The 72089-nt window shown below is 44.2% G+C and overlaps 4 protein-coding genes and 1 pseudogene across 4 annotated transcripts; 3 read left to right on the forward strand and 2 right to left on the reverse strand.

The window, feature by feature from the left end:
* The first annotated feature begins 19507 nt into the window (after positions 1-19507).
* LOC124676624 (polyamine oxidase 5-like) lies at positions 19508-23335 on the forward strand. Its single transcript, XM_047212665.1, has 10 exons — positions 19508-19678; positions 20835-20950; positions 21059-21147; positions 21242-21355; positions 21447-21534; positions 21665-21750; positions 21842-21944; positions 22085-22182; positions 22292-22721; positions 22828-23335. Exons 1-10 carry the CDS (start codon positions 19645-19647, stop codon positions 23146-23148), a joined length of 1479 nt encoding a protein of 492 aa, XP_047068621.1. The 5' UTR covers positions 19508-19644; the 3' UTR covers positions 23149-23335.
* Positions 23336-25109: 1774 nt separating this feature from the next.
* LOC124670462 (polyamine oxidase 4-like) lies at positions 25110-28576 on the forward strand. Its single transcript, XM_047206959.1, is given in 10 exon segments — positions 25110-25493; positions 26004-26208; positions 26308-26421; positions 26510-26597; positions 26721-26806; positions 26905-27007; positions 27139-27236; positions 27488-27917; positions 28011-28299; positions 28302-28576. Coding segments are annotated over 10 exon segments (1467 nt in total). The 5' UTR covers positions 25110-25465; the 3' UTR covers positions 28328-28576.
* Positions 28577-30102: 1526 nt separating this feature from the next.
* LOC124670463 (probable adenylate kinase 6, chloroplastic) lies at positions 30103-32842 on the forward strand. Its single transcript, XM_047206960.1, has 4 exons — positions 30103-30405; positions 31109-31249; positions 31515-31787; positions 32455-32842. Exons 1-4 carry the CDS (start codon positions 30103-30105, stop codon positions 32596-32598), a joined length of 861 nt encoding a protein of 286 aa, XP_047062916.1. The 3' UTR covers positions 32599-32842.
* A 3117-nt stretch (positions 32843-35959) lies between these two features.
* LOC124671145 (benzyl alcohol O-benzoyltransferase-like) lies at positions 35960-37358 on the reverse strand. Its single transcript, XM_047207563.1, has 2 exons — positions 36912-37358; positions 35960-36829 (listed from the first exon to the last, which is right to left on the reverse strand). Exons 1-2 carry the CDS (start codon positions 37356-37358, stop codon positions 35960-35962), a joined length of 1317 nt encoding a protein of 438 aa, XP_047063519.1.
* A 22013-nt stretch (positions 37359-59371) lies between these two features.
* On the reverse strand, positions 59372-60831 carry LOC124671146 (annotated as a pseudogene).
* Positions 60832-72089: the final 11258 nt, after the last annotated feature.

Genomic DNA, 72089 nt, shown 5'->3' on the forward strand with positions numbered 1-72089 from the left:
TATTTGTGCTAGTGAAGTCACACAACTTACTATTTTTAGGGGTAGCCATTTTAGCAGTAGTAAATAAAGCAAACTAGATAAAGTAAATGCAAGTAAACTAATTTTTTTGTGTTTTTGATATAGAGTGCAAGACAGTAAATAAAGTAAAGCTAGCAACTATTTTTTTTGTGTTTTGATATAATGCAGCAAACAAAGTAGTAAATAAAATAAAGCAAGACAAAAACAAAGTAAAGAGATTGGGAAGTGGAGACTCCCCTTGCAGCGTGTCTTGATCTCCACGGCAACGGCGCCAGAAAATATGCTTGATGGCGTGTATTTCACACGTTCGTTGGGAACCCCAAGAGGAAGGTATGATGCGCACAGCAGCAAGTTTTCCCTCAGAAAGAAACCAAGGTTTATCGAACCAGGAGGAGCCAAGAAGCATGTTGAAGGTTGATGGCGGCGGGATGTAGTGCGGCGCAACACCAGAGATTCCGGCGCCAACGTGGAACCTGCACAACACAACCAAAGTACTTTGCCCCAACGAAACAGTGAGGTTGTCAATCTCACCGGCTTGCTGTAACAAAGGATTAACCGTATTGTGTGGAAGATGATTGTTTGCAGAGAAAACAGTAAAAACAAGTATTGCATCAGATTTGTATTTCAGTATTAAAAGAATGGACCGGGGTCCACAGTTCACTAGAGGTGTCTCTCCCATAAGATAAAAGCATGTTGGGTGAATAAATTACAGTCGGGCAATTGACAAATAGAGAGGGCATAACAATGCACATACATGTCATGATAAGTACAGTGAGATTTAATTGGGCATTACGACAAAGTACATAGACCGCCATCCAACTGCATCTATGCCTAAAAGTCCACCTTCAGGTTATCGTCCGAACCCCTTCCAGTATTAAGTTGCAAAGCAACGGACAATTGCATTAAGTATGGTGCGTAATGTAATCAACAACTACATCCTCGGACATAGCGCCAATGTTTTATCCCTAGTGGCAACAGCACAACACAACCTTAGAACTTTCTCATCACTTGTCCCGGGTGTCAATGCGGGCATGAACCCACTATCGAGCATAAATACTCCCTCTTGGAGTTAAGAGCAAAAACTTGGCCAGAGCCTCTACTAATAACGGAGAGCATGCAAGATCATAAACAACACATATGTAATAACTTGATAATTAACATAACATGGTATTCTCTATCCATCGGATCCCGACAAACACAACATAGAGTATTACGAGATAGATGATCTTGATCATGTTAGGCAGCTCACAAGATCCAACAATGAAGCACAATGAGGAGAAGACAACCATCTAGCTACTGCTATGGACCCATAGTCCAGGGGTGAACTACTCACTCATCACTCCGGAGGCGACCATGGCGGTGTAGAGTCCTCCGGAGATGAATCCCCTCTCCGGCAGGATGCCGGAGGAGATCTCCAGAATCCCCCGAGATGGGATTAGCGGCGGCGGCGTCTCTGGAAGGTTTTCCGTATCGTGGTTTTTTCGCATCAGAGGTTTCGCGACGGAGGCTTTAAGTAGGCGGAAGGGCGGAGTCGGAGGGCTGACGAGGGGCCCACACCATATGGCGGCGCGGGCCCCCCCTTGGCCGCGCGGCCCTATGGTGGCGGCGCCTCGTCGCCCCACTTCGTATCCCTTTCGGTCTTCCGGAAGGTTCGTGGCAAAATAGGACCACTGGGTCTTGATTTCGTCCAATTCCGAGAATATTTCGTTACTAGGATTTACGAAACCAAAAACAGCGAGAAAACAGAAGCGGCACTTCGGCATCTTGTTAATAGGTTAGTTCCAGAAAATGCACGAATATGACATAAAGTGTGCATAAAACATGTAGGTATCATCAATAATATGGCATGGAACATAAGAAATTATCGATACGTCGGAGACGTATCATCGGCACAGGACCAGTTTGGCCATCGGCACAATATTTTTTTTTCCTTTTTTTTCACTACAGACCTGTGCCGACGGTTATACCGTCGGCATAGCTTTTTTTCTATTTCTGCACGACAAACTTCAAAAAAGCATAACTAAATCATTCTAATTGAGAAAAATAAGTATAATATATCAAATTTTGCAGAAAAACAAGATCTATCATAGAAAAATATAAAAAATTGAATATTTCAAACACCTAAATAAATCTTCTTAGAAATGAGCTATAATGTTCGAGGTTTCATGGCTTTCACAAATGCCAAAAATGAAAAAAATGGCCGTCCATGGGTCGAATTAGAAATGCGCGTCTGGGGTCTTACTTCCCATCCTAGGGCCCACACACGTGCCAAATATGATCTCTTTTCGGCAAACTATGCCATGCCGAGGCCGTTTCCCACCTCATTTCCCGGACGTGATAGCCCTTTTCGTGAAGAGTTTTTCAAAATAATAGCCGTATCCCAGTTTTAACAAACGGAATAGTTACTATGACATATAAAATGATGTCACGCGGCTCTGTGGGATTTTTTGACTTCGTTCAAATTGCTATCTGGCGAAAACAGGACCCCGGGACATGCGGTATCGCCGTACCGGGCGTGCGGGTGCACCCATTCGCGAACAAACTAAACGGACAAAAATAAGCACATATAATGATGCGTCGTTGAACTAAAAACAATTTTTCCGGAATTTCTGGAGCGACGGATAGTTGACCCCTAGTTCAGATCCGGTCAGTTTCCAGCGGATTCGGCGGGACACCGCCGGAAGCCGCATGGGTTTCCATAAAGCTAACGCGTGCACATGTCATGTGATAGATGGTGCGTAGGTGGTCTACTATCATCGCACGGAGGTTTCACGTCATACTAAAATGCGCCCCATGTAGCTGCTTCACAAATAAAAAAAACCATTTGGGCACGCTTAAAATGAAAAGATGGCCGTCCGTGGGCCGGATTAGAAATGCGCGTCTGGGGTCTTACATCCCATCCTAGGGCCCACACACGTGCCAATTATGATCTCGTTTCGGCAAACTATGCCATGCCGAGGCCGTTTCCCACCTCATTTCCCCTGAAATCCATATAACTCCGGACGTGATAGCCCTTTTCATGAAGGGTTTTTCAAAATAATTGCCGTATCCCAGTTTTAACAAACGGAATAGTTACTATGACATATAAAATGACGTGATGCGGCTCCATGGGATTTTTTGACTTCGTTCAAATTGCCATCTGGCCAAAACAGGACCCCCGGGACATGCGGTATCACCGTACCGAGCGTGCGGATGCACCCATTCGCGAACAAACTAAACGGACAAAAATTAGCACATATAATGATGCGTCTTTGAACTAAAAACAATTTTTCGAAATTTCTGGAGCGACGGATAGTTGACCCCTAGTTCAAATTCGGTCAGTTTCGAGCGGATTCGGCTGGACACCGCCGGAAGCCGCATGGGTTCCTAAAAAGCTAACGCGTGCACATGTCATGTGATAGGTGGTGCGTAGGTGATCTACTATCATCGCACGGAGGTTTCACGTCATACTAAAATGCGCCCCATGTAGCTACTTCAAAATAAAAACCGTTTGGGCACGCTAAAAATGAAAAGATGGCCGTCCGTGGGTCGGATTAAAAATGCGCGTCTGGGGTCTTACTTCCCATCCTAGGGCCCACACACGTGCCAAATATGATCTCGTTTCGGCAAACTATGCTATGCCGAGGCCGTTTCCCACCTCATTTCCCCTGAAATCTATAGAACTCCGGACGTGATAGCCCTTTTCGTGAAGGGTTTTTCAAAATAATTACCGTATCCCAGTTTTAACAAACGGAATAGTTACTATGACATATAAAATGACGTCACGCGATTCCGTGGGATTTTTTTGACTTCGTTCAAATTGCCATCTGGCCAAAACAGGACCCCCGGGACATGCGGTATCGCCGTACCGAGCGTGCGGGTACACCCATTTGCGAACAAACTAAACGGACAAAAATTAGCACATATAATGATGCGTCGTTGAACTAAAAACAATTTTCCCAGAATTTCTGGAGCGACGGATAGTTGACCCCTAATTCAAATCCGGTCAGTTTCCAGCGGATTCGGCGGGACACCGCCGGAAGCCGCATGGGTTCCCAAAAAGTTAACGCGTGCACATGTCATGTGATATGTGGTGCGTAGGTGGTCTACTATCATCGCACGGAGGTTTCACGTCATACTAAAATGCGCCCCATGTAGCTACTTCAAAATAAAAACCGTTTGGGCACGCTAAAAATGAAAAGATGGCCGTCCGTGGGTCGGATTAAAAATGCGCGTCTGGGGTCTTACTTCCCATCCTAGGGGCCCCACACGTGCCAAATATGATCTCGTTTCGGCAAACTATGCTATGCCGAGGCCGTTTCCCACCTCATTTCCCCTGAAATCTATAGAACTCCGGACGTGATAGCCCTTTTCGTGAAGGGTTTTTCAAAATAATTACCGTATCCCAGTTTTAACAAACGGAATAGTTACTATGACATATAAAATGACGTCACGCGATTCCGTGGGATTTTTTTGACTTCGTTCAAATTGCCATCTGGCCAAAACAGGACCCCCGGGACATGCGGTATCGCCGTACCGAGCGTGCGGGTACACCCATTTGCGAACAAACTAAACGGACAAAAATTAGCACATATAATGATGCGTCGTTGAACTAAAATAATTTTCCCAGAATTTCTGGAGCGACGGATAGTTGACCCCTAGTTCAAATCCGGTCAGTTTCCAGCGGATTCGGCGGGACACCGCCGGAAGCCGCATGGGTTCCCAAAAAGTTAACGCGTGCACATGTCATGTGATAGGTGGTTCGTAGGTGGTCTACTATCATCGCACGGAGGTTTCACGTCATACTAAAATGCGCCCCATGTAGCTGCTTCACAAATAAAAACCGTTTGGGCACGCTAAAAATGAAAAGACGGCCGTCCGTGGGTCGGATTAGAAATGCGCGTCTGGGGTCTTACTTCCCATCCTAGGGCCCATACACGTGCAAAATATGATCTTGTTTCGGCAAACTATGCCATGCCGAGGCCGTTTCCCACCTCATTTCCCCTCAAATCCATCGAACTCTGGACGTGATAGCCCTTTTCGTGAAGGGTTTTTCAAAATAATTAACGTTTCCCAGTTTTAACAGACGGAATATTTACTATGACATATAAAATGACGTCACGCGGCTCCGTGGGATTTTTTTGACTTCGTTCAAATTGCCATCTGGCCAAAACAGGACCCCCGGTTCATGCGGTATCGCCATACCGAGCGTGCGGGTGCACCTATTCACGAACAAACTAAATGGACAAAAATTAGCACATAATGATGCGTCGTTGAACTAAAAACAATTTTTCCGGAATTTCTGGAGCGACGGATAGTTGACCCCTAGTTCAAATCCGGTCAGTTTCCAGCGGATTCGGCGGGACACCGCCGGAAGCCGCATGGGTTCCCAAAAAGCTAACGCGTGCACATTTCATGTGATAGGTGGTGCGTAGGTGGTCTATTATCATCGCACGGAGGTTTCACGTCATACTAAAATGCGCCCCATGTAGCTGCTTCACAAATAAAAACCGTTTGGGCACGCTAAAAATGAAAAGATGGCCGTCCGTGGGTCGGATTAGAAATGCGCGTCTGGGGTCTTACTTCCCATCCTAGGACCCACACACGTGCCAAATATGATCTCGTTTCGGCAAACTATGCCATGCTGAGGCCGTTTGCCACCTCATTTTCGATAATGTTAGTCAAATTTAAACTAGAGGTACTTGATCTAATGCTCATGATTTTTGGGTAATTTAACTTTGTAGGTTCAAAAGTTGATATGGATGTCATATTTGTATTCCTCTCATTTTTCTGATCAATTTAGACATATTATTTGCCAAATTCGCATTTACTAATATTAATTATTCCAATTAAATAAAAAAACAAAAAATAAAATCATTTAATTGTTTTTCAAATTCTATATTATTATTTATATATATTTATTGTTTTTTACTTAAGTAATTGTTTAGAATTCAAAAATATAGAGGTGTGACATCACGGTCAAAGGGTTAATATGATAAATATGGTAATATTAACATCAAGGTGTCATTTCTTTCATGAAAGCTCATCCGAAGAGAACCAAGAAGTTAAGCGTGCTAGGACGGGAGTAGTGTGAAGATGGGTGACCAACTGGGAAGTTTGACCACAAGTGCAATTTGACCTAACATTAAGTGTACTAAGTGTGATTGTGAAAGATTAACAAGTAAAAAAGTAGAAGAAGAAAAGCGAAAAAAAATATTTTTTTCAAAAATAAAATTTGAATATTTTTCCGAAAATAAATTTGAATATTTTGAAATACTATGCCGACGGTAAAACCGTCGGCACAACAATCTGCGTCGACGACCAGTCTGTGCCGACGGTGATTGGGCAGTCCCAGACCAGAACTGTGCCGACGACGCTACGTCGAGGGTCACCGTCGGCACAGCCTGTGCCGACGGCTTTCTGGGCTGTGCCGACGGCTGGCGGCCGTCGGCATACTCCATCTCTCCCGTAGTGGTCGGCTGTCTTATCTTCCACACTCTATCTTTGCTCACGTCAGTTCTTGATATATACGGAGCAAAGCTACAGCACGTAACCCCAGAGTGCATCCAAGGGTGACATCAGGCTTCCGGCATGGCAGATGCTTCTGATTACTACCCCAGAGTGCGCGAGTCGGTTAGTCTTTTAGGGTGTGTTTGGTTTGGGGATGGGGTGGAACGGAATGGAACCGTTCCGCACCCAGAGCCCGTTCCTGCGTTCGGTTGCAAACTGGAATGGAATGAAGTGGTTCCTCCAAATGGAATATTCTCTCTAGATCCGGAATGAAGTGGTTCCTCCGATTCGGCCGGACGAGGTGGAACGGGTGACTGTCACATGTTGATTAATTAAGTTTAGCAATAATTAACCAAGTTTAGCAATAATTAATCAAGTTTAGCACTACTTAATCAAGTTTAGCAAATAATTAATCGAGTTTAGAATAATTAATCGGGTGATTATCTCACCCAGTCCATTCCATTCTCATCCCATTCCAAAACCGAACACAAGGATGGAACCGTTCCGTGACAGTTTTTTTGTCCAAACTGAACACAAGGATGGAACGGTTCCGTGCCAGTGGAATGGAATGGTTCCATTCCATTCCACCCCATCCCCAAACCGAACACACCCTTAGGTAGACGGCACCCGCGCGGTGCCGACGCAAAAGCGGCACCTAAACGAGGTAGCAAAACCGCTGCCGCGGCAGCGCTTTTCCGGTCACGCCACTAGCAAATTCATCCGTAGGCGCACATGCCAGGAATCAGGATGACGAGAGTCGAGATCGATCCTCAGACCATCATCGACCACTCGGCAACTGGCAGCTACCCGCGCAAAGACTCCGCACCTTCCCTGAAGATCGCGCGAACAAAAGGATGGCGATCCCGAGCCATCAACCAGAGTCCCCGGCCAGCTGCTTTGCTAGCTAGCTACCTTCGGGCTCTCGAACGGCCGCCGGCGGCCGTGTGTGCCGGTTGTTATCCATCCATCTCACGCGACGACCCACGAACCAAAGCTGTAATCGATCACACTTCTTTAACTGCCTAATCATTTTAGGTTCACACTTCATTATAACTACCTAATGTTTGCAGTGCCTGAAATTACTTAATAGTTAATATGGACTTTATCTCTCGGTTTGGAACTTTGGATGGTGAATGCAAAGTGCCTGCAAATTTTGTTAGCCATTTTGTCTAACTTGATGCATATGTTGTGTGTTTTTATTCGGCGTTATTTAGTTTTATTTTTTGCTTTTGCAAGTTCTCAACTAGGTGAAACAAAGTTCGTGCTTGGTCAAGTTCTTCACCATTTAATTGCATCGTGATCTGTGCATATGAGTTGTAACTGAGTTTTTTTTTTCAGTTGCAAGTGGGGTTGCAACTAAGATTTTTTTTTCTCCAGTAGCAAGTGGGATCCAACTAATAGAGAACGAAGTTAGTTCTTAGTCGACTGATAACTATTCACACTCTTTATTTTTAATGCATGTTGTAACTGCATACATTTTCATTCATAATGCAGAAACCAAGACTAATACTACAAGTTTTGAATTGTCTAAAAAAGCAAAGACAATATAAGATGGGCAAAACTAGGAGAGAATATGAAATCAATCATGACCTAAGCTTTGAATATCCTTGAATTGTGATCAGTCATGACCTAACGCCTGAAATATCCTGGCATTGTATATGAAGCTACACATGCATGCATGATGATGCATCATACATCGGCACATGCATCAAGTGGGGCACCGATGCATGACAACAGAAGATGGTCCGGAATCCATTGGGATCTCCATTTCTCTCATCAATCATGAGAGCATTCTTTTTTTAGCTACAATCAATCAGAGCATTCTATCATGCATGTATTTTTTAGATCCACCGGCCATTGCATTATTGCTCCGTAGCAGCTATATACTCCAAATAAGTGTACACGCGTATTTTTTAAGACAAATTATGAAATGGAGTGAAAAATGCATTGGAAAGATGCATCTCTCATCTTTAATTCTTTCACCCAATAAGCTAAGTGTATGTAGAAAATAAGGAGAACATATGCTCAATATTATTGGATTTGATTTCCGTGCGATGAGAGAGAAGCAATTAAAATGCATTGGGAAAATAGGAGTACATTCTTTTGTGGACAAAGTTTAGAGTTAGATATTCACTTATTTGAGGACGGTGGGAGTATCATCTATCTTCTTTTTTGAAGAAAGTCCGTTTTTTGTCCTTGAATTTTTGGGAAAGTTTACTTTTTGTCCTAAAAGTTATTTTTGTCTAGAACGACCTTGAACTCTTAGAATAGTTCACTTTTCATCCCTTCTCAGTCGTGTTGAGCAAATTGCTGACGTGGAATGAAGAAACAGCCAACCTACTGAATTGGTTTTGAACCAGACCAATCCCAAGCTACCAGAGATGTCGAACACAACATCTCAATACAAAAAAAAAACGTTGTGTTTGTGAACCAGTTCCTCGACCGATTTCTTTCTGTCCTAATTCACTTGAAGTGGTGCGCCACGAAGGCCCGAGTTCTCTGCCTATCCGCATCATCCGTTCTCTCTGCCGTTGCACCATTGCCTTGAGGTTTTGTTCATCCATGGCAGATATTTGCTTGGATCAACCGGAATAAGGACTAAAAATGAATGCTTTTGAGAGTTTAAGGTTTATTTTGAACCAAACATAAGTTTCAGGACCAAAAGTAGACTTTCACTAAAATTTAAGGACTAAAAGTGAACTTTCTTCTTTTTTGAGATGTATATTATCATCTATCTGATGTATTAATTGTTTGGTTGCACTATAGCAAAACCGCTTCATGGATGATAATGTGATGGTCACATAAATAAAGGAAAATTTTCACAAGATTGGAGTTAATGTGAAATAAATCGCTGCAAAGTTTTGTCCATCTATAGGAGAAAACCTCACCACTCCCAATTATGCAAATCAAGCAAGTTGTATATAGGAAAAAAATTCTAAAGAACAAAATCCTGCAAAATCCTATAAAAAAAAATTTCTATGGTGGAAGTGACCCAATGGGTTAATACAATGAAAAGTACAATAGTGTTGCTCCGAGTTTTGCACGTCAAACCAGGCTAGCTTCTCGAATCTAGCTTCGCGGGTCTAGAGTGTTCGGCACTGGTCCGAGGTGGAGTTTCGGTATGCTTGAAGCCGGAGGACTTCAGAACATGTCCTTAGTCGGTCTATATATTGCATACTAATTTCTAACAAACATGTAAAAGGAAAGACACTAATGTGTATTTTTCCCTGCATTATTAGAACCAAAATGGCACCACCACACGACATGAGGGTAAAAGACTTCACAAAAGCGATCAGAGTCAGCAGTTTGCGCAGCCTCGGTTGCACCTACCCTATGAATGCGATGTAATTCGGTACCCACCATTTTATATATACTGCCTAATACCTTAGGTAGGATCTTTCAACTTGGACACGTATATAGCTTCTGCAATATCATAGTCTTAGCATCAGACTTATCTGCTATCTCTACGAACTCATCTGTAGTCCTTTAGGAGCACACATCCTGATATTACTCGCGCGTGATGATATCTATATGACTAACGTTTCATAGGCTATTTTTGCCTACACGTCCCTCATATATTGTTGCCACTTTTTCTTTCGTGGTCGAGGATCGACCAGGGAACATATCTCACCGTTCGCCATGTTCATGTCTGTCTTTTGGTTTTTAGTTCGCGAACTCGCATAGAAAGTGAAATATCCCAGTCTGTCTGGTCATTTTCGTTACGAAGGGACGAACAGTGACGGGCTTGAGGATCTGCACGGATGGGACAGCTCTCCTAGTAGATCCCGAAACCGAAACGAAATTTGGTAAACGAGCACAGCTCTTCTACTCCCTCCCTTTCAAATCAAGTGACACAGTTTATTTCTAAAATGAGAAATCTATGCACCAACAAGATTCACGGGGATTCAGTTATGCTTCACAATTAGTACTCCATCCGATTTAAATTACTCCCTCCATTTCAATCTATAGTGCCTATAGATTTTCTGCATTTGTTTCATAATATAAGAGTATATCTGTGTTTATTTGCGAAAAACCCCTTCCACCGAGATGAGCTGAATAGCTAGAAATAAGGACTCCACAGCGGGATTGAGGGATCGGCAGATCGGAAGTATTTCTGAGATCGTGGTTCGACTCTTTAGGGGGTTTTGTGTTAAAAAATGAGTTGCGCTAATTACCGTGCAGAAAATCTATAAGCACTATAGATTGAAACGGACGGAGTATTAACTAGACAGACCATATTTTACATAGTTCTGCGATAAATGATTTTATCGGCATGCATGTATGTGTTAGAGTAATATGCTTGTTGTATTACCAGGGAGCCAAAGACCACAATATATAGTACATGTACAGGTGGAAATATGCAGGAAGCCCCCTAACATATGGGGAAACTACAATATATAGATATATACATCTAACACCCCCCTCAAATTCATGGTGGATCCACAACACTGAGTTTGGAGAGTAAGAAATCATGCTGCGCTCGAGTCTGTGCCTTCGTAAAGAAATCCGCCAACTGCAAATCTGAAGGCACATAATGAACCGCAACAACATCATCCCGCACCTGAGCACGTGTGTAAAAAGCATCAACACCAATATGCTTGGTCAGCTCATGCTTGAGTCGGATCACGTGCAATACGATAGCACACTGTACTCGTCGGACAAAAGTGGAGTGGGTGTCGTAACAGAGACCCCAAAATATGCAAGCAACCACCGTAACCAAGTCACCTCGGCAATCAACAAAGCCATAGCCCGCAACTCAGCCTCAACACTCGAACGGGAAAGCTGCGACCTGTTTCTTCGTCTTCCAAGCAACAAGCGAACCACCAAGAAACACACGATAAGCGAGAAAGTGAACGACGATCCGTAGGATCACTCGCCCACGTAGCATCCGAATAGCACTGGAGCTGGAGAGAGCTGGAACGGGGAAAGAAAAGACGACGAGTGATCGTGCCACGAAGGTAACGTAGAACACGGAGGAGATGACTATAGTGAACAGTGGTAGGAGCTGAGACAAACTGACTCAGAATATGAACAGGATAAGAAATATCAGGACGAGTGATAGCAAGATAAACAAGACTCCCAACAAGATGGCGATAACGGGTGGGATCAGGAAGAGGATCACCATCAGTAGGACGAAGCTTAACATTAAGCTCCATAGGAGTATCGACCGTGCGCTCATCCCCAAGAGCAGCACGAGCAAGAAGATCCTGAATGTACTTTTCCTGAGAGATAGAAAAACCATCGAAGTGGAGGAAACCTCAATGCCAAGAAAATAGCGAAGAGGACCAAGATCGGTCATAAGAAACCGATCACGAAGACGAGCCTTGACAAAGGCAATATACTCGGGATCATCACCGGTAATGATCATATCATCAACATAAAGAAGAAGAAGAGTACGTCCACGAGAAGAAGTGTGAACGAAAAGTGCTTGGATCATGAAGACTAGGAGAGAAACCAGCAGCAGTCACCACAGTGGCGAAGCGTTCAAACCAGGCACGAGGGGCCTGTTTGAGATCATAGAGAGAACGTCGAAGACGACAAACCATCCCATCGGGAACAGAATACCCAGGAGGAGGCTGCATGTAAACCTCCTCACTCAACTCGCCATTAAGAAAAGCACAACCAGAATCGGTGAGCTGGCTAGCAGAGAAAATGTTCATCTGAAGGCGAGGAACATGAGAAACATCAGGGACAGAGAAAGAGGGAGTAGAAAGGGTGCCTCTACTAGAAACAGGAATAGAGGTACCATCAGCCGTGACAACATGGACGAGGAGAAATAAGAGACCGAAGAGCGAGACGAGAATAGAAGACTCGAGAGGTCATATGAAAGGAAGCTCCGGAATCCGAGATACCACGGGGACGTACCTGGCGTGTAGAAGCGGTGGTCGCGCGGTGCCGAAGAGCCGATCCACGGAACCAGCGGCGCTCGGCGAGAAGAGTCCGCAGTAGCGAGCGGACCACGAAGACCCCGAGAATGTCTCGATCGGAGAGTGCAAGCTGCAGAAGATCTCGAAGAGCCGGCCTGGCGACGATCCCGGAGCTGCCGGCGTAAGCCGGGATCCCGCGTCCAACGAGGTGGAGGAAGTGTGACCAACCTTGCCACGATGAGGTGCAATGAGGACGAGGGCGGAGACTCGGACCGCGAGGCTGGCCGACGTAAGCTGGAATCCCAAGCATCAAGCGGGCGGTGAAGGCTGCGCTATCTCATGCGCGAGAGAGGGCGCGACGAGGAGAGGTCGACTACAATCGGAGTGCCGACGAGGAGCTATCAGCCACACGCACAGAGGCCACCAAAGGGGGCGACGGAGAGCAACACGCCGATGAAGACAGAGTCGGCAAAGCGCGGTCATAACCACGTGAAGAGGCCGCGAAAGCCGATGTAGAGCGGCAGGCCGACGTAGACGGAGTCGACGGAGCGCGTCCATAACCGCGGGAAGAGGCCGCAAAAGTCGATGTAGAGCGGCGGACCGACGTAGACGGAGTCGGCGAAGCGCGGGCAGAGCCGCATGAAGAGGCCGCAAATGGGGACGAAGAATGGCTAGCCGTCATACACGGAAGCAGCGGACAAATACCAAGTACCGAAGGGAGGCCCAAAGATAAGGCGGGATCAGCGGAAGAAGACATCGGGTAACAACAGCCGACGACAGTATATATATTTTTTTTTTGCCTTTTTTTTGATTTTTTTTTTGGATTGAAGTCAACGGAGACGAAAAATCAGGCCGTCAGCACAGATCGAGGAACAGGCGGCGGGGGCGGCCCAGATCGGGGAGTGGGCGACTGGGGCACTTGCTGGAACTCCTTCAATCGCTGAACGAGCGGCCGCGTCGGGGACAACTGCCAGCGCGGGGCGACGGGAGCAGATCGGGCGGCAGTAGGCGGCGACGGGCGGACGGACGTGCCTGGCGCGGTCGGACGGGCGGGCCTGGCGCGGGCGGAGACGGACCTGCCTAGCGCGGGCGGACGGGCGTGCCTGGCGCGGGCGGATCGAAGCAGGAGGCAGTCGAGCGGGCAGAGAGCAGAGGGCGTCGGGCGAGCTGAGAGGGCGTCGGGCGTGCCTGGCGCCGGAGAGAGCGGAGAGATCGATCGAAGCAGGAGGGAGTCCTCGCGTCGGGGCAGAATCGAGGCAGACGAGATCTTGAACGGAGAAGCCAGCCGGGGAATCGAGATCGGATCGATCGGGGAGAAGCACGGCCGGGAACAAGTCTTCACGAGGATCAATTTTGCTCTGATACCATGTTAGAGTAATATGATTGTTGTATTACCAGGGAGCCAAAGGCCACAATATATAGTACATGTACAGGTGGAAATATGCAGGAAGCCCCCTAATATATAGGAAAACTACAATATACAGATATATACATCTAACAGTATGTTTACACCGTACAATGAGGGAGGTAGTGTCCACGGTCCTGGGCAACTGCAAACCTGAAACGACTCGTCAGATAGTACACAGATGCTCCGATCCTCGCTTCGTGCCTGCATCCTCCTCCCTCTCTCTCACAGGGCCTGAGCCTTCCGTGAGAGCAATTCCAATAGTATAGCCAACTACTGGCTATAATAAGATACCATGTCATTTGTAGTCACCATATAGCAAACATGTACAATAGTGGACTATAAGAATGAAGTATTTTACTAATATATGGCCCACATTTCACTCTCACAAAGTGCTTAGGAGCACGTGCAAGAGCTGGCTATTGCATATTAGCCCACCTCCCTTCTCTCTTCTCTTGTCTCTCTTCCAACTCATCTAAAATATATTATTTAATGTCTTATAGTCAGCTGACTGGATTCTATTGTACTTGCTCTGAGCGAACAACGAACAATGCTTCCACGTAGAAGGGGCCCACCCTCGGCGATATTTTGCTGCAACCTGCAATCGAGTAAACTTGACGAGGTGGAGGAGAATCCAGCCACAGGACAGAAGAAGCAGACAAACGATCCAGCTTCGATCAGTCTGCCGTTGCCTCATAATTGGTGGTCTCGTCGCCCAACATGGCAAATTGGCAATGTCACGTGCGTGTATATCCTCCTGACCTCGCAATGTTTGCATTCATGTAATCTGTGTACTAACTAATAACCTAAAACATACTCGCTCTATTCATTAAACTTTATCGTGGTTTTATTTGGGGATTTTCCTAGTTCTACGACGATTTCTTAACCATATAATTTAGGGCTCTTTTGATTCATTTTTTCGATAACCAACCCGCTATTAAGGACAGTGTAGAAAGAAATAAGACTGGTCATAGTGCATAGTATCATATACTAGTATCATGCATATGATACTTGTCTATGATATTATCTCTATAGTGGGTGGTATTATAGAGTAGTATCATAAACTTCCAAATTTATTGTTTTGTAGAATCTCAATGTAAATCTACGTACAAGGTTTATTTTCCATTTACTTTTCTCGTAACATGCGCTATGATACAGTATCCACCTATGTTACTCTAATCCTATCTCTCCTCCTTAATTCGATACCACATCATCATTTTTATGGGCCTAAAATGCATGATACTACCTATGATGCTACCACTATGACCAGCCTAATAGAAAAAGAGCTCAAGTATAAAGATCTTCATTGGTGCATAATCCTATTGTATACCACCACTGATAAACTCCAGAATAGGCGATATTAACTTGACGAGCAGCATCTCCTCGAATAAAGGCTTCAACAACGGGTTGACTAAAATGAGGATCCTAAATGGCATGAGCAATAGATCTTACGTGTAAAGGTTGCCATATTTATTTGAATCCTATAGGAAGATAAGTTTTCTTTGATTGTGCCAAAAGAATTTTAACGTGAGGTATGACCTCATGTTTTTTTCCTATTGAATTTGCACTACAAGATTCTTATAGGATTATTTCTTATATGATATTTTTTCTATGAATCAAACAATTAGTGTAGGAAAATTTAAGTTTTCAATAATTTAAAATAAATTTTCATGTGTGCATTTGAACATTCTATGTTTACACACAAGTTTTGGGGAAAATAATATTTCGTGCAACCTGTGTAAAAAACACAAAAATATCCATAAATAGTTACGTTGAAGCATTAAAATTTATCTTTTTTTCACGGGTCACAAAAATATTCATTTCTCCTGAAAATTGTGTACGAACATAGAATGTATAGCAAAACTTTATTTCATTTTTGTATATTTTAAAATATGTTTTCACAAATTATTTTAAAATATTTCAGTTACCCGTGGGCAGTATTGGATTTCTTGTTCCAGACACAACTGAATGATATGAAAACTCGAACGAGACTACTCGTCTAGTCGCGAGTCATACAATGTAAGACATTTCTATAACCAGTATATGAGTTAACATGTTGTAATAGCGTTTTAGGTTATAATAGAAGACGTTTTGGCGAGCTTATCTAGCTCGCCAAAACGTCTTATTGAAGTAAACAAGAAAGTTGATGGATGACCGGCATATACATGTTTTTCGTCGACGCAGTCACTGTTCTTAGAATTAGCTAAAGTAATGATATGGAGTACCGACCGTTTAAACTGCCCGTGATCATCATGCATTGTGTCGGATTGCTATAATCCTCGGTGATGGCCATTCACACAAGATAAAGATAGGCCCCGACGGGCAGACCACCGAACACGTCACTTGACTGATCCACCGAACCAGAGCGTTGGTTGTTGGTAGTCTGGTAGACTTGATCCCTATTTCCCACTCTTGGAATACAGTAGTTAGTACCCGCTAGCCGCTACTGGGCTTTGCCGAGAAAAATTAAGCACGAGAATATACCCTGGAGATGCTACATGTCGTCTATGAATCATCATCATCGATCTATGTCCATGGCTGAAGCAGGCAAGCAGGAGTCCATGCATGTGCCTCCCTCTGGCACTAGCTAGCCTACCCAGCTCCAGGTCGCCTGGCAAAATTTGGAGGGCGTGCAGCAAGTACCGCTGTCCTCTGCTGGTCTCTTCGCTTTTCCTAGCTCCTAGCTCAAAATATCGGTATCTTTGGTGTGGTACGCAGGCACGCCCACACGCGAAAGGAAGCGTTAGATTTCGGCCTACGCGGGGTGAAGCTTTGGTGTCACGGTGACGTAATGTGTATTTGGTGTATAGTACCTGAGAATCCAATAATAATTATTATTATTCTTCTTCTTCTTATAATAATAATAATAATAATAATAATAATGAAATCTGAAACACGTGCGGTGAAGAACTCTTTGAGAACACGAAAGCCATGGAGCTGGAGAAAAAATATAGGCCATAGTTCCACAAAATGCTATCTGGATCCCGGGCTCCAGTGAGCATCGAATTTTGAAAGAAAACTCGATTTTTTTTTTATCATTATGAAATTCTTAATGGATGGCATGTGCAAATACGCAGTATAAAATTTCATTTTTGCACAAAATTAGAAAGACAAATATGCATACACAATTTTCAAATCGGGCTACTCCCTTGTTCATTACTTGCATAACAAGAACATAAAGTTCACTACAAGTTTTAGAAATACAAATAAAGGAAGCAAGAAGAGAGGACACTTTCACTCAAGATAGGAAACAGTGTTACGAGTGTTTCGATATCGAAACATCCACTACATGACAAAAACCTGCTTGCACTAATCTATACTCCGGGAGAAGTATGGATACAACTTCAGATAACATCCTACCACAGACAAGCAGCTCCTAAACAAAGACAAGAGCTAGATCTGTAGCCACCAAAAAACAAAACCTTGGGCAGCCGTGATTGCTAGACTCTGCACGATCAGGAAATGCACTTATATAGATGCGGGGAATTGGTTTTAGATATTCAGAAACTTTTGCACTACATCTCTTGTTAATTCTTCTCAAAACTTTGAGCTAACTCGCCTCACATCGTCCCCTATGATTTGTCCGAACAATAGGTCATTCAGAAATGTTTACTCTATGATTGGAATCTCCGTATAATCTATTATAATGGATTTTTGAAATTTCCACGTCATCTAAAGTTGGTAAAAATGGAACCCCATACAATAGGCTCACATACAAAGGCCACCGGCCGACTATCTGAATTTTGCTCTATTTTTTTTTGTAGCATAAGAGAATTTCAAAAAAGATTTATGGGGTATTACCACGCCTGCTCCATTGAGGGATAAAAAATTATATAGAGGATGAACGCGGAGCGCAAAAGAAAGAAGGATTACAAAGGTAGTCACCCTAGCCAAAAGGCCAACATCAAATGAAAATGAAAAAAATAGGAGGGGGGAGGGTTAATAAGTGGAGGAAACTTACCCCTTACAATAGCCGACACTATGAGACTACTGGCGTGGCTCGATTAGCTAAGCCACAAACAACGACGAAAAACCTATAGAGTTGAGACCATGCCACAAACACCCCTGTGATGTCCACATCATCATAAGTTAAAGCATCGTCGAGCCACGCCCCAAGCACAACCAACCGAAGTCATGGAGAAATAATCCACCTCGAGAACCTCGATCGGCCTATCGCTGAACAAGGAGCTCCACATATAAATTCACAAAATGGAAGGCAAGATGACCACCTGAAGGGACTAGACGAAGTACAATGACACCAAATACAAAACTTTCATATGAGTATCGCCAACATTCCCAAAGGGTATAAAATAGCAGAGACAATGCAACAATACTTGTGTGCCACCGGCGAAGCCAAAAGATGGTCCACAACCAAGACTATCGACACCAATGTGCCTGTCACAATGGGGAAAAATGCAGCACGCTACACAATGGACCTAGAGCATCTAAGAAACTTCTTGTGGGTCACCTCGAATTCAAAGCAAGCCCCCGCTAGGATAAAAGAGGAAGGGTCATGAAAGGAAAATGTCATTCAATGCCTCATCGGAGATAGAATGACACATTCACAGTAAAAAAAGAAGAGGATAGAATGACACAGAGGCATCTTGATATCCAAATCTAGGGAGACAAGAGAAGGATCACAATGCCAACACGACGCCTCCAAGGAGGAACACGGCAACACTGCAATGCCTCTCCCAACTTGGAAGAGATATACCACACCACTAACGCAAACCTGAACGTGTTACATAGATCTGGCACGAGTTGAGCAGAGGAGAGCCCAAGGCAAACACTAGCAAGGGCTGCTAGAGGCGGGAGGTCCATATGAAGCTATATGAGAACAAGCCCTTCTCAAATAATAAGAGAGGTACCCCATATTGGACGCCTTTTGTCGGATTTATCCCACACCAAACATGACGAAGGAGAGGATCCAAAGTAGTGTCACGATATCCCACCGACGGTCGCCAGTACCGCTAGGCATCGCCGGTGGGAGAACCACAATGAGAAGGAAGAATCCCTCGAGCGTCACATGACGATTTCAGGTATTGAGTTCGCTTGGGCTGCTCAAGGCATTTTTTTTCTTCTTCAACATGAGCAATTGTTCTCCAGCAGAAAAGTGACGTGTCAGGAATTAGGATTAATATCGTCCTAATCCAGTTTAACATTTCTAGAAATAGATGCCCTGACGCAAATTAAGTTGCAGGTGTGCTAAAACAAGATTAGAGTTGAGTGGTTTAGTGTCTCACTCCACTCCACATGCGCCGCACACGCTTCGTGCCATCCCGGCAATAACCAAACTCCGCAGGCACGCACACGCAAAACGGCCAGCCCTATAAAACCGCAGCGCCATCCTCGCATCCGACCCGCACCGCACCAACCAACCAACCAAACATCCCAACCCAACCCCGTCACGACCAACAACTAACCCAACCGTGCGCCCCTGTCCCGCGCGCGCGCGCTCGCACTCGCTCTCCACCACCTGAACAACCGTCCGGCTCGGCTCGCTCGGCGTGGCGCCGCTGGAGAGGATCGCCGGTGCGGGGCGGCTCGCCGGCGACGGGCCGTTTTGGTTATGAGAGGGGACCTCCGCGCGGCGCCTAGCACCGCTCCTAACAGCGTCGTCGACCCCTGTTGCGGCGGCGGCATGGACGGCCTCCTCGTCTTCGTCTTCTACCTCTCGCTTCCTATACGTGGCGCCCGCCTCCGCTCCTCAGCCTCCTCCTCTAATTGCTAGCCCCCGCCGGCCGGCCCGGATCGGTCTCTCTCTCTCGCCGCGCACCGCACCCTCCGATCTCTGCCTCTCTGTAAACTCTGTTCCGATCCGACTCCATTCTCCCTGCAGCTGGGTTCGTCTGACCGCGCCGGAGGATGGACCAGCCGCCGAACGCCTTCGCCGCCGGAGGTACGTGCCCGATCACCCCTCTCTTGTTCCCTCCCTGGTTTTTTTCTTACAGTTTCGTGTGCTCAACGGCCACATAAATTAGCTTCCCCCGCTGCATCAAATCCACTGCCTAACTACGTAGTACAAGTTGTTTGAACTGGCGTGTGCGTAATTGTTAGTACTAATTGTAGAATATAATTGTTTCAAGGTCAAGTGGCGTATTACCAGTAGAAATTAGGAAGCTATGTCTATCTAGCGGGATGTTGCTGTCTGGACTGACGTCTCAGTCGTGCTTGACACTGTGACAGTTCACTGTCTTCTCCAAATGCCAAAAGGCCAAAAATTATTGGACCAGAATCATTCGTTCGATTCATTTGATGCTGATAGGGGACCACCAATCATGTTTGGGGCCTTCATAAAAGGAAAATTAGATATACACAAAATGATGGTTCTTAATATGATTGATGAGCCGAGATATTTTTTCATAACAAGGAGATTACTCATTTATTAATGAAACAAGGAGTTTTTTTTTGGTGACCTCAACTGAATCACCTTAAGGTAGATACAGAAAAGTGATGCAACCACATGAGAATCGGAAACAATGAATATTACAGGCGAAGCAACAAAATCGTGGCAGTAACAGAGAATATTGCATGTAAAGCCAGGGACTGGTGATGGCAACTCCCAAGTGAATCTGTGAAAGGGATGTAGAACAAGTTTCCGAAAAACTGTGGCCACTAGACAGTTAAAAGAAATACTTTTGTGTTTCAAAGAAAACAAATTGAGAATAGCATCCAAGGTCTATCTGCTCCTTATTCTGGTTTGCCTTCTTTTTATGGAATATGCTGCTGCATCGGTTAATCCATACTGCTGCGCATCGAATAATTCTAGGGATCGTTCAGGCTGGTGTGTTCCGACATTATAAATCATTCATGGCATATTCCTGATAATGTCCTGTCACTCCCTAGAAGACGTACAGTTCTATTCAGGTGGCTTTTCATATGCTAGAACAGGCAACTGTCTATGTCCAGTAGGAGATTTAACACACACAAAATTCAGTATAAATTGACACACATAAGTGGCAATTTTACTATCTGCTTATTCAGGTAGATGCTTGAGAAATGCCTTATACGTGATAAATAAGTGAATTTAACGCTTATTCTCTTCGTGATTCCAGGTCTTTTTGGTCAGCACATTGATGGGCAAAATGCTTCTCCGCCTTCTGTAATTGTGATTGGTGGAGGGATTTCAGGCATTGCATCTGCTCGTGCACTGTCAAATGCTTCATTTAAGGTAAATTGTCTCTGGAGAATGAAAATATGAAATATTTCTGTTTCAGATTCTGTACAGTGTACTATCCAAAAGCAGTTAGTAAAACTAGTGCTTAATGCACACCTACAGGTCACATTGTTAGAGTCGCGAGACCGACTTGGTGGCCGTGTGCATACTGACTATTCTTTTGGCTGCCCAATTGACATGGGAGCATCTTGGTTAGTTGCATCCTAGAACTAGTATTTAGTTGTGTTTCTTCATCTTGCATTGAGTTTATACAGAGTGATCTCATGGCTTTATCATGTGATTCAGGTTGCATGGTGTATGCAATGAGAATTCTCTGGCGCCATTGATTAGGCTTCTTGGGCTTAGATTATATCGCACCAGTGGTGATAACTCTGTGCTTTATGACCATGATTTGGAGAGGTAGTTCATTTTCCATATTGGCATATGTGTATGTTCCTCCTTTAACTTTGTTGGCTTTCTTTCTCTTACATTTTTTTTCCTTTTTTATTAGTTACGCTCTCTTTGATAAGGATGGTCGTCAAGTCCCCCAGGAGATAGTAACCAAAGTCGGGGAAATATTTGAGCAAATTCTGAAAGAGGTACTGCAACCATTTGCATTTAAATGTTATCTTCTTATTTTTTCGGTAAAGCAAATTCTTATTGCAACCATGCTTCCAATCTTCTTATTGTCTCATTGTATCAGTTATAACCTTCTTGTGAATACTGCAGACGGTGAAAGTTAGAGATGAAAATGCAAACGACATGCCTCTTGTTCAAGCCATCTCAATTGTGCTTGACAGGAATCCACATCTAAGGTAAGTGGAGTACAGCAGATTTTTTAATTTGGGATGATGAAGTCTCAATGCAGCTGTGAAATGACTAAAATATGTGCATATATCTTTACAGGCTTGAGGGTTTTCAATATGAAGTATTGCAGTGGTGCATTTGTAGATTGGAAGCATGGTTCGCTACGGACGTGGATAATATATCTTTGCAAAATTGGGATCAGGTATGTAGTAGGAACTGCTTGAAATACTCGTATGTAACATGTGCTCGTTTGTCTTGCCCCACTTGGGCTGATATGAGCTGCATGGGTGTGTATTTATACTATGACACATGTCAAGTGTACCGAGCTTTGCAAATTTGCAGGAACATGTTCTTACTGGTGGACATGGGCTTATGGTGAATGGCTATGATCCGGTTATCAGAGCACTCTCTCGAGATCTTGATATCCACCTGAACCACAGGTACACACAGCGGCATATCATTATGATCCAATAATTCACATGGATAAATTGATAAGTCATTTCTGAGGCCCAAATAGACAGCTTCTTATTCCATCCTTCTTGTGATCAGGGTTACCAAAATCATCCAGCGGTATAATAAAGTGATTGTATGTGTGGAAGACGGGACAAGCTTTGTTGCAGATGCTGCTATAATAACGGTCCCTCTCGGTGTACTCAAAGCAAACATCATCAAGTTTGAACCTGAACTCCCAGACTGGAAACTAGCAGCGATCACTGATCTTGGTGTTGGCCTCGAGAACAAGATAGCCCTCCGGTTCGACACAATATTTTGGCCAAATGTAGAAGTACTGGGTAGGGTTGCACAAACATCGAATGCCTGTGGTTACTTTCTTAACCTTCACAAAGCCACAGGGCATCCAGTCCTTGTATGCATGGTGGCAGGCAGATTCGCCTACGAAATGGAGAAGCTGTCGGATGAAGAATCCGTTAACTTTGTCATGTCACAGCTCAAGAAAATGCTACCATGTGCCACTGAACCGGTAAAGCTTTAGATGCTTATTTTCACATTCTCCAAAGTGATTGAAGTATTTCAGAATTTGTATGGTAGCTTTGAAAGTTCTAACCGCTTCTGCTACACATTTTCAGGTTCAGTATTTGGTTTCACGGTGGGGAACCGACCCAAATTCACTCGGTTCCTACTCATGCGACTTGGTGGGGAAACCAGCTGACTTGTATGAAAGATTCTGTGCTCCGGTGGGCAACCTGTTTTTCGCCGGGGAGGCCGCCTGCATCGACCACTCTGGGTCCGTGCACGGTGCGTATTCATCAGGTATTGACGCTGCAGAGGACTGCCGAAGGCGCCTCTCGACTCAGCTAGGTATCTCCGATCTGTTCCAGGTCGGCAAGATTGCCATGAGGGAGGAGATGGCTGAAGTCATGGTCCCCCTCCAGATATCCAGGCTGTGAGAGAACAAACCTGTCTATTTAGCACCATGTTGTTCTGTTAACATCGTAGCTGATTCGTGTGCCGTATATGCCTCCAAAACTAGACAATCTCTCTGTTTGATCTTTGATGTAACTCTGAATAACATGCAGAATTAATCTCTCTGATGTCATTGATATTGCTCTTTTCATCAATTATGTGGTACTCTTATGTTTCGATTATGTGGTACTCTTTAGTTGTGTTTGGCATTGCAGTGAATTATTATATTTCATACGCCCAACCAATTTTTGCATGTTTTAATTTGTTTGACCCACTTTAACTATTAATTTCCTATAATATATTATTAAAATAATCACCTCACAACATGATTCGACAACCGCAAACTTAGCCTAAAGCAAAGAGGGGATTGCCTAGCATTGTTTCATCTGCATAATCTGATGTCTATCGGATCTTTCTTAGGGCCGAAGGTCGCCATCCCACCCCACCCCCACCCGCCTACCTTAGTTTTTTTAATTAAAGAATATCCTTAATTGCTAGGCTTAAATATCATGTACTCCCACTGTTCCATAGATTCATAGATTCAGATGTATCTATACATGAGTATTTCTTAAAATTCTAACATAAATGTCTTTCATGGTCCCCTCAACTTTCTATGTCAAGCTCCACCACTATATATAGAGAACCTTGTGGTGCCCAAGTTCGCATCTATAGGAATAATTCGTAATCTTGTGGGCCAAAAAAATGGCACCAATTCCATGGTTACATCGTGTGAGACAACGCACAGTTTTTATTATTCGGTTCAGTAGCATCAAATATAAATACCACTTTACTCTTAAAGGTATTGTTAAACCAAATGTTTGACCTCTTCAACTTCCAAGACCCTCGGCGTTTTGCAGAGCAATTTTGCCATGTATAGTGGTTTTTCCACGACGATGTGCAGAGGGAGGAGAACGCAAGGCAATTCAGATGGAGGCCGAGAAGATGGGTGCTTCTGGTGGCTACACAATAGCATGAAGAAGGAGCAAACATTGTTATCTACACAGATATTCATCTACCATCGTGTTTGCATAGGCTTGGAATCCTTGCATAAACCCTAATCAAATAAATGAAGTGATATCCTAATTCTTTTAAATTTTTTGACAAGTTTTCAATTAAAAGTTTGTTCTGAAGCGATATTTATCACAACTTTTATAATTTAAGAATTTCATGATACAATGAAGTTGCTTTTTTTGTGGAAGTTGCCTTGCAAAGAAATAAAGTAAATTCGACAACAAGAGTCAAACTATTTATGATCTTAAAAACACCGTTGTTACTATTCATATAACCGAGAAATAACTCTCTCGAAGTCAACATAAGAACGATCCGGTTTGAACTTTGCGATTCCTACATATACAATGATGAGCTATTCATAGAGGGTTGCTAAAAAGAATTTGATGAGGAATAAGTACTAACATAGTTTTTTAGTTTTGGCGCCTGGTTTCGTTGCCAATGAAAATGAAATCCGGAGGATCAATGTTATTCTTTTTTAAAAATAAAAAAATGTATAAAATAGTACTACTACAATCAATAAACTTTATCTCCTTTGCAAATGTAACTTTTTTAGAAAGTTAATTTATAACTTTTTAAATAAAAAGACTTAAATTTTAGAAGGACGTAATAGTATACTATAGTACCGAGGAGGGCAAAATTAGAAAAGAACATACACGGTTGGTGCCATGGTGGCCCACTTGCACACGCCTTGGATATTCCGAGAAAATATCTCACCTGCAACCCAACGCAAGCTTGCAAACCAAACCGGAAAGAACCAGCCGGCTTCCCCGAGCCGCCCGTCCGTCCGTCTCCGTGTCGCGGCCGACTTCCTCCGTCCGTCCGTCTATATAATGCGGCGCCCGCCTCCACTTCCCACCACGCAAACGCCATCCCAAAACCAGATCACGCCGCACCGCCGCCGGAGGAGAGGAAGAAGGAGCGGAACTCGTCCTCCGCCGCTCGCCGAGTCGATCGCATCGCCGGCGAGGAAAGGAAAAGAAGGGATCCGCCCTCGCGCGCGTTGCCGGTTTGGAGCCAGACAGGGTTATGAGCTGCCTCACGCTCCGCCGCTCCTCCGACGCCAGCCGCCTCCAGGACGGCCTCCTCGTCTTCGTCTTCTTCATCTCGATTCCCATACGTAATCTGAATAATCGTGCCCTCACTACTAGTAATTGTAGTAGTAGCACCGCCGGTCTCTTGTAAACTGCGATCGTGCTCGGTGCCGTGTGTGTGTGGACGGAGGCGTGCTCTTCTGCTTCTCTGTCTGCGTATTCTCCTTCTTCTCGTTCGGCGACGGCCGCAACCGCGGCTATGGATCCCAACAGCTTCAAAACCGGAGGTACGGTGATATCTCTTCTTTTTTTGTCCTGTAATTTCTCTGATTTTGGCGGTACCTGTTAGATCTTACTTAAAGGGGGAATTTTGCGTGCTGAATGGGGATTAAGAACAGGATTGCTGGATCTAATCATCCAATTGCGGTCATAACTGAGAAAAAAATAGAAATTTTGTTGCAATGCTCACATAGAGTTTTACCCTTTGATCCCGCGCTTATAGGCCATCTGCTTCCAACAACCAACAATATATACATAAGATTGCTGAATTTAATCATTCTATTGCGATGATAATCGAGCAAAAAATTTGTAGTATTTTGATGGCTATGCTCATATAGATTCTGTCCCCTTTTGATCCCTTTACACAAGATTGCTGAATTTAATCATTCAATTGCAATGATAATCGAGGGGAAATTTTGTAATATTTTGGTGGCTATGCTCATATAGATTCTGTCCCCTTTTGATCCCCTTTCACATGGTCTGATTGGTAACAATTCCTCTGCATTGTCGTATTTTAGGCCTTTTGCTTCCAACAATCGAGAGGCGGTGCGCTTCGCCTCCATCGGTCATCGTGATCGGCGGTGGCATCTCGGGGATTGCGGCAGCCCGTGTCCTTTCCAATTCATCTTTTGAGGTGACTGTTCTGGAGTCGAGAGATCGTATCGGTGGCCGTGTGCACACCGACTACTCCTTCGGATGCCCCATTGATATGGGCGCCTCATGGTTAGTCTCTCTTAAATTGATTCATGGGAACAATCCTCTGTTGATTTTGGTTTACATGATCGTTTACTAACTTGTGCTGGTGTTGGTGGAAAAATTCAGGTTGCACGGTGTCAGTAATGAGAATTCTCTAGCACCATTGATCGGCCATCTTGGGTTGAGGTTATATCACACTAGTGGTGACAACTCTGTTCTGTATGACCATGATTTGGAGAGGTAATTTCAGCACTTGGAGTTTACCTTTCCAATCCACATACTTAATTGCTGTTCTTAAATCTCACTGTGTTAATCTATTTCTTCACAGCTGTTCACTCTTCGATAAGAATGGCCTTCAAGTCCCAACGGAGACAGCTGCTAAAGTTGGCTTAATATTTGAGAGAATCCTTAAGGAGGTAAATAGTTATTAATTCTCCTAAGGTGTACTTGGATCTATTAACTCCCCTAAGTAGTACTTCGAACTTTCTTTAGTGAAAAATTGGAGCTAACTGTAATTCTCTTTGTATTGTGTGTTGCAGACAGTGAAACTCCGTGATGAGCAGGAACATGACATGCCCCTTCAACAGGCAATCTCAATGGTGCTCGAGAGGCATCCTGATCTAAAGTATGTATAATCTTGTATCATCCTGACATGCAATGATATGCTTATAAATTGGATGATTACAGAACAAGAGGCGTACTGATATTGTGACCGTTTTTTAGGCTAGAAGGGCTAGATGATCGAGTCATGCAATGGTGTGTCTGCCGGCTGGAGGCATGGTTTGCTGCAGATGCAGATGAAATATCTCTGAAGAACTGGGATCAGGTTAGCACACATCATTTGACCCCATTAAGCATTTATCTATAGTAACATCCTATGGTGACACACAACAAAAAAGAAGACCCTCCAGCTGTTTAGATCCTTTACTTATCGCTGAATTATCATCCTATGTGCAGGAACATGTTCTTACTGGTGGTCATGGTCTGATGGTTGATGGATACTATCCTGTAATTCAGGCTCTTGCTCAAGGTCTTGACATCCGTCTTAATCAGAGGTGAGTACTTTTAAAATTCCCAGCATATATTATGCAAGGAATAATTTCAGTATGCCTGTCACACATATTCTCTTAAACTCTGCTATTATGACCTTGCCAAGTACTACTCCATATATAAAATACTAAGTTAAACATGCTATTTGAGTAAAACCATGTTCATTTTGAAACTTCAGTGTGTTCCTTCTTTACATGCACTTGCTGATTGCAGTTGCTAGATACTTTTACTTACCTTGCCATTCCTACACATTCAGAGTAACCAAAATCGCCCGCCAATACAACGGAGTGACGGTCACCACCGAGGACGGCACGCAACACTCGGCCGACGCGTGCATAATCACGGTGCCGCTCGGCGTGCTCAAGGCGAACATAATCAAGTTCGAGCCTGAACTCCCCCCATGGAAGAGCTCCGCCATCGCCGACCTCGGCGTCGGCATAGAGAACAAGGTGGCGATGCACTTCGACAGGGCCTTCTGGCCCAACGTGCAGGTGCTGGGGATGGTCGGGCCGACCCCGAAGACCTGCGGCTATTTCCTGAACCTCCACAAGGCCACCGGAAACCCGGTGCTCGTCTACATGGCGGCCGGCCGGTTCGCCCAGGAGGTGGAGAAACTTTCCGACAAGGAGGCTGTGGCCCTTGTCATGGCTCACCTGAGAAAGATGGTGCCTGGCGCCACTGAACCCGTAAGCCATTTTCTGTCTGAGAATCGATAACTTATCTGCATTTTTTGATGCTTGATCATTTGAACTAACCATGCCCATGATCTTGTGTTGCAGACGCAGTACCTGGTGTCGCGGTGGGGCTCGGACCCGAACTCCCTGGGGTCATATTCATGCGACCTGGTGGGGAAACCGTCAGACGTGTGCGAGAGGTTCTCGGCGCCGGTGGACAGCCTGCTGTACTTCGCCGGGGAGGCGGCCAGCGCGGAGCACTCGGGCGCGGTGCACGGCGCCTACTCGTCTGGCATTGACGCGGCGCAGGAGTGCCGGACGCGGCTGCTGATGCGGAAGGGCGTGCCGGACCTCGTCCAGGTCGCCGCCGCCTGCGAGGAGATGGCCGACGTCGTCGCCCGCTCCAGATTTGCCGCACCTAGAAGATGATGAAGGAGAGATGCAGCCAAGCTGCGTTCTGCCATGCCCGATTAATCTGCTGACTGACAGAAAGAGTGTCATTCTGCAATCGATCCAGATTACTGATATATTCTAATTTTTTCGTGTTGCATTTGATTCAATAAGTCGAGACCAGTGAGGGTGTTGCTGTACCCGTACACTATATTTCTTGGAACTATTGGTGATTTGCTATTATTATTGTTATCTAATTTATCATTTATCATTCCTGGTAATTCAAGAGAAGAGCTGGGGACTGAATCTTGTACTCCGTACTACGATTTTTTTTGTTTGAAATAACCACATATTTTATTACGTAATCCATTTACAAATGTTATACATGTGGCCACCATATAAGACAAACATAGATATCAAGCAACTTTGCATAAAAGAACCCCGCAAGTAAAATTACAATTTCACCTTTGGAGAACCTTGTGCCACGCAGAATCACCCTCCACGGTAGACTGCCCGTCGTACGTAGATCTAGGAGAACATCATTGCATACAAGGATGCTTTTTGAGCCGATGAACCAGATCTCCACAAGAGACGAGTTCGAGACTTTGGGGGAATTTCCCTATGGTCACCACATCCTGACACCATGAACTTCATCCGATGTAGTTGAAGAAGAGCAACGTCGCTTTTTGAGCCGATGAAAGCGACGAGACCTAGGCTTTGGGGGAATTTCCCTATGGTCATCACATCCTGACGCCATGAACTTCATCCAATGTAGTTGAAGAAGAGCAACTTCGCCGTCCAGCCACCATCCACGCGCCCAACTGCAAGACTCCAAACACAGGCAACCGATGTGATTGTGACCTGCAAGAGTGTTGAACACCGACCACTAGACACAAATCTCACTGGATCCACAGACCGGCAAGACAACCAGGCCACCTACCCCACGACGCCACCGGTTGAAGGAACGTAGGCCACCTGCCCCACGACGCCACTGGTTGAAGGAACGTCGAGATGGAGAAAAAGCAGAAGCAAATTATTCCGACGCGACGCCATCTCTTCCACAAAACAGGGTTTCAAGGGAGCACTAGGCCTACCCTATCTACGGGCCAGATCCGAAAATCTTGGGTCCCCACACCCTCGCGTCGCCGGAGCGGTTGACGGAGGAGGCAGGGACCAGCGGCAACGCCGGTGAAGTTGGGGGCAGTGGGTTTGCCGCCCAGATCGCTTTTCCTCAGGGTTGGGCAAACAAAAAATACATGAATTTGCATGTGGGTACTACGAATTATTCTTGTATGAACATGAATTTGCATGATTCTTTTGCGTGTGGTGCGTACTTGGGCTAGAAACGTTTGTTCTTCGTCTGTCTGCACCGTGATAGCAACTTGCTTTTGTTGCTTGCAAAGGGTGGGAGACAAGTGCAGGGCGACGTGTCCAGTTCGTGATGCCGGATGACGTGGCTGTAAGCGTGGCTGCTAGATGACGTGGCCAGTTTGCCGGCCGGTGCTTCCAGGTTGTCGCCGGTGGGCGGTGGCCGGCAACGTCGACGGCGACGCGAGCGGTTTGCGCGAGACAGCTGAATCTGAATCTTGCTGCGAAGCCACCGGTCCAATTTTCAATTGCTGCACGTGCTCCCACCGCTTAGTCCCGGGCCCACATGGTGGGCCCCACCACGTGCCAGCCCAAGTCGTCATTGCCCAGAAGCAGCAGCTCGCCTTCCTGCTCGTCGTCCGTCTCGAAGTCGAACACGAAACAGGCGACGAAAAAAAAAATCTGTCTGCCCTCGTTCGTCGCCCCTCGCCGGCGAGAGATGTCGGCGATGTCCCGCGCGATCCGGGCCTTGGGCGGCGGCCCCGCGTCGCGGCGGAACCTCTCCGTGGCGCCGTCCAAGGAGGCGCCCGCGGCGGCGGCGGCGGTGTTGGCGGGGCGGAAGGCCGGGCAACGGGATCCGGGGGAGGACGGGAGCCGCGTGCAGTGGGTGTTCCTGGGCTGCCCCGGGGTGGGCAAGGGAACCTACGCTGGTCGCCTCTCGCGCCTCCTCGGCGTGCCCCACATCGCCACCGGCGACCTCGTCCGCGACGCCCTCGCCTCCCAAGACCCCCTCTCCAAGCAGGTACTGCTCGCCTCCGCCCCAATCTCCATGTGGATTTCTCGCGAATTTCTTATATCTGGAAGTCAACTGCGTGACATGATTTAGTAGCTAAAAGTAATTTAGTTGACTTGCTCCCTTCACACAGTGCCGATTTATAACCAGGAATCTAATAAAGCAGGTATATGTTCAGTGTAGAAAAGTTAGGTTAAATTTCTTAGGAGAGACCAATCCAAGCCAGAGATTGTGCCATTTCGTACATAGCAGACAGCACATCCCGTAGAACAAAACTGGCAACACTTTTTATCATTTGAAACACCCGTCAGATACAGCATATCCAATTGCACAACCTGAAAGGATCACAGCTGCACGAACTGTTGAGCATTTGTTTAGCAGTCAGAACATTGCTGACTTGACTGATTTTGTGCCAGCGGTTCATTCGGATTATAGCAAATAAGTCGACTTATGGAATAAGTTCTGGGAACAAAATATATTCGGTAAACGAAGCCTATAAAACCTCACAAGCCTGTCAAAGTGTCAAGTCTATAATACACCCCATTACAAGTGATCATAAGGCCTAGTTCATGGATGCAGTAATTTTACAGTCTTTAGTTTGGTTAATGGACCATTCGAAACCCTTTATGACCACTTACTGTTTGTGCCTCTCTACTTAGACGTTGTTGTATATCTCCCATTCTCTTGATCATTATGTCTGCTTTGTTTCCAGCTTGCTGAAATTGTGAATCATGGAAAGCTGGTGTCTGATGAGATCATCATAAATCTCTTGTCAAAGCGACTCGAGGAGGGAGAAGAAAAGGGTGAATTGGGTTTCATACTTGATGGATTTCCAAGAACTATAAGACAAGCGGTGAGCTAGTTATTTCACCTGACTGTAAGTATGCAAGACATATACTTGCATCTTCTCAGTTCAACCTTATCATTACGGGATGACATCATGGAACATGCGTGCAGTTTCAGAGCAATATCATGGAATTTTATTCTAGTAATAATCTTATCTGTGTTAGTGTTAGTTTTAGTTTTAGTATGCTTTGAGATCAACAAACATCAACCGAGTTTTCAAACTTATCTGCTGATAGGGGTACCTGTATGTAATTATACTGTGCTTTTTTTAGGAAATACTGGAGGGAGTCACGGATATTGACTTGGTAATCAATCTCAAACTTCGAGAAGAAGCTCTTCTTGCGAAATGCATTGGTAGAAGGAAGTGTAGCCAGTGTGGAGGAAACTTCAACGTGGCCTCCATCGACATTGAGGGCGTGAATGGTGGCCCTCGAATGTATATGCCTCCACTACTACCTCCTCCAGAGTGCGAATCGAAGTTGATTACTAGAGCAGATGATACCGAAGAGGTGGTAAAGGAGCGATTGCGTGTCTACCATGATTTGGTATGTACCAGAGAATATTCATATTTTCTTTGATCTGAACAATCAATTCTCACTAGTATGGTGTGTGTAGCTATGTTTAAATGCAGACGATGTCAATTAGTGATTTTTTCTGTATAAAAAAATGATGCTTGGATTTACATGTATGAAATACGGAGACGTAGATATGCTGGTTATTTTATATGGTATATATCACTGATATTAATCTACTTCACACTTAATGCTCATGTATCAACGCTAGTTTGATGTGTATTTCCTTGTTCCAAATTCAGCAATGAGCACACTTCACCTCAAAACTTGAAACTACATTACATAACTAATATAGCAGCATTCCCTCCTTTTATTAGTATAGGCGTGTAATGTTTTATATATATCTTTGAATGTGTGAAATACCAAGATGTACTACCATTCAGCCAATTGACACTTCAGAAATTATGTTCATTCTTTGTTCAAAATTCAGCAATGATTCATCTGATAAACTTGATAATATATTATGGAACTCGCATAGCAATCTTTGTTCCTTTTATATTATTAGTATAGGCTCAGAATATTTCCTTTATATGTTGGACTGTTGCTCTATTGCTCACTGCAAGCTGCAGCATCCTGTTATCCTTTTTCTAAGTAATAATTGTTACCTGTTCAAAACAAAAGTAACTTGTCATCTTTGCAGTGTGAACCAGTGGAGGATTTCTACAGGGCACGCGGCAAACTCTTGGAGTTCAATTTACCAGGAGGAATTCCCGAATCATGGCCGAAACTACTGCAGGCTTTGAATATAGAAGACCCTGACAACAAAAGATCTGCTGCAGCATAGTTTTCGTTTGTGTTAAACATGCGTATTACAACATATTTGTAGCCTATGTCAAACGTAGCTACCCAACAGGCAATTCATAGCATCTCTACAAAGTAGCTCATTCGGGGCCATTATTTGATCTGGCACTCAAGATTGTATAGCTGATTGATCATTGATCATGCAAGTTCGATGGGCTTGCTAGTGGTATTCTTTAAATGCTTATGCCTTAAGGACAGATTGTATATAACCGACATTTGAGCTTGTAGTCCGCTGATAAAGCACTGCTTCTGGACAGAAGCCACACATCAACCATTCTTATGAAAATATTATGCATTCTTGTGGTATGGCTGAGACTCAGAATGTTTTACCTGCTAGTCGAGCTTTTTGGTTACTTTTTTCGAGAATGGCTTTTGGTTATGTTTGCTTCATGCTTCAGTCAACTGAACCTCAAAAATTATTGTTATTCTTTGATCCAAGTTCAGCAAGGAGTGCATTTCATCTGCCAAGCCTGGAAGGCTGGAACTATATATTGGAGCAGTCTCATGATTATATACTTTCTTTTTGTCGTGAATCTCATTATTATAGATTCAGAATGTTGTCTTTGACGTGGCTCTTTTGCTTAGCATCTGTTTGCAAAAAGTGAACCAGTGGAGGGAATTTACAGAACACGGGGGAACTCGAGTTCAATTTTATAATCATGAGGAGTATGTGAACCATCGACGTTGCTTTGGGTCATCGACATTGAGTCCTCCTTGCTCGTGGAGCCAAAGGATGATGTCGACATTGCGGTTGCTGAGGCCAATGCTTCCATCGTCGAACCCGAGTAGATCGGTTCCGATCGATGGAGTGTTCCTTGTGTTCTCACGTGGAAGTTGAAAATTCCGATCACCAGATCCACCTCCAAGCCAAGGTTATCCACAGCCGGGAGAAGGGCGGCGGGTATGGACAGAAATTTATCAAGCCAAAATGCAACTGATCACCCGATATCATCGAGTTGTTGCTTGAAGAAGAAGTCGCCGAACTCATGCTTCCGACGCCCAATCTTCGCACAGACGTCGCCGATTGACAAGGGTTAAACTTGGCAATGTCCACTGATAATGGACTTGGGTTTCAGGAAAGGAGAGCGCTTGTAAGTTAGGACCGATTAGCCAAACTAGGTAGCCGACGAAAATATGATCAAAGGGAAAGTCGCCGAGATTGTATTATGAAAATAGGGTTAGAGGGCTGTTGTGTATTACGAGTTCGAGGTTTCTCCTCGGTGGCTCCTTCTAGCCCTTATATAGTGGGCTAGGCCTCAGAGTCTACCATCAGATCGGTTACATCATGTATATCGGTTTACCCGTTGTGGGCCGAGACTACAATTTTAGATAGCTATTGGGATTCGGCTCCTTGTGATATTTCTTCTTGGGCTTCGCCTATTTCTACCATCATGTCGGTTACATCTGTAAAGGTGGTGAAGATGCCCACGCGGAAGACAGGGTCGCACGGGCTGCCGAAGACCGGCTTGCCCCACCCGAAGTCCACGTGCTGAAACCCGACACGGGGAGTTAGGAGCGACGAGACGCTTCGTTGCGTCTCTGCGGAAACTGCATTGTCGCTGCGCGCCAATAAATTCCGTCGCGAGGTAAACGACAGTTATATTAAACCTGAATGTGCCGCTGACGCGTTAGTCCCGCCATTCACCGCCTCGTATTTCGTTTGTGTCCGGCATGCCCGGAGCGTTCCCTATGGACCGGAGACAGACTCGGGTCACCGAATACCGTATTGGGTCACACCAGACAGAAGGAGACTTTGGGACGCGTGGCTAGCAACGAAATATTATCCGGTGCGTCCCAAATACCTTTGGAACTGCTTTGGAGGGCACGGCTAAAGATGCTCTAAGTACCGTGCATAGGATATTCCGTGCACATATATGTAGTTTGTTGCTTCACCTTTTGTTTGAGATTCACACATCAAAAAAAATCTTTGCATGTACCCTACCCTACACTTATAATCTCTCTGTTATTTTTAATGCATGAATTTAATTTCTAGTGTTGAATTTAAAAGACACATATGTATTAAAATATATATCAGATTAACATTTTGTTCCAATCAGTTTATTTCTTTCAGTTACATCTTTTAAACAAACTTAAAAAGAGCTCTTTTCAATAAAATTCAAAATTTAAATTATGAAAACACATTTAAACATAATGGTACACAATGAAACTCAATGAAACTAGACACAAAAAATTGCGTCTCAAATTAGACTATTAAATATTTTCTAACTTTGATGAACTTGATTTGAGACATAATGAAATAATGTTTAAAAGAAAAAAATCACCAAGTTTCACGAAGTAACAACGTGGTTCATTAAGTTTTAAAAGTAGGATTTCAAAACCTATCAAAAATATTCAGTATTGGTGTCATTCTAAAGCTCCCTTCAGTAGGAAGTCAAATACTTAAATGGTTTGAAAATTAAATTTACGATTCAAAATACGTAAGGTTTAAAGTTTTACAAATAGATGTTGGAGTATGGCTGAGAGGGAATATATAACTGTTAAAATTTGGAATCCTTCAATCAGATACACCAGTTGATAACAACAACAAAATTTAGAAGATGAAAATACTACTAAAAAACAAAAAAAATTGGATGGTATCTTCGTCGTGGGGTTATACTCACCAAAGAAAATCTTTTTAAGCAGAACTGGCATAGAAATACTCGGTGTGTTTTCTATTGTCAAGATGAAACTATTAAACACTTATTCTTCTAGTGTAGGTTTGCTAGATCTATATGGTTTATCATCTAAGTAGCTTTCAGCTTTTATTCTCCGACTAGTGTTGCCAATGTTTTTGGCAATTGGCTTCATGGTATCGATTTAAGGTTTCAAAGACTTATTAGGATGTGTGTGCTTGCAGATATCTGGACGTTAATGGCTATATAGAAATGATAAAAAAAAATGAATTTTTTTTGTTTTAGATGTACCATTATTTTCTATTTGTGGTTGCGTCTTCAGCGGGTGGAGTATCGCGACGTCTTTATATTGGAGACTACGGCGAGGGATACATTTCCCTTCATAAGTGGCCGCATAACCTACAAACTGCTGCATAAGCGTTTTACATTTTCTCGTTACTGTATGTATTTCACCTTTTTTCATTTGTTGGTAGGTTGAGACTTATAAACGGCCTGTGCGCATCCCGATGATACAGACGGGAGGTGTAATTAAGTAATAAAAGTGTCTATTATCAAAAAATATAACCGTTAAAAAGAGAAGAAAAAGGAGGAGAGAGGATGTGGTTCTCCCATGAACGGGAGAGAAGCATTTCTCAACTCTGCTCCGCTGGTTGCGTGCAGCTTGTACACCCGGCCGGTGACCCGGTGTCATGCCACGCAAGGATGATCCATCTAGAGCTTAGATACGAAGAGACTCTCCATCTCCACCGCGAAGCGCTCCATGGCTTGCCGCGGCAGCGCGACCGGCACCACAACCGCGTCCTCCCCATTTTGATCTGTAAAGGCGATGAAGAAGCTGATGCCAAAGACATGGTAGACCGGCCCGCCGAAGACCGGCTTGCCCCACCCGAAATCCACGCGGTGGAACCCGGCACGGCGAAGGTCGGAGAGGAGGTACTTGTTCAATGGCGGCCGGCCGCCCAGCGCCAGCTCCTCGACCCTGGAGCGCACGTAGTCGGCGGTCACCACGACCTTCGCATGCCGCACCAGCGCTACCGCGTCTTCCAGGGAGCCGCGCCGCAGCGCCGCAGCGTCAGCCAGCGCCAGCGTTGGCACGGCGGCGTTGCCGTAGTAACCTGATGGTAGACCCAGCTCGGCGGCTGCTCTGAAGTTGGCGAGGATTGCCAGCGGTGCCGGCGCGTCGTCGTCCGGCGGGAACTCGAGCGCCGCGGTGCGGGCACGCCAGAGGAACGCCGCGAGCGCCTCGAAGGTCGTAGCCGTGTCGCGGAGGAGAGGGGGGAGGCGTTTCTTGATCGCGGCAACCTCTGAGGGGCCGAAGGTGAATGACCGCACAACCATGTCAGCGTCCACCGGCTGCGGCGCCTGTGCCGCCGCCGCCGACTCGCTGCGCGGGAAGGACGACGCAGGCGCCCTAGGCACCTCGAGGAGCTCGCGGGACCACGCGGGCGCGACAGTCGGCGCGGGAAGGCCGCGGGCGAGCTCGGCAACAGCGTTGATGAACTGGGCGATGCCGATAGCGTCGCACATGGCATGGCTGTGGCGGAGCGCCAACACAAATCCACCGCAGAGCAGCCGGGTGACCTGGTAATAATCAACAATTCAACATGGTCGCAAATTCAACAATGCATATCAGGGCAGGATTTTAGCAGGTATGTATGTATACCTGGATGAGCATCAAAGGTGTGCCGAGCGTGCCGCTGGAGCCCTCCACTTCCAGTAGCAGCTGGTCCATGCACGGGATCGGCGGCCTGAGCCCGGCCGCTTGAAGCTCCGCCAGCCGCACGTCGGCTTCGGCCTCCACGAACAGCACCCCCTCGCCGGTGCAGTCGACCACCAGCTTCCTCCCCTCCACCTCCCTCAGCCGCCCGGCCAGCGGGTAGTAGTGCACCAGCGCCTCGCCGAGGGCGCGTCGGACGACGCCGGCCGGATCAGCCGGCGCAACGGCGTCCTCTCGGCCACGGTAAAAGAAGGCCAGAGACACGTATATGCGCAGAACATTCTGGTTGTCGATGTCGGACAGGCGCTTAGTTTCCCGGGGCGTGGGCGCTGCGGGGCCGACGAGCTCCGGATCACGCCGGCGCACCGCGAACACCAACGCCTGGTCCGCCATAGATAGGATGATCTTGAGCAAGATGGAGCTAATGCTCGAGCTTCGTTTGTTATGCCTTGTGCATACTGCATACAGCTACCAAACTTGGACTACCCGTGTACTAGTAGGAAGCAACAGCTACTAGCAATGGTACCGCGAGAGTTCTACGTTGTACCACGCATACATACTCAAAAAAGTCAAAGACGCCTGACATCTAGAACAAGTTGTAGAAAGTTCATATGCTTCACTAATAAATTCGCTCCCAGAATTACAGTTGTTGTTCTGGTGGGTTGATCCTTTGAGATCTTTAACACGACGACTTTTCGTCCGTCTACTACAACAAGTTTTACTATGGCAAGCTTTGCCCGACCCGGCGATAGAAGGGTGAGGACAGCTTCACGCTTTTGGCTCATGCTAGTGTCTGTAGTCATCGCTAAGTCGTCCGAATACCTGTTTATAATTTTATTACATGTTAGGCTATTCATACCACTGTTGATGATTATTAATAGATCGGTGTAATTTTTGCAAAAAAAATAAAATAAAGAATTATATTGCGTCTGTCACGGTAAGCATTGACAGTTCGCAAAACGAGGCAAGGATATGTTAGAGTAGGACTACTGCTAACATAACTAATTAACTATTGATCTTTCTAATTCTGGGGCCCTAAGAATTAATTTAGTTCTCAATTGACTTCTCAATCATAGGATTGCACCGTGATTCATGTTAGTATAAGTTGTAAGTGAGATTTTTTTAGTTCCAAATAGAGTTGTAACTGAGAAAAACATATCCGAATTGTTGGATTGCCTTGTGATTCATGATATCCACAAGTCGCAATATGAGTTGCCACTTCCCTGAACCATTAGATTGCTTCATGATTCCTGCTACTTGGTGAGTTCCAAATTGGTTGCAATTGAGATTCGATGATATCACCTAACTGAGTTGACTGAGAATTAGTCATGCCCTAAAATTATAACACTTCCACATGGCCCATGACAGCCTACCCTACCATACGTAAAGCCCGATCGACCTGGCAACTAACATGGTCTCGACAAATTTAAAACAACTACTTTCTCCATCTCAAAATAAGATACCACAGATATATAAATTTAGATATGTATAGACATAAGATGCATTTAGTTTAGACACATCTGCGACGTCCTTTTTAAAACGAAAGGAGTACACGAAAATGGCCATGAGCTTGCATGGTCAGCATCACCTCATCGATACAGATGCGATCACTATGACTTCTTTGACTTCACCTTGAACAGTTAACAACTTACTACCAATTGAAGGCCCCAAAGTAGTTTCGGATATAGGATTATGTCTATGTGTTGTTTTGCTTTCATGGCAGTCTAAAGCGTGTTGATGGCGCTCAGTGGCAGCGTCTATTGCTCTCCGGTTCCTCCCCACAAGCGGCAGTCATGGTGGCCGGAGTGTGTGGTGGAGGGATCCGATGCGATCTCCTTCAATAAGCCCGCTGGTGATTCGTGTCCGGCTTGTTGATACGTCTCCGACGTATCGATAATTTCTTATGTTCTATGCAATATTATTGATGATACCTACATGTTTTATGCACACTTTATGTCATATTCGTGCATTTTCTGGAACTAACCTATTAACAAGATGCCGAAGTGCCGGTTCCTCGTTTTCCGTCGTTTTTGGTTTCAGTAAATCCTAGTAACGAAATATTCTCGGAATTGGACGAAACGAAGACCCGGGGGCCTATTTTTCCACGGAGCTTCCGAAGACCGAAGAACATACGAAGTGGGGCCACGAGGTGGCGACACCACAAGGCGGCGCGGCCTAGGGGGCCCGCGCCGCCCTATGGTGTGGCCCCTCGTCGAGCCCCCGACTTGCCCTTCCGCCTACTTAAAGCCTCCGTCGCGAAACCCCTGATGCGAAAAACCACGATACGGAAAACCTTACTGAGACGCCGCCGCCGCCGATCCCATCTCGGGGGATTCTGGAGATCTCCTCCGGCACCCTACCGGAGAGGGGATTCATCTCCCGGAGGACTCTACACCGCCATGGTCGCCTCCGGAGTGATGAGTGAGTAGTTCACCCCCGGACTATGGGTCCATAGCGATAGCTAGATGGTTGTCTTCTCCTCATTGTGCTTCATTGTTGGATCTTGTGAGCTGCCTAACATGATCAAGATCATCTATCTCGTAATACTCTATGTTGTGTTTGTCGGGATCCGATGGATAGAGAATACCATGTCATGTTAATTATCAAGTTATTACATATGTGTTGTTTATGATCTTGCATGCTCTCCGTTACTAGTAGAGGCTCTGGCCAAGTTTTTACTCTTAACTCCAAGAGGGAGTATTTATGCTCGATAGTGGGTTCATGCCTCGCATTGACACTGGGACAAGTGACGTAAAGTTCTAAGGTTGTGTTGTGCCGTTGCCACTAGGGATAAAACATTGGCGCTATGTCCGAGGATGTAGTTGTTGATTACATTACGCACCATACTTAATGCAATTGTCCGTTGCTTAGCAACTTAATACCGGAGGGGTTCTGATGATAACCCGAAGGTGGACTTTTTAGGCATAGATGCAGTTGGATGGCGGTCTATGTACTTTGTCGTAATGCCCAATTAAATCTCACTATACTTATCATGTCATGTATGTGCATTGTTATGCCCTCTCTATTTGTCAATTGCCCGACCGTAATTTGTTCACCCAACATGCTTTTATCTTATGGGAGAGACACCTCTAGTGAACCGTGGACCCCGGTCCATTCTTTTAATACTCGAAATACAAATCTGTCGCAATACTTGTTTTTACTATTTTCTCTCGCAAACAATCATCTTCCACACAATACGGTTAATCCTTTGTTACAAGCAAGTCCGGTGAGATTGACAACATCACTGTTTCGTTGGGGCAAAGTACTTTGGTTGTGTTGTGCGAGTTCCACGTTGGCGCCGGAATCTCCGGTGTTGCGCCGCACTACATCCCGCCGCCATCAACCTTCAACGTGCTTCTTGGCTCCTCCTGGTTCGATAAACCTTGGTTTCTTTCTGAGGGAAAACTTGCTGCTGTGCGCATCATACCTTCCTCTTGGGGTTGCCCAACGAACGTGTGAAATACACGCCATCAAGCATATTTTCTGGCGCCGTTGCCGGGAGATCAAGACACGCCGCAAGGGGAGTCTCCACTTCTCAATCTCTTTACTTTGTTTTTGTCTTGCTTTATTTTATTTACTACTTTGTTTGCTGCACTTATATCAAAACACAAAAAAATTAGTTGCTAGCTTTACTTTATTTACTCGTCTTGTTTGCTATATCAAAAACACAAAAAAATTAGTTTACTTGCATTTACTTTATCTAGTTTGCTTTATTTACTACTGCTAAAATGGCCAACCCTGAAAATACTAAGTTGTGTGACTTCACTAGCACAAATAATAATGATTTCCTATGCACACCTATTGCTCCACTCGCTACTACAGCAGAATTCTTTGAAATTAAACCTCGCTTTACTTAATCTTGTCATGAGAGAGCAATTTTCCGGTGTTAGTTCCGATGATGCTGCTGCCCATCTCAATAATTTTGTTGAACTATGTGAAATGCAAAAATATAAAGATGTAGATGGTGACATTATAAAATTAAAATTGTTTCCTTTCTCATTAAGAGGAAGAGCTAAAGATTGGTTGCTATCTCCGCCTAAGAATAGTATTGATTCCTGGACTAAATGCAAGGATGATTTTATTGGTAGATATTATCCCCCGCTAAAATTATATCTTTGAGGAGTAGCATAATGAATTTTAAACAATTAGATAATGAACATGTTGCTCAAGCTTGGGAAAGAATGAAATCTCCGGTTAAAAATTGCCCAACCCATGGATCGACTACTTGGATGATCATCCAAACCTTCTATGGAGGACTAAATTTTTCTTCGCGGAATTTATTGGATTCAGCTGCTGGAGGTACCTTTAGTCCATCACTCTTGGTGAAGCAACAAAGCTTCTTGATAATATGATGGTTAATTATTCTGAATGGCACACGGAAAGAGCTCCACAAGGTAAGAAGGTAAATTCTGTTGAAGAATCCTCTTCCTTGAATGATAAGGTTGATGCTATTATGTCTATGCTTGCGAATGATAGGACTAATGTTGATCCTAATAATGTTCCATTAGCTTCATTGGTTGCCCAAGAAGAACATGTTGATGTAAACTTCATTAAAAATAATAATTTCAACAACAATGCTTATCGGAACAATTCTAGTAATAACTATAGGCCATATCCTTATAATAATGGTAACGGTTATGCTAATTCTTATGGAAATTCTTACAACAATAATAGGAATACACCCCCTGGACTTGAAGCTATGCTTAAAGAATTTATTAGTACACAAACTGCCTTTAACAAATCTGTTGAGGAAAAGCTCAATAAATATGATATTCTTGTTTCTAGAGTTGATAGTCTTGCCTCTGATGTTGATCTTTTGAAATCGAAAGTTATGCCTAATAGGTATATTGAAAATAAAATTGTTACTACAGAAAATGCCATCCAAGTTAGAATTAATGAGAATATAAGATTAATGGCTGAACTGGCGTGCTAGGTGGGATAGAGAAGAAAATGAAAAACTAGCTAAAGAGAAAAATGTAGCTAAAGTTTGGACTATTACCACCACTAGCAATGCTAATGATTCATATGTTGCTGCACCTCCTACTATCAATGGTAAAATAATTGGTGTTGGCAATGTTTCTACTCCTAGTGCAAAGCGCGCAAAATTACCTGAAATTGCTAAAACCGTCGAAACCGCTTGTGATAAAACCGCTGAAATTTTTTCCAACCTTGGGGATGATAATCCCATTGCTTTAGATTGTAATGATTTAGATTTTGATGATTTCCACATCTCTGAAGTTATAAAGTTCTTGCAAAAACTTGCTAAGAGTCCCAATGCTAGCGCTATAAATTTGGCTTTCACAAAACATATTACAAATGCTCTCATAAAAGCTAGAGAAGAGAAACTAAAACTTGAAACTTCTATTCCTAGAAAGCTAGAGGATGGTTGGGAGCCCATCATTAAAATGAGAGTCAAAGATTTTGATTGTAATGCTTTATGTGATCTTGGTGCAAGTATTTCTGTTATGCCTAAAAAAGTCTATGATATGCTTGACTTGCCACCATTGAAAAACTGTTATTTGGATGTTAATCTCGCTGATAATGCTAAAAAGAAACCTTTGGGGAAAGTTGATAATGTTCATACTATGGTTAACAATAACCTTGTCCCCGTTGATTTTGTTGTCTTGGATATTGAATGCAATGCATCTTGCCCCATTATATTGGGAAGACCTTTTCTTCGAACCGTTGGTGCTACTATTGATATGAAGGAAGGTAATATCAAATATCAATTTCCTCTCAAGAAAGGTATGGAACACTTCCCAGTAAAGAGAATGAAGTTACCTTATGATTCTATCATTAGAACAAATTATGATGTTGATGCTTCATCTCTCGATGTCACTTGATATACACTTTCGCGCCTAGCCGAAAGGCGTTAAAGAAAAGCGCTTATGGGAGACAACCCATGTTTTTACTACAGTACTTTATTTTATATTTGTGTCTTGGAAGTTGTTTACTACTGTAGCAACCTCTCCTTATCTTAGTTTTATGTTTTGTTGTGCCAAGTAAAGTCTTTGATAGAAAAGTAAGTACTAGATTTGGATTACTGCGCAGTTCCAGATTTCTTTGCTGTCACGAATCTGGGTCTATCTCCCTGTAGGTAGCTCAGAAAATTAAGCCAATTTACGAGAATGATCCTCAGATATGTACGCAACTTTCATTCAATTTGAGTATTTTCGTTTGAGCAAGTCTGGTGGCCTAATAAAATCCATCTTTACGGACTGTTCTGTTTTGACAGATTCTGTCTTTTATTTCGCATTGCCTCTTTTGCTATGTTGGATGAATTTCTTTGATCCATTAATGTCCAGTAGCTTTATGCAATGTCCAGAAGTGTTAAGAATGATTGTGTCACCTCTGAACATGTGAATTTTTATTATGCACTAACCCTCTAATGAGTTGTTTCGAGTTTGGTGTGGAGGAAGTTTTCAAGGATCAAGAGAGGAGTATGATGCAATATGATCAAGGAGAGTGAAAGCTCTAAGCTTGGGGATACCCCGGTGGTTCACCCCTGCATATATTAAGAAGAGTCAAGCGTCTAAGCTTGGGGATGCCCAAGGCATCCCCTTCTTCATCGACAACATTATCAGGTTCCTCACCTGAAACTATATTTTTATTCCGTCACATCTTATGTACTTTGCTTGGAGCGTCGGTTTGTTTTTGTTTTTTGTTTTGTTTGAATAAAATGGATCCTAGCATTCACTTTATGGGAGAGAGACACGCTCCGCTGTAGCATATGGACAAATATGTCCTTAGGCTCTACTCATAGTATTCATGGCGAAGTTTCTTCTTCGTTAAATTGTTATATGGTTGGAATTGGAAAATGCTACATGTAGTAAATTGCTATAATGTCTTGGATAATGTGATACTTGGCAATTGTTGTGCTCATGTTTAAGCTCTTGCATCATATACTTTGCACCCATTAATGAAGAAATACTTAGAGCTTGCTAATTTGGTTTGCATATTTGGTTTCTCTAGAGTCTAGATAACATCTAGTATTGAGTTTTGAAAACCAAGGAAGACGGTATGGAGTCTTATAATGTTTACCATATGTCTTTTATGTGAGTTTTGCTGTACCGTTCATCCTTGTGTTTGTTTCAAATAACCTTGCTAGCCTAAACCTTGTATCGAGAGGGAATACTTCTCATGCATCCAAAATACTTGAGCCAACCACTATGCCATTTGTGTCCACCATACCTACCTACTACATGGTATTTATCCGCCATTCCAAAGTAAATTGCTTGAGTGCTACCTTTAAAATTCCATCATTCACCTTTGCAATACATAGCTCATGGGACAAATAGCTTAAAAACTATTGTGGTATTGAATATGTACTTATGCACTTTATCTCTTATTAAGTTGTTTGTTGTGCGATAACCATGTTTCGGGGACGCCATCAACTATTCTTTGTTGGATATCATGTGAGTTGCTATGCATGTCTCGTCTTGTCCGAAGCAAGAGAGATCTACCACCTTCATGGTTGGAGCATGCATATTGTTAGAGAAGAACTTTGGGCCGCTAACTAAAGCCATGATTCATGGTGGAAGTTTCAGTTTGGACATATATCCTCAATCTCATATGAAAATAATAATTGTTGCTACATGCTTATGCATTAAAGAGGAGTCCATTATCTCGTTGTCCATGTTGTCCCGGTATGGATGTCTAAGTTGAGAATAATCAAAAGCGAGAAATCCAAAATGCGAGCTTTCTCCTTAGACCTTTGTACAGGGCGGCATGGAGGTACCCCATTGTGACACTTGGTCAAAACATGTGCATTGCAGAGATCCGGTAGTCCAAGTTAATTAGGACAAGGTGCGGGCACTATTAGTATACTATGCATGAGACTTGCAACTTGTAAGATATAATGTACATAACTCATATGCTTTATTACTACCGTTGACAAAATTGTTTCATGTTTTCAAAATAAAAGCTCTAGCACAAATATAGCAATCGATGCTTTCCTCTTTGAAGGACCATTCTTTTTACTTTTATGTTGAGTCAGTTCACCTATCTCTCTCCACCTCAAGAAGCAAACACTTGTGTGAACTGTGCATTGATTCCTACATACTTGCATATTGTACTTGTTATATTACTCTATGTTGACTATTATCCATGAGATATACATGTTACAAGTTGAAAGCAACCGCTGAAACTTAATCTTCCTTTGTGTTGCTTCAATACCTTTACTTTGATTTATTGCTTTATGAGTTAACTCTTATGCAAGACTTATTAATACTTGTCTTGAAGTACTATTCATGAAAAGTCTTTGCTTTATGATTCACTTGTTTACTCATGTCATTACCATTGTTTTGATCGCTGCATCCAATACATATGTTTACAAATAGTATGATCAAGGTTATGATGGCATATCACTTCGTAAATTATCTTTGTTATCGTTTTTACCTCGCTCGGGACGAGCAGAACTAAGCTTGGGGATGCTTGATACGTCTCCGACGTATCGATAATTTCTTATGTTCTATGCCATATTATTGATGATACCTACATGTTTTATGCACACTTTATGTCATATTCGTGCATTTTCTGGAACTAACCTATTAACAAGATGCCGAAGTGCCGGCTCTCGTTTTCTGCTGTTTTTGGTTTCGAAATCCTAGTAACGAAATATTCTCGAATTGGACGAAACGAAGACCCAGGGGCCTATTTTTCCACGGAGCTTCCAGAAGACCGAAGAACATACGAAGTGGGGCCACGAGGTGGCGACACCACAAGGCGGCGCGGCCTAGGGGGGCCCGCGCCGCCCTATGGTGTGGCCCCCTCGTCGGGCCCCCGACTCGCCCTTCCGCCTACTTAAAGCCTCCGTCGCGAAACCCCCGATGCGAAAAACCACGATACGGAAAACCTTACCGAGACGCCGCCGCCGCCGATCCCATCTCGGGGGATTCTCGGAGATCTCCTCCGGCACCCTGCCGGAGAGGGGATTCATCTCCCGGAGGACTCTACACCGCCATGGTCGCCTCCGGAGTGATGAGTGAGTAGTTCACCTATGGACTATGGGTCCATAGCAGTAGCTAGATGGTTGTCTTCTCCTCATTGTGCTTCATTGTTGGATCTTGTGAGCTGCCTAACATGATCAAGATCATCTATCTGTAATACTCTATGTTGTGTTTGTCGGGATCCGATGGATAGAGAATACCATGTCATGTTAATTATCAAGTTATTACATATGTGTTGTTTATGATCTTGCATGCTCTCCGTTACTAGTAGAGGCTCTGGCCAAGTTTTTACTCTTAACTCCAAGAGGGAGTATTTATGCTCGATAGTGGGTTCATGCCCGCATTGACACCAGGACGAGTGACGTAAAGTTCTAAGGTTGTGTTGTGCTGTTGCCACTAGGGATAAAACATTGGCGCTATGTCCGAGGATGTAGTTGTTGATTACATTACGCACCATACTTAATGCAATTGTCCGTTGCTTAGCAACTTAATACCTGGAGGGGGTTCGGATGATAACCCGAAGGTGGACTTTTTAGGCATAGATGCGGTTGGATGGCGGTCTATGTACTTTGTCGTAATGCCCAATTAAATCTCACTATACTTATCATGTCATGTATGTGCATTGTTATGCCCTCTCTATTTGTTAATTGCCCGACCGTAATTTGTTCACCCAACATGCTTTTATCTTATGGGAGAGACACCTCTAGTGAACCGTGGACCCCGGTCCATTCTTTTAATACTGAAATACAAATCTGTCTGCAATACTTGTTTTTACTATTTTCTCTGCAAACAATCATCTTCCACACAATACGGTTAATCCTTTGTTACAGCAAGCCGGTGAGATTGACAACCTCACTGTTTCGTTGGGGCAAAGTACTTTGATTGTGTTGTGCAGGTTCCACATTGGCGCCGGAATCTCTGGTGTTGCGCCGCACTACATCCCGCCGCCATCAACCTTCAACGTGCTTCTTGGCTCCTCCTGGTTCGATAAACATTGGTTTCTTTCTGAGGGAAAACTTGCTGCTGTGCGCATCATACCTTCCTCTTGGGGTTGCCCAACGAACGTGTGAAATACACGCCATCACTTGTCTAGCTGCTTCGTCTATTCTTTTTTGTCACCATGGCGGCGGAGAAAAGGAGGAGAGGAGGCTATGCTTGGACGGCAGGAGTCTTGGAGGACTGGCATCGGCGACCGTGACTTTTCTTCTCCTACCTTGTGAACCTCATCTACTGCTGGAGCCTCGGTTCCTTCTTCAGTGATATTTCTCCAGCAAGTTTTTTGGGTGGCTATGGTGGTACTCTGGCATCATGTGGTTTCGTCGGGAATTTCCTACGTCCCTCCTACAACCTCCGGCGGGAGGCCCTCTCTACCTTGCCCGGTCATGACAAGGACGCAGCTGGTATTGGCGGCATATGCATCGCCGGCGAGGTCAAAGTTTTCTTAAGGACCCGATTGCGTTTCTACTATATCTTTCAGGGTCTTTGCTACAAACTAGGAGGACACAGTTGTAATTTATTATTTCTTTCAGGTCCTTTCTACAATATTGTAACACTTGTGTTATATTAATGCCAATTATGGGACCTTCGGTCCCTTCTCTTGTTCAAAAAAAGGACATCAAGGACAGGATATCTCCAAGTTTGTCAACGGATTTCGTAGGACAAAGTTGCAAGCCCTGCATTGACTTAGTGCATAGTATTAGCCTCGCAGGAGAAACCACCCTTCGTGAGTAATCGTCGCCCCTGCGATACCCTCGAAGTTGCCTACAATGTTCAACGCATCAGAAGGAGAAAAACATGGATATAGAGACACCCAGCAAACCCACTACAAGAAAAACCACCCTACAACAACACTTGATTTACAACCCTTTGGATATGCGTTGCAAACTTTTAGCTTAGATACATATATATCCGCTGCCCCTGCATCCGTTCCATAACACGCGATTAGTTGGAAAAGGTGGAAAAGCGCGCTTGTTGAAAATTTTAGATCCCGCAGCGGGAGCTATTGGCGCCTACACAAAAAATAAGTTTTTGGCTTTGCCTACATGAAAATTCCTCTTATATATGCAGCTGGGCCCATGACCGAGGGAATTTCTACCTTATATCTATCTACTCCCATCCTCTACCCTACAACTGCAATCCAGATCTTGCTAGTCCGATCTACCAGACTCTTGCACGCCGCCTCCCACCGCCGAGACCCTCCCCTCCCCCGCACATCTCCTGCTCCTCCTCATCCCGGGCATCATCTTCTCGTCCGCCCTCATCGTCGTCTCGAGAGGAATATGACGGTCCTCATCGTTGGCCATCTGGGCCGCGGATCGGCATGCCTCTCACTCCTTGGACAGCGGATGTACTTATGGGGTCGATGCACCTGCAGTCTAGTAGGCCGTTAGATTCCACGCCGGTGTAACCAGGCAATACAGGTAGGAAGATGCTCCTGATATTGGTGTTTCTCTAATCTGTACAGGCAGGAAGACGCAGCAGGGCTAGGTGTGGTGGATCTGTACTGCTTCTAACGGAGGTTTGATTAATAGTAGTGATGTTCGGTTTGAAACTACACTGGTGATTTTGGTTTACAAGCAATACACGATGTGTCCATCATGTAGTAACCTGTTTGATACTGGTTTTAGTCTGTGATCTGCTGGAGCAGGTGTGATTCTTTTTTTTCCATTCTGATCCCTAATCAATTGAATCAGTTTTTTGTCCTACAGCAAGAATAATATTTGGGTATAATTCCCGCATGTGTACTGGACGAACTTAACATCACGCGTTGGAGATTTAGGTCTGGTAGTAACTATGGGAGACGTGGAATTATGTGATTGTGTGCCTTGCATATTTTGTGCCCATGTGAGGTGGTTCAAGTTGCCAATTCATTGCTACTTTTAGCTAATCTATTGTATTGTATTACCCCTCTTAGGTTTCTTGTCCTCACGTATGGATAATTGAAGCCAGAAAGAACCAATTGTAATCAGAAGACATGCGCGAAGGACTAAAGGTTTTTACTATCACAGATTGATTCAATTGTACTCCATTAAATAAATTTAGTGCCTTATGTGTGCAGCTTGCAGATTTCCTGGTCTACTATTATGATTGTGTGATCCATTCCTCGCTCTGTAGGTAAGCATGCTTTCGTTGGAAAAATGAACTTAGAAAAATGGTTATCTCCTGATTTTGGCATGTACAGACATCTTATATTTTTGATAGAAAATAATTTTCTTATTAATATTTTAAATAATATGCATACCGTAAATGTTAAATGCTTCGTATATGCAGCTTTAATACTTTTAGTTCTTTTTAAGGAGGAATTGGATAGATTTATTTTTTCAACCTTTACTTACATGGCTTCCTTGCTCACAGTAGATTACTAAAGCTGGTTGGAGCTAGGCAGGCCACCAGCAAGTGAAGTATTACTTGTCGCTATATCCTAATGTGTACGACTCTTTTTATCTATTACACTTTTCTTTGTGTATATGGTCAACCAGTGCAATACAAGGTTCCTTGTCTAAGCTTCTTGCCTATGCTCCTGTGATCTAGATGTACAGACTGCAGAACATAACCGTGCGCAGCAAACAGTTGATATTTGGTTTGCAGATTGAGTACCTGCATCATTTTTTTAGAATGCAAGTAGTTTGTAAGTGACTGGTTAGTAGTACTTCTGTTGTCAAAAAATTCTGCCCGATTCTCCTGGATAGAGGTATTCTGTCCACCTTAAAGTTTATTGTGAAAATTAATGATACAAATATTGCAGGCAGTGAAATATTGTTAATTGAACAACTTGACGTACAATTGATTATTGGAAACATTTCACTTGGGGCACATTTTAGTAGTTCAAATAGGTTTCCGGGTCAATGATTGGCTTATGTATCTAATAAGACATTATGGTTCTATGTTATATGTTTTTCCATAAAGTTATTTTCGTTTTATTAATTTAAATTGTGAACACACATTTTATATAAGTAGGACTTAACCTACTTAATTTTCCGCTGCAGGAGGTAAACTTAAAAAGACTACTGTATGGTCAACTTCCATATATCAAGAATCCAACGAGGAGGAGGCATGGAGAAGGCAAACAAATGATTTCACTTTATTTCTAGGTTTTGTTTGATTAAAAAAATGTGTCCGGAAAGCTAGATAAATTAGTGTTCAATGTTCACTTTCTATCAGGTTGATGTATGTAACTCAGATTGTGTTTTCGAATTTCATTGAATAAAGCTTTATGATTTATTTATAATTATCCTTGAGTTAAGATTGATGTGTTTCTTAAATTGTAACAAAATAGTATGCTTGTAAAATCTGAAGTTCAAGTGTCATTTAGAAGAACGGGAAGAGTGTCAAAACTGATTTGTGGTTATCAAATTATATCTATAAACTATATAGCTGCATGGCAATTCCAGTAGGGTAGGCAACAACGTATAAAACTGTTGCTAAGCTCTATTTCTATTCGTTGCTATCTACCAACGCCCACGTTACCAACGGACGTATATGCGTTGCATTGTACCCTTGCAACACCCAAAAACGCAACGCATCTTTATTCGTTGGTAGAGGCGCTAGCAACGCCTAAATAGACATTTAGATACAGATAAATGCGTTGTTGTAGGAGGGGTTCTGTTGTAGTGACCTTTGACATAAGGAAGACAAGTCATGATCTAGCTCTACACTCTACCATTGACCTTGGGACACCGGTTCAAGACGTGCTAAATATATATTACACCCTCCGTCCACAAATAAGTGTACACACGGGGTTTTCAAGATAAATTATGGGGTGGGGTAAAAAAATACATCGGGAAGATGCAAATCAATATCTCTTCATTCTTTAATTCTTTCACCTCCAATGAGCTAAGTGCAGGTTGAAATCAAGGAAAACATGTAGCAGTATATTTTTCTACTTTAATGTGCATTGAAAATGTAGCAGTATATTTTTTTGTGGATAAAATTTTAAGCTAGATGTCCACTTATTTGTGGATGGAGCGAGTATATTCCCGAGGGAGAGTGTCTACACTGTGAGCTGGGCAAGAGTTGACCATATATAGCCCATTAGTATCATTGCTCTGTACTGAAGCATGCTTGGGAGCTAGATGTGGATCGTGCAATTTAAAATTGCTCGCGTCTAACGCGCCACCAGCGAGGTTACAGAGAGAGGACTAGCTCTCGTAATACTCCATGTGCATTACTGGTACAGGAAATAAATTAGTGGACGGCTCACGACCGCGCCTAATGATACAAGGAAATAACTTGGGGAGAAGCCACTGAAGCGCATCAAGCAGAAAGACGAGAGAGAGAGATCGATGGCGCAATGGTGGGACGAGTGGGAGCTGCGCATCCTCGTCGCAGCCAGCCTCAGCGCCCAATACTTTTGGCATTATTCGCCGGCGTTCGCAAGTTTCACATCCCGTCGTGGCTGAGGTTTTCGTTCCGGCTGGCGCACATCGGCAGCGACGCTCCGGCGCTCTTCTCAAAAAAAAAAAAAAAAAAAAAAAAACCGTGAATCGGAACTGTTGTGGCACTGATCGTGCTCATGCTGTCATGCACCTTGGCGGACAGCACTACGGGAGAACTGCCGTACGCCGACGGCCAGGCGATGTGCCGACGGCCAAATGTCGGGGCCGTCGGCACAGTAGCCTCCGGAGCGCGGCGACGAGGATGACCGTCGGCGTTAAATTGGCCGTCGGTACAGGCTGGAGGTGCCGACGGTCACCGTCGGCTACAGCTCCGGCCGTCGGCACAGGACTCGGTCCGGCCGTCGGCACAACTTTTTTTTTTCTTTTTTTCCACTACAGACCGTGCTCGACGGTTAAACCGTCGGCATTGCTTTTTCCTATTTCTCAACGGCAGTCTTCAAAAAAGCATAACTAAATCATTCTAACTGAGAAAAATAAGTTATAATATATCAAATTTTGCAGAAAAACAAGATCTATCATAGAAAAATATCAAAAATGGAATATTTCAAATACCTAAATAAATTTTCTTATAAATGAGCTATAATGTTCGAGGTTTCATGGCTTTCACATACGCCAAAAATAAAAAAAATGGTCGCTCGTGGGTCGGATTAGAAATCCGCGTCCACGGTATTGCTTACCATCCTAGGGCCCACACACGTGCCAAATATGACCTCGTTTCGGAAATTATGCCATGTCGAGGCCGTTTCCCACCTCATTTCCCCTGAAATCCATAGAACTCCGGACGTGATAGTTCTTTTCGTGAAGGGTTTTCCAAAATAATTGCCACATCCCAGTTTTGACAAACGAAATAGTTACTATGACATATAAAATGACGCCACGCGGCTCCGTGAGATTTTTTGACTTCGTTCAAATGGCCATCTAGCCAAAACAGCCCCCCAGGACATGCGGTATCGCCGTACCGGGCGTGCGGGTGCACCCATTTTCTGGAATTTCTGGAGTGACGGATAGTTGAGCCCTAGTTCAAATCCGTTCAGTTTCCAGCGGAATCGGCGGGACACCGCCGAAAGCCGCATGGGTTCTCAAATAGCTAACGCGTGTACATGCCATGTGATAGGTGGTGCGTAGGTGGTCTACTATCATCGCACGGAGGTTTGACGTCATACTAAAATGCGCCCATGTAGCTGCTTCACAAATAAAAACCGCTTGGGCACGCTAAAAATGAAAATATGGTCGCCCGTGGGTCGGATTAGAAATCCGCGTCCGGGGTCTTGCTTCCCATCCTAGGACCCACACACGTGCCAAATATGACCTCATTTCGGCAAACTATGCCATGCCGAGGCCGTTTCCCACCTCATTTTCGATAAAGTCAACCGATTTAAACTAGAGGTACTTGATCTATTGCTCATGATTTTTGGGTAAATTAAATTGTAGGTTCAAAATATGATATGGATGTCATATTTGTATTCCTCTTATTTTTCTGATCAATTTAGACATATTATTTGCCAAATTCGTATTTACTGATATTAATTATTCCATATTAAATAAATAGACAAAAATTAAATCATTTAATTGTTTTTCAAATTCTATATTATTATTATTTATATATATTCATTGTTGTTTACTTAAGTAATTGTTTAGAATTCAAAAATATAGAGATGTGGCAGCACGGTCAAAGGGTTAATATGATTGATATGGTAGTATTAACAACAAGGGCGTCATTTCTTTCATGGAAGCTCATCCGAAGAGAACCAAGAAGTTAAGCGTCTTTGAGGCAGGAGTAGTGTGAGGATGGGTGACCAACTGGGAAGTTTGAATACAAGTGCAATTTGACCTAAGATTACATGTACTAAGTGTAAGTGTGATTGTGAAAGATTAACAAGTAAAAAAGAACAAGAAGAAAATCGAAAAAAATAAAAAAAATATTTTTTCAAAAAATATTTTTAATCTTTTTTCAAAAAAAATTGAAAATTTTGAAATACTATGCCGACGGTATAACCGTCGGCACAACAATCTGTGCCGACGGCCAGTCTGTGCCGACGGTGATCGGGCAGTCCCCGACCGGAACTATGCCGACGAAGCTACGCCGACGGTCACCGTCGGCACAGCCTGTGCCGACGGCCTTCCTTGCTGTGCCGACGGCTGGCGGCCGTCGGCATACTGGAGCTCTCCCGTAGTGCAGGTCGTCATAACTGGATACTAGTTTTTTACACGAAAATTAAGGAACCCACGTTGAAGAGAAAACTACACAAGATTTTTTTTTTGTCTAGACCAGACTAATCCTAGACAATTGAGATGATAAAATAGAGAAGTTTCAAAAGATAAGGAAATACAAGCAAATTTCTAAAAAGATGTCCACATGTTTTCCAACACAATATACCTTATATTTTAGAGATTTTTATAAAAGAACTATATACCTTATATCTATAAACGGAGCAAGCAACTTTGGTAAGACCGATTGTTTGCCTTGTAAAATCTGGGTAAATGGTTTCGAACTTTTATTATATTTCTACACTCTGTATTTTTGCATGTTTTATTCAAAACGGTTGACCATGCTAGAAATCATCCTGATTAGCTGATTAGGTTAGCAAAAACTCAATTCAACTAATAAATCACAGTACGGATTTCAGTGATATGTATAAAATGTGCCCTTTAAAATTATTGGAGCATGTAAGAGTGTACTGAATTTGTGAACTAACTTGGAAAGTATGGCTGGTCATAGTTGGGAGTAATTTAGACTAGAAACATATGACATGTTACTAGTCTAGGTTAATACCTTCATAGTGGGTAGTAACTTATATATAGTGTCATTGTATTATTTATTATGGTGTACACTCATCTTGCCTTGAGGTGTGTGATGTTATGGTAACATGCAGGCCATAGTAGTTACCACCTCACTCTCTTTCTTCATTTATTAGCATGTCATGTCACCAAAATGCCTTGAGATGTGTGATGTTACAAGCTATGTTACTCCCACTATGAGATGTGTGACTTGCCTTAAGCAGTCTAAGGGTACTTAAAAAATACTACTACCGTTTCAAGGAATAAGGCGCACGCGTATTTCAAGACGAATTTTGACCATAAAAATTAGGCAACAAAATCTTAATTTTATTATATGTAATTAGCACCGTTGGATTCGTATTGAAAAGCACTTTCTAATGATGCTAATTTTCATACAAGCAATTTTTATATATTTGATGTAATTATTGGTCAAATAAAAGGCACGTAAAACGAGGACACCTTATTCTTTAAAACGGAGGTAGTATGTCTTAAGAACATGTAAAGTGCCAGTCGCTTGCCTGGGGCGCTTAAGTGGTTGGTTACTCCATGCAGCAAACGTCGGCCGCTTGAGAGCTGTAATTTGCAGCTTATTTCCAAGCTCGTGACTCCTACTTTTTCATCCACGTCAAAGAAACGACCAGAAACATCAAAAAACAGCCATGATTAAATTCATAGGGCCGCTTAGACTCTTCTAAGCGGCTGCATTGTACATTCCCCAATATCCCTAATAAGTTTATCTTTTAAGGCATATTTTAGATATGCTCTCAAAATTTATTAGAGAACAATTTTTAGATGTTCCCAAAAAGTTTTGAGGGCACATCTAAAAAGTACTTCAATAAGTTACTAGGGCACACCAAAACGTGACATGAAAACTTTTGAGGACACATCTCAAATGTGTCCTTACCTTCTTGCAACTTTTAAGGGTGCATCTAAAATGTACCCCGAAAGATTTTTAGGGCACATCCAAAATGTTGCTCGGGAACATCTAAAATGTGCCCCAAATTTTTTTAGGCCATTTCCAAAATTCAATTTACAATAATCACATTACATGCAACATGTTCCCTCGGCGACTTCACACGGGGCTGGACCTGGAGGTTGCGAGCGACATAGTCTCCGGATGAATAGTATCATTTTCCTTATATTAATTAATTATATTGGCAGTGCAGATGTACATTTTTTGGAAAAAATTTAAAACTAGGAGTACATTTATTTAAGAGTAAAGTCTGTATTGAACCTTGAACTCGTAGACGGTGTTTCGATCAAACCCAAAACTCTCAATCCTTGAAATCGGCACCCTGTGCTTATAAATCCCAGTCAATTTAAACCTTAAATCTGTCGGTAATAGTTTGGCGCACTGGAAAAATCCGATCCTGGCCGGGATTACACTTCACTCTCACGAACTAATATGACCTGCATCTCATGGCCGTCTCTCTCCTTTACATATTTCTCTCCTGCCTCTACTCCTGAATAATTTTTTCATTTGCCATTCTGTGTTACCTACCCGCTCAGCGGTATCAGCATGGTATCGCTGCAAAGTTCATTACGATCTCACAAACTCTTGCAGATATGACTGATCTAGGCAAAATACATTGCACACAAAATGTTCCATCACATCACGCTCGCTAGAAGGCGATGGCTTTGTGCAAGCAGTGGAGTGACGACAGGATGTTGCTGGGTTAGAGTTGGAGGAAATATGCTGAGGTGATATTGCTGCAAGCCTGCAAAAGAACCGTTCATGCCATTGGCATTAACACAAACACATGAGAGCATCTCCACCGGCGTCCCCGATAGTGGCCCCAATAGCTTTTTAGGGGCCGGGGGCGAAAATGGGCTAGCACCGGCGCGCCCCAAACGGCGCCGGCCAATTTTGGAGCCCAATAGAATCGCCGGCAACCCCGTGTCGGCCCCTTCGCCAAGGGCGCGAATCGGGCGTGCCGACGCCTCGCGGGGCTGAATTGTTTGGGCGTGGGAGCCGCCTGTCAGCCACACATCCCAAAAGTCGACGCCAGCGGGGAGTGGCGGGGCCGACGCGTCAGCGGCTTATTCAATTTTAACCTAACCGCCGCCTACCTCGCGATGGGAGTTATTGGGGCGCAGCGGCGGTGCAGTTTCCGCAGATGCGCAGCGAACCGTCCCGTCGCGCGCGCCTTGCTCTTCGTGCCGCCGTTAATGAGCGCCACCGCCCCCCCCCGCCCCCCGCCTCCCTCCGGCCTATGAAAAGGGCCGCCTCCCATCGTTCCTCTCACACACAAACCCTAGCACCTCTCTCCCCAACCCTAGCCGCCACCATCTGAAAAGACGACGCCATGTCTGGTGGAGGCCGAGGACGCGGCCGCGGCCGTGGTCGTGGCCGCGGCAGAGCTGCACGCACGCCATCGCCTGCGACGTCGTTGTCTTCATCGTCAGAGATGGACGAGGAGGGGCACGTGCTGTGCGAGTTCATTCTCGTCCTCAAGGGCAACCCACGCGGCATCCAGAGGCTGCCAGACACCTTCGCTGACTTCGTCATCGGCGACGACCGCCCGGGCACGCTGCATCTGCGGGAGGATTCGTGCGGCTACTACCGGTGGATCATGGACGTCATTTACGACGCGCGCGGCAAGATGTACCTCCACATCGGCTGGGAGAAGTTCGCTCGCCACCACAGCCTCCAAGCCGGCTTCGTCCTCGTGTTCTCCTACTTTGGCGACAGGGACATGAGCGTCAAGGTGTTCGACGAGACGCGTTGCCGCCGGAACTACCACGTCGACAGCGCCGAGGAGGACGACGACTGATGAGTGTTGTTTCTTCGCATGGAATATCGGCTCGCATGTTTTTGGATGTTCTTCCTCGGAAGAACCAACAGGGGCACCCTCGCCAGCTGGATTTTCCAGTTTGGGTGACTGTGTGTGCCCTCGAGTGTTCTTTCTTGGCAGCGAACACACGAAACCTGCGATGACCGGCCTAGTTAGGTTTAGTTTTTTTTGCAATGTTTTATATTTGTGTTAACCATGGTTCAAACTATATATTAATTTATGAAAAAACATGTTCCAAACTATATCTTCATGTAAACCACGTTCCCAATTATGTATTAGTTTGTGGAATAAAATGTTTGTTAATCAATTTTCTATGCATTTATTTATAATTTTAAATCAAAACATCTATCGGGGCCGCTGTTTTGGGGGCGCCAGTGTGGAAACAGCTCCCCCAAATAGAGGATGCCGTGCCGGCGCCCCACAAACGGAGGTGCCGACGCCCCTGCCGACGCCTATTTGGGAGCTACCGGTGGAGATGCTCTAACCTGCACACAAACAACACCCGAAGCCTGGAGTTGCGGTGGTGGATGGGGCGGATGCGTGGGGGGTCATTGTGGTCAGGGGAAGGCAGGGTCCAGAGAAGTGGGGTTGACAGCGACGAGGTCATCGTGGTCGTGGCCTGCCGGAGTTGGAGGATCCTGGCAGGGGCGGAGGCAGGGGCGAGCAGGGGCTAGACCCCCCCCAATGGTTTGCCCCCCCCTATGGATTTTCAGTACGTAGTACTAGGGTTGTAAATGGTAAGGATAATTTCCGCTCCGAATCCGTATCCATATCCGTTTTTTAGGATAAGGTATGCATTTTTAGAAATCCGTCGGATATGGATGCGGATGCGGATAGTGTTCAAGCGGATATCCGGTGAATACGGTAGAGGATATGCTATTGATACTATCCGACGGATACGGATTATCCGCCATTTTTTGCAGATTATCCGAGATCCTCAATGAGGATAATCCGAGAAAATTAGCCCAATCCTAAATATTTAGACAATATAGTTAGTTCACCGGCTAAAATATGTATGCTATTAGCACGTAATTTGCTTTGTTGTACGAACATGTGTGTACATTTAGCTATAACCTATAATTACAAACATATTATACATAAAAAGTATACTTCTATTTTTATGTGCATATTTGCTTAATAATCCGCTTCCGATCCGAGTCCGATCCGAATCGGCACCATATCCGTAATCCGATATAATCCGCATCCGGATCCGTATCCGACCATTATCCGCTCCGATCCAAATCCGTCATAAAAATATGGTAAAGGATATGGTAATAGAAATATCCGATCCGATCCGATCCGTTTACATCCGTACTATATTACCGTATATGAGCCAATGGCTAGAAGTAATCACTTGATTAGCCCATTGTTGATTAATTAGGAAATTGCACAACGAAGCAAGAAGCCCAAATACCCAACAGCCCATGTCATTGTTAGGCTACAGTTTACAGTCCCGTTCGTTTCCCGATCGTGGATGCAGCATATGGGTTGCAGTTTGTTTCCTTGATCCTTATCAAAGGTCACAGCTGCCTACTGCCGCCGCTATATCTTTGTCTCGCCGCTAGGGCGTTTGCGGCTGCCGCCGCTCGCCTTGCAATTCCTGCTGTCGCTCGCTGAGTCGCTGATGTCGCCGGCGAGAGGCGCCTATTGCGTCCCAGCCAATTGTTGATTGCCTTCCGTCGCTCGGCCTCGCCGATATCTAGGGTATGGGCATGCGCATATCAGAATTGCCTGGAAGCTCGGACTTTTCTGCTATGGCTAACGAATCCCCTTCAACCTTGTGGACTGGACGAGCGTGGCCCTGATTTAGTTCTTTCCGTTCTTTCCAGGTATGTACTGTAGCAACATTGGATTACTCCTTATATAACTCTAATTAATTTCTATTCGATTGTGTATTCGTAGCTATCAAGCCAATTTGAGTGTTGATCCAATTTTAGTGCTCCTTTAAGCCAGTTTGACATCCAAGCTCGTATAAATATTAGAAAAAAACATATGATTTAGATACCAATGGTTACTTTCATTCATATACATTTAATTTTCTGATGTCATATATTAGAGTGGTTTGATTATCAACCTCGTCTACATGGTGACGTATATGGATTTGTTCACCTTGTTACCTATTATGGACACACTTGCAATTTTTTTCTTCAAAGACATTTGAGTATAAATTTGTTTCGTAGTTTGGAGAGGCGATTTTTTTTGGCTCCATTAGTGGCTCGCCCCCCCTATACCTAAATCCTGGCTCCGCCCCTGGATCCTGGCCGGGATTGTACTAATTCCCATGCGCCAAACTAGTTCGTACAGGTTTAAGGTTCAGTTTGAACGGGATTAATAAACACAGGGTGCTGATTTCAGGGATCGATAGTTTAGGGTTTAATCTCCACATGCTCTACAAATTCAAGGTTTAGTATAGACTTTACTCTTTATTTAAGGACCGAGAGAGAACAGCTTGTACACCCTAAGTGTCGTGTCACGCCAGGATCAATAATCTAGAGGTTAGATATGAAGAGTCCCTCCATCTCCACCACGAAGCGCTCCATGGCTTGCCGCGGCAGCGCCACCGGCACGACCACCATGTCCTCCCCATTTCGATCCGTAAAGGCGGTGAAGATGCCCACGCGGAAGACAGGGTAGCACGGGCCGCCGAAGACCGGCTTGCCCCACCCGAAGTCCACGTGCTGGAACCCGACCCGGCGAAGGTCGGAGACGAGGTACATGTTCGCTGGTAACAACGACGGCCGGCCCCTGGCTCCCTGCACGACCGCGGAGCGCACGTAGTCGGCGGTCACCACGACCTTCGCCTGCCGCACCAGCGCTACCGCGTCTTCCAGGGAGCCGCGGCGCAGCGCCGTAGCATCAGCCAGCGCCATCGAACGCACGACGGCGTTGCCGTAGTACCCCGTGGGCAGGCCCAGCTCGGCGGCTGCTCTGAAGTTGGCGATGATTACCAGCGGCGCGACCTCGTTCGGCGGGAACTCGAGCGCCGCGGTGCGGGCACGCCAGAGGAACGCCGCGAGCACCTCGAAGGTCGTGGTCGTGTCGCGGAGGACAGGGGGGAGGCGTTTCTTGATCGCGGCAACCTCTGAGGGGCCGAAGGTGAATGACCGCACGACCATGTCGCCGTCCACCGGCCCCGGTGCCGGAAATGTTCGAGTAACCTGCGGCGCCCGTGCCGCCGCCGCCGACTGCTGAAAGTCAAACTCGCTGTGCGGGAAGGATGGCGTAGGCGGACAAGGCACCTCGAGGAGCTCGCGGGACCACGTGGGCGAGACAGTCGGCGCGGGAAGTCCGCGGGCGAGCTCGGCAATGGCGTTGATGAACTGGGCGATGCCGGTAGCGTCGCACATGGTATGGGTGTGGCGGAGCGCGAACACAAAGCCACCGCAGAGGCGCAGAGCAGACGGGTGACCTGGTAATTGGCAACATGGTCGCAAGTTAACCGTAGAGCAGTAGGCTATCAGCTAGTTTACGGTACCCGCATCCGCATGGATACCTGGATGAGCATCAAAGGTGTGCCGAGCAGGCCGCTGAAGCCCTCCACTTCGAAGAGCAGCCCTTCCATGTACGGGAACGGTGGCCTGAGCCGCTGCCCGGCCGCATGAAGCTCCGCCAGCCGCACGTCGGCTTCGGCCTCCACGAACAGCACCCCCTCGCCGGTGCAGTCGACCACCAACTTCCTCCCCTCCTCCACCTCTCGCAGCCGTCCGGCCAGCGGGTAGTAGTGCACCAGTGCCTCGCCGAGGGCGCGTCGGATGACGCCGGCTGGATCACCGAGTGCGACGCCGTCCACTCCGCTACGGTAAAAGAAGGCCAAAGACACGTCCATGCGGAGAACGTCCTTGTCGTCGATGTCGGACAGGCGCTTAGTCTCGCGGGGCGTGGCCGCTGCAGGGCCGACGAGCTCCACATCACGCCGGCGCACCGCGAACACCAGCGCCTGCTCCGCCATAGCTAGGATGGTCTTGTGCAAGCTGGAGCTGATGCTCGAGCTTCGGGAGCTGTGCCTTGTGCGTACAAGAATACTACTAGTATCAGCTAGCAACTATATTAGCACGGTACCGCGAGAGTTCTAAGGAGTACTAATACACTTGTACTCCTACTACGCATAGTGTACTCCAGAAAGTCAGAGACGCCTTACATCTAGAACAAGTTGAACTGTAGAAAGTTTAAATGCTTCACTAATAATAAATCGTCGCTTCCAGAATTATGCTGCGTTTGTTATATCTCCATAGGGAGCTGACGATAAGCATTGACAGTTCCAAAAACGATGCAAAGAATATGTTAGATTAACACCAAATGTAGCCCGGTTCTATTTTTGTTTTTTCAAACATTAAAGTTTTTTATTTGAAGTTTTAGAAAATTTCAAAAAAATACATTGACATAGAGAATGTTGTAATCTACCGATGTGCAGATTTTCAGATTGAAATATATTATATTTCACCCTCAGTAAAAATGACAAAATGTCACAAAATAATGAAATCTAGATTTTAGTGTACTGTTCATTACTATTCATGAAATAAAGATTTGTCATTTTTGCTAGGCCCAAAATAAAATATATTTCATTCGAAAAATTACACACTTGTAGCAATATTGTCCATATCAAAGTATTTTTTTTCAAAAAAGATTTAACATGTTTAAAGTGAATTTTTCATAGATTCAAATTATGGCCTACATGTAGTCGGGGCTACAAAAGGTCACTTAAATTTTTTAGCTTAAATCTGGGAAAACTAATTTTTAGTCGATTGAAAATTAGCTTAGTTCTTAGTTGATGTTTTAAACCATGAATTGCGGCGAAAACTCAAGCCTCTCCCATGTCGCCCCCCGTGTGCCGACCGGGGCAAACCCTAAAGCGCCCCGCCCCTTCCCCTCCTCTCCCCTCCCATCCCCCACCCCCACCTCTCCCTCGCTGCCGCCGGGAGGTGCGACCGGCCAAAGCCTGGTCGGCGCCGACGCCGGTGAGGACTTCTCGTCCTCTCGCTCGTGGAGGGGCGGATGCGGGTCTCCCTCCTCGGGCCAGGGTGCGGCTATTTCGTCGAGGGTGTCGGTGGCGGTGCTCGGGCTTGACACATCGCGGCGGCGCGACGGGCGATGAGGTGGTGGTACACGCCTGGATATTCGGGCGGCGTGGGCCGCAAGTGGTGCTCTGCGGGTTGGTGGAGGTGGCGGCACAGTGGTAGTGGCTACCTCCTGACGGTGGGCCAGAGACAACACTCGTCGGATCCTATTCGAGAAGGAGGGGAAGGCGCGGGCTTGGTTGGGTTGCTCGGTGGTCGGGTGATACGCGTGAGGCACACGTCGTTGGGAACCCCAAGAGGAAGGTATGATGCGTACAGCAGTAAGTTTTCCCTCAGTAAGAAACCAAGGTTATCGAACCAGTAGGAGTCAAGAAGCACGTGAAGGTTGTTGGCGGAGGAGTGTAGTGTGGCGCAACACCAGGGATTCCGGCGCCAACGTGGAACCTGCACAACACAATCAAAGTACTTTGCCCCAACGTAACAGTGAGGTTGTCAATCTCACCGGCTTGCTGTAACAAAGGATTAGATGTATAGTGTGGAAGATGATGTTTGCGAAGAACAGTAAGAACAAGTATTGCAGTAGATTGTATTCGATGTAAAAGAATGGACCGGAGTCCACAGTTCACTAGTGGTGTCTCTCCAATAAGAAATAGCATGTTGGGTGAACAAATTACAGTTGGGCAATTGACAAATAAAGAGGGCATGACAATGCACATACATATCATGAAGAGTAGTGTGAAATTCAATTGGGCATTACGACAAAGTACATAGACCGCTATCCAAGCATGCATCTATGCCTAAAAAGTCCACCTTCGGGTTAGCATCCGCACCCCTTCCAGTATTAAGTTGCAAACAACAGACAATTACATTAAGTATGGTGCGTAATGTAATCAACACAAATATCCTTCGACAAAGCATTGATGTTTTATCCCTAGTGGCAACAGCATATCCACAACCTTAGAACTTTCTGTCACTGTCCCAGATTAAATGGAGGCATGAACCCACTATCGAGCATAAATACTCCCTCTTGGAGTTACAAGTATCAACTTGGCCAGAGCCTCTACTAGCAACGGAGAGCATGCAAGATCATAAACAACACATAGATGATAGATTGATAATCAACATAACATAGTATTCCATATTCATCGGATCCCAACAAACGCAACATGTAGCATTATAAATAGATGATCTTCATCATGGTAGGCAGCTCACAAGATCTAAACATGATAGCACATGAGGAGAAGACGACCATCTAGCTACTGCTGTGGACCCATAGTCCAGGGGTGAACTACTCACACATCACTCCGGAGGCGATCATGGCGATGAAGAGTCCTCCGGGAGATGATTCCCCTCTCCGGCAGGGTGCCGGAGGCGATCTCCTGAATCCCCCGAGATGGGATTGGCGGCGGCGGCGTCTCTGGAAGGTTTTCCGTATCGTGGCTCTCGGTACTGGGGTTTTCTCGACGAAGACTTTTTATAGGCGGAAGGGCAGAGTCGGGGGGCTGACGGGGGACCCACACGCTAGGGCAGCGCGGGCCCCCCTAGGCCGCGCGGCCCTAGTGTGGCGGCGCCTCGTCGCCCCACTTCGTATCCCCCTCGGTCTTCTGGAAGCTTCGTGGAAAAATAAGACTCTGGACGTTGATTTCGTCCAATTCCGAGAATATTTCCTTTGTAGGATTTCTGAAACCAAAAACAGCAGAAAACAGCAACTGACTCTTCGGCATCTTGTCAATAGGTTAGTGACGGAAAATGCAAAGTGTGTATAAAACATGTGAGTATCATCAATAAAGTAGCATGGAACATAAGAAATTATAGATACGTTTGAGACGTATCAAGCATCCCTAAGCTTAGTTCCTACTCGTCCTCGAGTAGGTAAACGATAACAAAGATAATTTCTGAAGTGACATGCTATCATAATCTTGATCAACACTATTGTAAAGCATATGAGCTGAGATCAAATTATTCAAAGAAAATATCTATATTGATATAAGAGATGATAATGCAAGAGTTAAACAAGATAGAAATTTTCATGAACTATTGCTTTAAAGACATGAAACCGTACAAAGTTCATTAAAGATGTTTTAAGTATCCAGCGTATCCGTTCTATCCTTCATTCCAAGCATCAAGTAAATTTTGACAACATAAGAAGGATTCAGTCAAGTAAAAATAAACATGAACGTCATGAATCAACTGTTTCGAAGTCTACTCACCGGTGAGCGCAAGCATTTGGTATTGGCACCAGGATGTTATGGCATAAAGAACGTTAATGGGGGTTTGGAAGGCCAAATGGAAGAAAATCTTACAAAGCTATAAGTGATTATTAGACAAGAGGAAGTCTTATAATCGAAGCTATGCAAGGAGTAGTGATTGCCATGCAACGGATGCACATAGAGCTATATGTGTATGAAAGCTCTCCAATGGAACTAGTGGGGGTGCATCCAACTTGGTTGCTCACGAAGACCTAGAGCACTTTTGAGGAGGCTCATCATTGGAATATACAACCCAAGTTCTATAGTGTAAATTCCCCACATAGTTATACTAGTAAAACATGAAAACTCTCTCATATGGAGTGTAGGTGCTAAACATGAGCACAAATGATGACTATGAATACTGCAGGTGCTAAAACATAAGCACAAGTGTGGATAAAAGATAGTAATGCTGCCCCCTTTTTTCTTCCTTTTCTCCTTTTTTTCTTTTTCTTTTTCTTTTTCTTTTCTATATTTTTTGTTTCTTTTCTTTTCTTTTTCTCTTTTTGATGGCCTCCATGGCTCTTTTCACTTTTAGGGGAAACATCCTAATATGACAACATACTTTTTGGTACAAATAACTCATAATGAATAAAACATGCTGTATAAAACTGTATGCCTCTGCCAGTGTAGCAGGATGTGCAATGATGTAGCGTAACATGGGTAAACCTCACATCAGCTGTATAGAATCATGCAAAGCAATATATAAGTAATAAATGACAACAAGTCATGTAATGTAAAATGGAAGTTGCATGGCAATATATCTCGGAACAGCTATGGAAATGATGTGATAGGTAGGTATGGTGGCTGTTTTGAGGAAGATGTATGGCTTATGTGTAGGAGAACAAGAGAAAGTCCTCCCACGGGTTTGGATGTACTGGCGAAGTATGCACAATTCTCAATGTGAGCAAAAGGCAATGCACAATACCGAAGAGGCTAGCAAATTTGGATGGTGGAAGTGCCAAAAACCGCAGCTTAACATTAGTCAAAAAGAACTCACAAGCTTATTGCAAACATCTAGCAGGTTCAACATTAAGAGCATGATTAAAATTTACTCCAAGGAGGGCCGTTCACGGTGGCACAAGTACCCCGCTAGCTCCCTCAACCTTCAGCACAACTTAGTTATTACGATGAACTCTCAGACATGGAAAGCTATCAAGTCCAACTACACCTTCAACTATTTAAATAGAGTTTGTAGTACGGCACAAGCTTAAAGACAACAATCCACTACTAAATTTAACTTATTTATCCAGCAAGCTTTACCATCTAAATACCTCAAAATGTTTGCAAAGAATCAAGTTATCAAAGCTCAATGATCTACAAGTATTTCACTATACACCACCACATGCAACATTTTCTGTTTCCAACCATATAACGATTAATGAAGTAGTTTCAACCTTCGCCATGAACATTAAGAATAAAGCTAAGAACATATGTGTTCATATGCAACAGCGGAGCGTGTCTCTCTCCCACACAATGAATGCTAGGATCCAATTTTATTCAAAGAAAATAAAACAAGAACATAAAGACGCTCCAAGTAAAGCACATAAGATCTGACGGAATAAAAATATAGTTTCACTAGAGGTGACCTGATAAGTTGTCGATGAAGAAGGCGATGCCTTGGCCATCCCCAAACTTAGATGCTTGAGTCTTCTTGAAATATGCAGGGATGAACCACGGGGGCATCCCCAAGCTTAGAGTTTTCACTCTCCTTGATCATATTGTATCATCCTCCTCTCTTGATCCTTGAAAACTTCCTCCACACCAAACTCAAAACAAATTCATTAGAGGGTTAGTGCATAATCAAAAATTCACATGTTCAGAGGTGACATATGTTGGAGATATGCCCAAGAGGCAATAATAAAATGGTTATTATAATATATCTTTATGTTTATGATAATGTTTACATACCATGCTATAATTGTATTAACCGAAACATTGATACATGTGTGTTATGTGAACAACAAAGAGTCCCTAGTAAGCCTCTTGTATAACTAGCTTGTTGATTAATAGATGATCATTGTTTCGTGATCATGAACATTGGATGTTATTAATAACAAGGTTATGTCATTGTATGAATGATGTAATGGACACACCCAATTAAGCGTAGCATAAGATCACGTCATTAAGTTATTTGCTATAAGCTTTAGATACATAGTTACCTAGTCCTTATGACCATGAGATCATGTAAATCACTTATACCGGAATGGTACTTTGATTACATCAAACGCCACTGCGTAAATGGGTGGTTATAAAGGTGGGATTAAGTATCCGGAAAGTATGAGTTGAGGCATATGGATCAACAGTGGGATTTGTCCATCCCGATGACGGATAGATATACTCTGGGCCCTCTCGGTGGAATGTCGTCTAATGTCTTGCAAGCATATGAATAAGTTCATAAGAGACCACATACCACGGTACGAGTAAAGAGTACTTGTCGAGAGACGAGGTTGAACAAGGTATAGAGTGATACCGATGATCAAACCTCCGACAAGTAAAATATCGCGTGACAAAGGGAATTGGTATCGTATGTGAATGGTTCATTCGATCACTAAAGTCATCGTTGAATATGTGGGAGCCATTATGGATCTCCAGATCCCGCTATTGGTTATTGGTCGGAGTGAGTACTCAACCATGTCCGCATAGTTCACGAACCGTAGGGTGACACACTTAAAGTTGGATGTTGAAATGGTAGAACTTGAAAATGGAATGGAGTTCGAAGTTTTGTTCGAAGTCCCGGATGGGATCCCGGACATCACGAGGAGTTCCGGAATGGTCCGGAGAATAAGATTCATATATAGGAAGTCATTTTATAAGATTTAAAATGATCCGGTAATTTTGCGGAAGGTTCTAGAAGGTTCTAGAAAAGTCCGGAAGGAATCACTAAGGAAGGAGGAGTCCCGGAGGGACTCCACCTCCCCATGTCCGGCCAACCCTAGAGGGTGGAGTCCAAGGTGGACTCCACCAAAGGGGGCCGGCCACCCCTCCACATGGAAGGGGGAATCCCACCTCAAGTGGGATTCCCACCTTGGGTAGGTTTCCCTACTACATGGAAGGTTCTAGTGTTGGGGTCTTATTCGAAGACTTGTAGTCCAACACTTGGGGATCCACCTATATAATGAGGGGCATAGGGGAGGGGGCCGGCCACCACAACCACCCCACCTTGGCCGCACCCAAGGAGGCCGGCCACCCCCTCTCCCAAACCCTAGCCGTCCCCTCTCTCCTCCTCTTCTCCCGCACGCTTAGCGAATGATACGTCCCCGACGTATCCATAATTTCTGTCGTTCCATGCTTGTTTTATGACAATACTTACATGTTTTGCTTGCACTTTATGATGATTTCATGCATTTTCCGGAACTAACCTATTAACGAGATGCCACAGTGCCACTTCTGTTTTCTGCTGTTTTTGGTTCCGGAAAGGCTGTTCGGGCAATATTCTCGGAATTGGACGAAATCAACGCCAAACCTCCTATTTTTCCCGGAAGGCTCCGAACACCGAAGAAGAGTCGGAGAGGGGCCGGGGGCCACCACACCACATGGCGGCGCGGGCCGGACCCCGGCCGCGCCGGCCTAGGTGTGGCGCCCCCAGGTGCCCCCCTGCGCCGCCTCTTCGCCTATAAAATCCCTTTCGACCTAAAAACACCGTACCAATTGACGAAACTCCAGAAAGACTCCAGGGGCGCCGCCGCCATCGCGAAACTCCAATTCGGGGGACAGAACTCTGTTCCGGCACCCTGCCGGAACGGGGAAGTGCCCCCGGAAGCCATCTCCATCGACGCCATCGCCTCCATCATGCTCCGTGAGTAGTTCCCCCATGGACTACGGGTTCTAGCAGTAGCTATGTCGGTATACTCTCCCCCATGTACTTCAATACAATGGTCTCATGAGCTGCCTTACATGATTGAGATTCATCTGATGTAATCGGTGTTGTGTTTGTTGGGATCCGATGGATGATACATTATGATTAGTCTATCTATAAAGTTTGTGAAGTTATTGTTGCTGCAATCTTGTTATGCTTAATGCTTGTCACTAGGGCCCGAGTGGCATGATCTTAGATTTGAGCTCTATACTTGTTGCTTAAATTGTATCTACAAGTTGTATGCACATGTCACTGTCCGGAACCAATGGCCCCGAAGTGACAGAAATCGGGACAACCGGAGGGGATGGCGGTGATGTGAGGATCACATGTTTTCATGGTGTGTTAATGCTTTGCTCCGGTACTCTATTAAAAGGAGTACCTTAATATCCAGTAGTTTCCCTTGAGGCCCGGCTGCCACCGACTGGTAGGACAAAAGATGTTGTGCAAGTTTCTCATTGCGAGCACGTACGACTATATACGGAAAACATGCCTACATAATTAATAAGCCTGATGTTCTTTCTTAATGCTTTGATTCCTATCAATTGCCCAACTGTAATTTGTTCACCCAACACTTGTCACTTATTGGAGAGTTACCACTAGTGTAGATCGCTGGGAACCCCGGTCCATCTCTCATCATAATATACTTGTTCTCTATTCATTGGAAGTAGTATCGACTATTTTCCGGTGCCATTTCTCTTATATTGCTATTACCGCTGCTGTGTTACTGTTACTACTGCTCTCATATTACTGCTACTTTCACATCACCCCTGTTACTAGTGCTTTTCCAGGTGCAGCTGAATTGACAACTCAGTTGTTAAGGCTTATAAGTATTCTTTACCTCCCTTGTGTCGAATCAATAAATTTGGGTTATACTACCCTCGAAGACTATCGCGATCCCCTATACTTGTGGGTCATCAAGACTGTTTTCTGGCGCCGTTGCCGGGGAGGCATAGCTCTACTCATAAGTTCACCTGGGGAGTACACTCTACTTCTCTCTCTGTTTTATTTTATTTTGTTTTGCTTAGTTTACTTCTTCCTAGTTTACTTGTGCTTAGTTTATTTCTGTCTAGTATTACTTTGCTTAGTTTACTTTTGTCTAGTTTATTTCAGTTTTGTTTTATTTTCTTCATATACCCAAAAATCCATAAAAATTTGAAAAATCTAAAAATTAAAAACTGTTGTTATGGGAGAACCTACAACCTACTTGGAGCTTATAGAATGTTACAATAATTATAGAGAATCAAGAACTGGTAAAATAATGAGTGCTATGATGGAAAAATTAAATACAATTGCTAGAATCTTGCTTAGACGCCATGATATAAACTGTTGCTCTCAACAGGATACTAAACATCTTAAATTTCAATGTGGCTTTAGTGAGGAATTTTTTATTAAGAACTATAACCGGAATTGCTATATTCATTATGGGTTCGAAGAGGTAGAACAATTTGTCTTATTTATGGGAGCCTCCGAGATAGAATCCTTCATGGTTGAGAATTATGAAACTTGTGCTATTTGTAAGGACCTTAAAGATTATGTCTCTACTATCCTTAATTCTTGCATAGAATGCTACAATAGGAATCCTTATATCCTTGATTATAAAGAGAGACACATTAATGCACAAGAATGCACTCACAATTTGCGAGGAACCTGTGGAAGAAGAAACTGATGAACCCGAAAGCTCATTGGATGAAAAAGAGGAGGAAATTGATGAACCCGAAAGCTCATTGGATGAAAAAGAAGAGGAGAGTGACGAACAAAAGGAGGAAGAATGGATTAGCTACCCATGCCGACCTTCTAATGAGAGTAACTCTTTATCTCTTACACTATTTGATTGTCCTCCATGCTTACCGAAAGAGGTTGAATGTTATGTTCCTGTGGATTCTCTTGAAATATTGCCTATGAGTAAAACTTGTGAAAATAATTATGCTACTGTTATTTATGATAATCCATGCTACTTTGATAAATCTTATGATAATGCTTTGTTTGTGCCTGATGTCGAAATACATGGTACTAAAGAATTTTGCTTAGCAAATGTTTATGATAAAGCTCTAGATGATGGTCCTATGTTACTTGATACTATTAATTGTACTACTAATGAAAATGGGATTGGAGAGTTCTTGACTTATTCTATGAGTCCCATATCTCTTGAGATTGATCAATCATCATGTTATACTATTGATAAAAGTAAGTTTGAAAGTTTTAAATCCACTATTCTTGAACTTGATAAAAATTATATGTTTGTGGATCATGAAAAGTATGCTGCATGTGATAGTTATATTGTTGAGTTTGTTCATGAAGCTACTGAAAATTATTATGAGAGAGGAAAATATGGTTGTAGAAATTTGCGTGGTACTAAAACACCTCTCTATATGCTTAAAATCTCAAAGTTATTCCTGTTTTATCTTCTTATGCTTGTCACTTTGTTCTTCATGAATTTATTTGTGTACAAGATTCCTTTGCATAGGAAGCATGTTAGACTTAAATGTGTTTTGGATTTGCCTCTTGATGCTCTCTTTTGCTTCAAATACTATTTCTTGCGAGTGCATCATTAAAACTGCTGAGCCCATCTTAATGGCTATAAAGAAAGCAACTTCTTGGGAGATAACCCATGTGTTATTTTGCTACAGTAATTTGTTTTATATTTGTGTCTTGGAAGTTGTTTACTACTGTAGCAACCTCTCCTTATCTTAGTTTTGTGTTTTGTTGTGCCAAGTGAAGCCTCTAATCGAAGGTTGATACTAGATTTGGATTTCTGCGCAGAAACAGATTTCTATCTGTCACGAATCTGGGCTGTTTTCTCTGTAGAAAAATCAGAAAAATATGCCAATTTACGTGCGTGTTCCTCAGATATGTACGCAACTTTCATTAGTTTTGAGTTTTCTGATTTGAGCAACGGAAGTATTTTATTAAAATTCGTCTTTACTGGCTGTTCTGTTTTGGCAGATTCTGTCTCTGTTTTTTGCATTGTCTCTTGTGGACTTTAAGCGAGCTTTTCTAGACGTAGAGAGCTGTAGCTAATATTTTATTGAGTTCTTGCAATGTGCCACTACAGGACCAAGGTGGATTCAAATTTTTTGAGTACTAACCCCTCTAATGAAGTTTATGAGAAGTTTGTTGTGAAGGAAGTTTTCAAGGGTCAAGAGAGGAGGATGATATATGATCAAGAAGAGTGAAAAGTCTAAGCTTGGGGATGCCCCCGTGGTTCATCCCTGCATATTTCAAGGAGACTCAAGCGTCTAAGCTTGGGGATGCCCAAGGCATCCCCTTCTTCATCAACTTATCAGGTTCCTCCCCTGAAACTATATTTTTATTCGGTCACATCATATGTGCTTTACTTGGAGCGTCTGTGTGTTTTTATTTTTGTTTGTGTTTGAATAAATTTGGATCCTAGCAATCCTTGCTTGGGAGAGAGACACGCTCCGCTTTTTCATATGAACACTTGTTCTTCGTTTTACTTTTAATGTTCAATGATAAAAGTTGGAAGCTACAATACTTATCTTTATTTGGTTGGAAGCAGAAAATGCCTCATATGTCTTGGATAATTTGATACTTGGCAATTGTTTTGAGCTCCCAAGTAGATCATAAGTTTTTGCATGTAGTTTAAACCTATTAGTGGAGAACTGCCGTAAAGCTTGTTAAAATTGGTTTGCATAATTGATCTCTCTTAAGGTCTAGATATTTTCTGGTAAAAGTGTTTGAGCAACAAGGAAGACAGTGTAGAGTATTATAATGCTTGCAATATGTTCTTATGTAAGTTTTGCTGTACCGGTTCATACTTGTGTTTGCTTCAAATAACCTTGCTAGCCCAAAACCTTGTATCGAGAGGGAATACTTCTCATGCATCCAAAATACTTGAGCCAACCACTATGCCATTTGTGTCCACCATACCTACCTACTATGTGGTATTTCCTGCCATTCCAAAGTAAATTGCTTGAGTGCTACCTTTAAACAATTCAAAATGCTTCTCAATTTGTGTTAATGTTTTATAGCTCATGAGGAAGTATGTGGTGTTTAGCTTTCAACCTTGTCATTTACTTTTGACGGACTCTCATATGGACTAGTGGCACATCCGCTTATCCAATAATTT

The sequence above is a fragment of the Lolium rigidum genome, chromosome 7 (genome assembly GCF_022539505.1).
Source record: "Lolium rigidum isolate FL_2022 chromosome 7, APGP_CSIRO_Lrig_0.1, whole genome shotgun sequence".
NCBI lineage: Eukaryota > Viridiplantae > Streptophyta > Magnoliopsida > Poales > Poaceae > Lolium > Lolium rigidum.

Excerpts from the sequence above, each read along its gene's own strand:
- LOC124676624 (XM_047212665.1), top strand. The coding sequence starts at position 19,645 with ATGGACCAGCCGCCGAACGCCTTCGCCGCCGGAG. Across the intron at positions 20,951-21,058 it reads TGTCAAATGCTTCATTTAAG|GTCACATTGTTAGAGTCGCG; the intron begins GTAAATTGTCTC and ends GCACACCTACAG. Across the intron at positions 21,356-21,446 it reads TATGACCATGATTTGGAGAG|TTACGCTCTCTTTGATAAGG; the intron begins GTAGTTCATTTT and ends CTTTTTTATTAG.
- LOC124670463 (XM_047206960.1), top strand. The coding sequence starts at position 30,103 with ATGTCGGCGATGTCCCGCGCGATCCGGGCCTTGGGCGGCGGCCCCGCG. Across the intron at positions 30,406-31,108 it reads AAGACCCCCTCTCCAAGCAG|CTTGCTGAAATTGTGAATCA; the intron begins GTACTGCTCGCC and ends CTTTGTTTCCAG. Across the intron at positions 31,250-31,514 it reads CAAGAACTATAAGACAAGCG|GAAATACTGGAGGGAGTCAC; the intron begins GTGAGCTAGTTA and ends TGCTTTTTTTAG.
- LOC124671145 (XM_047207563.1), bottom strand. The coding sequence starts at position 37,358 with ATGGCGGACCAGGCGTTGGTGTTCGCGGTGCGCCGGCGTGATCCGGAG. Across the intron at positions 36,830-36,911 it reads CACCTTTGATGCTCATCCAG|GTCACCCGGCTGCTCTGCGG; the intron begins GTATACATACAT and ends GATTATTACCAG.